Source organism: Mytilus edulis, chromosome 11 (genome assembly GCF_963676685.1).
Source record: "Mytilus edulis chromosome 11, xbMytEdul2.2, whole genome shotgun sequence".
In the NCBI taxonomy this organism is placed as follows: domain Eukaryota; kingdom Metazoa; phylum Mollusca; class Bivalvia; order Mytilida; family Mytilidae; genus Mytilus; species Mytilus edulis.
This window is the reverse complement of record NC_092354.1, coordinates 68,153,880-68,225,968: the sequence shown is the minus strand read 5'-3', so window position 1 is coordinate 68,225,968 and position 72,089 is coordinate 68,153,880. Positions and strand designations below refer to the sequence as shown.

The 72,089-nt window shown below is 31.5% G+C and overlaps 1 protein-coding gene across 1 annotated transcript; it reads right to left on the bottom strand.

Annotated features, from left to right (window-relative positions):
* Positions 1–51,886: 51,886 nt before the first annotated feature.
* LOC139494526 (uncharacterized) lies at positions 51,887–54,223 on the bottom strand. Its single transcript, XM_071282686.1, has one exon. The coding sequence runs from the start codon at positions 54,221–54,223 to the stop codon at positions 51,887–51,889; it is 2,337 nt and encodes a 778-aa protein (XP_071138787.1).
* Between the last annotated feature and the right edge of the window lie 17,866 nt (positions 54,224–72,089).

The window sequence follows — 72,089 nt, the reverse complement described above, 5'->3', positions numbered from 1 at the left end:
TAATTCCTCTTCAATAGATCTAGTTATTATGACAGATCTGTCATCATCAGGGGTCCAACTGTTAATTTTATGTTAAAGTCTTTAACTTTGATCTACTAAGCATTTCTCCAATACTTTTATGTTTGCTATACGCAACTATTGGTGCTGTATTGAATATTTGCACACAGTCTTCGTCGAACTGTAATAAATGCCAGATTTTCATTATGCGTTTCTTTTTTTATGTATATATGGATAATATTTAGGTAATAAAACTAACGGAATACTTTGCTTCTCTTAAGATTTGTTCTGTTGTAATAAATCTGTACGGTCTATTGATAAAGAATCAGTAATACTTTCATCTATTTCAACGTTATCATAACCCCTATTTAATAATTTCACTTTAAAATTAGTTAGATTGTTTATAAATTTGTTATGGTCACTTGCATTTCTAATTCTCCGTATTGCTTCACCTTTAATAAATCCTCTTCATACATGCTGTGAGTGACAGCTATTTCTTTGCAGAAACAGATAAGAATTTGTTTCTTTAAAATGTATTTCGAGGTCAAGAATGCCATATGTTGTAAATTTTGACCTTTAGTTAAATCAACATCCAAGAACGATATTTTATCGTTTTTGATTTAATGAAAAAAAAAATTGAACTCAACATCAACATATTCTAACATCCTTATTTACATCATGTCAAATTTTACTTAACCTGTCTAAGGAATAAAAATATTTCATTCCTGGTGATATTTTAATATACTGGGTACATTTATAGAATTGTTTGCATCAATCCTACACTAATATAGTGTTTCGGCGGCAGCTTTAAAGATTCTAAAATGGGTTTTAGATATATTTCTTGAGTTAATTTTTAATAAACATAAACACTGTTGACCTGCCAACACAAGGCCATGGCAAGCATCAGCCTGGCCAGTTTTGAATTTAGTTTTTTCCCTTCCTCTAGTGGAAATGTCATTATAAGAATTTACAATGTGCATGACAAATTGATAGCTGTCCTGCTTATAACTGTTTGTAATACAATACAGTTTATAATACTTACCAATTTCAGTTGTCGAAAGAGTGATTGGCACTGAAAAATTACAAAAAGAAATGTATCTTACATAACAAATAATTTGCATAATCTGCAAATATTTTACAAAATTTACTTAATTTTTAAAATATATGGTGACTTAGTTACTGATATCTTTACCAGTCCTTTCAAAAAATGAGTATGCATACTAAATCTAGTCAGTACAGTGTCTGAGTGGTGAACATGTATACAAAGTATCACGTTGATGACACTCTGATGGTCACATGTTAATGACATGATTCTTTGATGTGAACATTAGGTGGATAGTTGTATGTGTGACTTTAGCATTCATATATTGCATGCTGCATCTCCTTATTTTGAAATTAGTATTGTATTTGTTAGGAGATTTTAATATATCAATTTGACAATTCTTAAAAAGGTTTACACTTCAAAATGAGGTTGCTTTAATTTTGGTATTGCAGTTTTGTAGATTTGCACCATGTGCAGGTCTTTCTGTTCTTTTTTTTTGTCATTTTTATTGCCGTGTATAGTAAATCTACTCCATGTGTCATCTTCCAGATACATGTTCATATGCAGGATTCATTTTTTGATTATAAGCATAAGTTTCATAACATTTGTATGAGACATACTAAAATTAGAGAACAGAAACTACATATTCAGCCTTTTCTTTTAATAAAAGGGCCTTTCGTGTGAACCGTCAAAGTGATATCACCCAATTTCAATCTCAATCTGTGTTATGTGGTAAAAACATTGTGTACAAGTTTCATAATATTCAATTGAAACAAGCTTAAGTTAGATTACGAAAATGATATAACTCATGAACTGTAAAGATGAAGCCACCATATCTTGATCTTGATATGTGTTTTGTAGTAATAAGCATAGTGAATAAGTTTTATGACATTAGGTTGAGGCAAAAGTTGGGAAACGAAAACAAATTTTAGCAATGTACGGAAGGACAGTACAGACAAGGGAAACGCTTAATCAATAATGCTGCCTTTGCTACAGCGATGGTCATACAAACTGGTAGTTATTCCCTATATATAATTTACCAATTTCCCCCCTGGATCTGTCTATGCTCAATCTTGTATGCAATATCCATAGTCCAAGTAGTTACATACATTTAGAAAATAATAGGTGGTATGATTGCCAATAAGACTTTCAAAACTATCCACAAGTGACACAGAAATTAACAACTATATGTAACTGACTGTACAGCCTTCAAAAATAAATAAATGAATAAACTGCATAGTCAGCTATGAAAGGGTCTAAATGACAAGTGTACATGTAATATGATTTGTATAACAATTAAAGCCGGACAAATTCAGCTAGATTAATATGTACAAGTTAAGATAATGAACAACAAACAAGTGTGATATCATTAATACACATACAGCACGGGATTTCGTGTCCATGACCCCTTACCCTCCATATAACAAGCGCCTGACAGTCCTGATGACTGGTTTAAACTAGTTTGAAGGGCCATCCCTCCCTTACGCCACTGAAAATCAGTTTCAATAACTTTTGTGGGTCAGGGTCACAAGGTATTAGGCTACATATAAACTATGTCTAGACTCTAGTGCTACAACTGTTTCATTGTAACTTATTGTATTATGTCAAATTCATGCATTTTATCTTAGATAAAGCCAAAGCCAATTCCTCGTAGGGACGGGGAAGGCTAATTTAGTCTGGGAAGCTACTCACTAGGGTTCTGTTACCACACCTTTTTTCATATAATTTAGATTTTTAAAAATGTATACTTTTCAATATTGCCTTACATGCCTTATTATTTATTGGTTGGGGTTTTTGTTATCCAGAAAATATTACCTTTCAGTTTCACCTTTGCTAGTAGCACAGTGGCTTTATGTGTTGTTTAATAACCCCAAGTTACGACAATACTTTCGCCTGTGGGCTTTTCAAATAAGTAATTTTTGACTTTGACAAAAACAATTACTCTCCTTTGAAGTTAGGCAGCAACCATTTGATTTACGCAACTACTGGACATAATATCTGACCATTTCGACTCCATTAGTCCATCTTACTCAAAACAATGAAACCTCGGAACTGAGCGGTAAAACTTTTAACTGACCAAGCAGATTACTTGAAATCCAAGTACTCATGAATATTCAACAATAATTAAAGTTTATATAAAACAATATTATTTGAAGTTTTATTTAATATTAACACAATTATACATCTTTATTTTAAATTACAATTTTCACAGCTTTCTTAATATGTTAACTAAAGTTTAACTTCATATAAACCAGGTATATCCTGAATTGTACATGTATCAGTTTTCTATATGCCAATTTTCGACAGATGTTTAAAATCATATAAGAAAGAAGAGGTCTTCCGAATGGAGGTACCACTAAAATTAACCCCTAGTTTTCTGGAAATCTTAAATTAGTATACTAAGGAGTGCATTAATTCTCAATTTTGAATGCAAACTCGTAAACAAGTAAATTCTAGCTCAAAATGGTTTAAATATATTTTTCTTTCACCAACATTTTCTTTTACCAATTTGTTGGTTAGTTTAAGTAAACAATCACATAAATTTTTTTGTCCTAGTAGTCCTACTTTTCTAAATTGGAGGGAGTAATTGGTGGTGTGACACCTTACTATGATTCCCGGCTACAATTTCTGCTGAAGCATTTTCAACTTATTTCTATAAAATTGCACCTGTCTTGACGTTTTTTTCAACTTCGTTTATCTAGTAAACAAAAAACCGGAGGTCAACGGTCACTTAATATTATTGGGTAAACGGGGATGTGCAAAAAATCTGGTTCATATTTGTATTTATTTGTAAGTTAACCTTTCAGATCCTTTCAAATAAGATCCTAAAATAAACTCCAGAAATTTGAGGGTTGCTGCCTATTTATGAATTATGAGTGATGATACAGATTAAATGCAGTGATAAATACATATTAACATATTTTAAATCTATAATACTAAAATAACGAAATCAAATTTGTCAACCGTCATGGTGAAAAACGACAAATCAAAGAATTCAACTTTATATATAGCTTAAATAGGACAATGGTCTTGATTAAACGTTACACCACTCCAGATCTAGACCCTTTTGTTTTTACATAATTAAGATAGCATTCCACAGTTAGGTGTGTAGTTTCGCATTTTGGCCCCTGTGGATTTTTCAAATATGAGAGCTTGTGTGCAATAAAAATTCATTTTTGGATAGCTGAGTACAAAAATAGCCTTCGTATTCGGTTAATAATCAAGGTTATGTAATGTATGTAATATAGGCTGTTTTATGATTTTGCTATATACACGGGTCATAATCACAAGGTTGACACTACTAAATTTAATCATTGTCAAATTGTTCCCTATTGTAGTATTTTATTCAGCAAGACTTTCTCAGATGACCATACGAATACTAAAAAATCTGGACTTAAAATAAGGCGTATAGGTACAGTTTTCAATTTGTTATCGGGCATGACGAAAAATAATAATAACTAATATAGGACAACGCTGTTGATTAAGAATACTCTATTCCATGACCTATTGTTTTCCAAATAATTATTATTACCGATGATTGATAAGTTACAGGTCGACGGGTTCAAACAGAATGATTTTAAAAGCAGACAAAACTGTGCATCCTATAATCGGCATGACTTTATCAGATGACAATACCAATACTAAAATAACGCTTACGCATAGTTATATACTTTCATTCAGTCACGGACCCACGATATCACGTGTGTGTTCTAGTATTGTATATTTAGCATATAAGCAGAGACATATATACACTGGCACGTTACATTTGCGCGAACTTTACCTGTTCAAAAGACCCTACGGTTGTGCAGATACATTAAAAATATTAATATCTCTGGTCAGGAACATTTATATATGACGCTAGATACACTGTTCCCAGCTCTGGTATACAAGTCATTCTTTTTTTTTTAAATATTTAAATAGCTTTAGGTACTAAAAGTCAGTGAATGTTATATTAATATTGGTACATTTTTGAACTTTTTTAGGCAAAAATGACACACCATTATCGTGTTTATTTTGCATTCTTATTGACTTTATATAAGTTTTGAATCCATACACACCAGGAGCGGATCCAGCCATTTTAAAAGGGGGGTCCCAACCCAGGACAAATAGGGGGGTTTCAACTATATGTCCCCATTCAAACGATTGATCGTCCAAAAAAAGGGGATCCTAGATTCTGAAATGAAGACCCGTGCTTAGCAAAACAGTATGATTGGCGTTCGTTATAGTTTTTTCCATCGTTATGATCTTTTTTTTTTTGGCAGCAAAACTTCAATATTGTCAAATTATAAAATCAAGAAGCATATATCTAGTATGCTCTCGAATGCCGCTCACCTTTTTGGGTACATGGGGTTCATAACATCGACCCCCTAATACCAAAAGATTATAAAGTTGAGATTTAGATTGATATTTGACTATCAAAGCCATTGCCTAATGTTAAGACCAAAAATATCACTTTTGGTGATTTCTTGCAACATTGACAGCTAAGTCTACAATCAACATTAACATGTGTATGAAAGGAACAGAAGCGTCCAAGTTTTTTGGAAGTGGCAACATTGTAGAAGACCATATTGTTGGCAGATTTTATGCTAAAAATGATTTTCATTTTTGGAACCCCCCTTTCTTTTACGATCAATGAATTTGAATGGGGACATATTGTTATAACCAATCCCCTTTTTTATCTATGACTGGGCCTGAAAACATGTCTGGATCCGCCCCTGCTTAATCATTCATAATTAAAATGGCTCGAGGTAACTTGAAACATAGTTTTGCCTTTAAGTCCAGTTCACTTTCATGACGATCCAGTAATTCATACCGATACAAATAGAAACACTAAACAGAAATTACTGCATATATTCTGGGACTATTTCACTTTAGTCCCACAGGAACATATATATATATACTGTTCCTAAAGTCTCAGAAATATAATTCAACGCATACAACGAATCATTCTCTCCAATTCCCCAAGAAATATATTTAGTATATACAAAGTTTAGCCCTGGTATCTATGATGAGTTATTTTACAACCACTGGGTCGATGCCACTGCTGGTGGAGATTTATTTCCCCGAGGGTATCACCAGCCCAGTAGTCAGCACTTTTTGTGCTGAGATAAATTATCATTGATATGTTGTTTTTTTTTATAAATTAACTGTTATCAAAATTTACAATTTTTGAAAAACTAAGGCTTTTCTACTTCAGGCATATATTACCTTAGCTGTATTTGGCTAAACTTTTAGGAATTTTGGTCCTTAATGATCAACAACTTCGTACTTTATTTGGTCTTTTCATTTTTTTTGGATTCGAGCGTCAATGATGAGTCTTTTGTAGACGAAACGCGCGTCTGGCGTATATACAAAATTTAGTCCTGGTATCTATGATGAGTTTATTTACTATCGTGATTATAAACAGAATAAATTAATATATGACCATGGAAATATCACATCCAAATGTCCTTCTGATCCCTTCTGGTAAAATTAGAATAGATTTGAAAAACCAAAGGCGGATTAATGATCATTAATGGGAGGTGCTTCCTGAACAACAAAAGATATATTCTCAAACGTATATTTTGGAATGAAACCTTTAGCGTAGATTTCAAAATTTCATAATTTCTTATAAATATCTGATGCATTTATGCACACAGTTAGAGGTTTTAATAGCATCTGTGATTAAACCGGCAAAATATCTGATGCATTTATGCACACAGTCAGAGGTTTTAATGGCATCTGTGATTAAACAAATGGACCACAGGCACCTGTTTATATCCAGGTTTAGACCAACTATCAACATGTATTTACAGATGAATATACGTTGATAGTGGGTCTTTCCGTGGATAGGAAATGGACATCTTTAAAATAGCTTCAATGATTATTTATTATCAAGTGTCTCTAACAATGGTAGTTAATTTGCTGATAATTTCTGCATGTCCTTTAATTTTTGGTAACTTGTTCCTTTTCAAATTTGTATTTACTGTCAATATATATATTAACTGTTCCCAGCTGTCAAAGAGAAAGGGGGTGTCAGGCAATATTGAATTTGTGTTCGTCTTTTACTTCTCTCTAGTAAAAACTTAAAGGTAGAGACTATGTTTCGCTCCCCTTTACCGATATATCCCTTTGAAAGAAAACAAGATACAAGTTCAACTTGAAGTTGGGATGATATCTATTATGCTACCTACATCAAACAGTGAAACTTCTTTTGTTCTGAGTGTATAAATGGCAGGTGGCAGTTAGGTCCGCTGCTGTATGCCCTGAGGTAATCGGTGCCCTGAGGTAATCGTGGTTATGCGTTATTGATTAAATACGCACGAAAATATAGTTCTTATGTAGATAGATCTTAATACCAAATTTTAATGTGACCAAATACCAAAGATGTCAACAAACTTCGCAAATGATTTTATTATAACCCCAGACATAATTACAAATATAACCCACATAACTGAGGTCACCTTTACATGTGCATCACATAAACAATACAACTTTCATGAAGTCCTACATTTAAAATAAAGAAGTTTGTTTATTACAATTAATGAAAACACTAGCAAAGTGTCTACGAAGGATTCATTCATTACAGGGTTACCTCAGGTAACCATAACAATAATAACAAAGATAACCCGTCTAACTCAAGTTAACTGAGGTCACCTTAATATATATACATCACATAAACAATAAAACTTTCATGAAGTCATACATTTGAAATAAAGAAGTTTGTTTATTACAATTAATGTAAACAATAGCAAATTATCTAAAAAGAATTCATTCGTTACAGGGTTACCTCAGGTAATCATAACAATAACAACAAATACAACCCATATAACTCAAGTTAACTCAGGTATCACCTTTAAATATATATGCATTACATTAACAATACAACTGTATGAAGTCCTACATTTTTAAATTAAGAAATTGTGTAATTAGAATATAAATGTATACACTTACAAAGTATATACTAAGAATTCTTTCATAGCAGGGTTACCTGAGGTAACCAATACAAAAACAACAAAAACAAACTATTTAACTCAAGTTAATTTAGATCACCTTTACATATACATCACATAAACAATATAACTTTAATGAATTCCTAAATTACAAATCCATTTCAAATTAAAAAATTGTGGAGTTACAATACAAAGGTATACACCAGCAAAGTATCTACTAAGAATTATTTCATAGCAGAGTTACCTGAGGTAACCAATACAATAACAACAATACAACCTATTTAACTCAAGTTAATTCAAATCACCTTTACATATACATCACATAAACAATATAACTTTAATGAATTCCTACATTTAAAAAGAAGAAGTTGGTTTATAACACCAAAAATAGATATACTAGCAAAGTATCTACTTAATATTCTGTCATCACAGGGTTACCGCAGGTAACCCATGAAATAGAAACAAGTATTATCCATTCACATCAAGTTAACTTAAGTCGCCTTTCAGAAATATCACATAAACAATACACATCTATGAAGTCCTACATTTAAAATAAAGAAATTGTCCGATTACAACATAAATGTTCACACTAGCAAACTATCTCAAAAGCATTCTTCATAACATGGGTACCTGAGGTAACCCTAGACATAATTACAAATATAACCCACTTAACTGAAGTTAACTGAGGTCACCTTTACATGTGCATCACATTAAAATACAAGTTTCATGAAGTCCTACATTTGAAATAAAGAAGTTTGTTTATTACAATTAATGTAAACAATAGCAAAGTATCTACAAAGAATTCATTCATTACAGGGTTACCTCAGGTAACCCAATAATAACAACAAATACAACCCATATAACTCAAGTTAACTCAGGTATCACCTTTAAATATATATGCATCACATAAACAATACAAATCTATGAAGTCCTACATTTTTAAATTAAGAAATTGTGTAATTAGAATATAAATGTATACACTTACAAAGTATATACTAAGAATTCTTTCTTAGCAGGGTTACCTGAGGTAACCAATACAAAAACAACAAACAAAACTTATTTTACTCAAGTTAATCATATCACCTTTACATATACATCACATAAACAATATAACTTAAATGAATTCCTAAATTAAAAATAAAGAAGATGATTTATTACACCATAAATGGATATACTAGCAAAGTATCTATTAAATATTCTGTCATGACAGGGTTACCTCAGGTAACCCATGAAATAGAAACAAGTATTATCCATTCACATCAAGTTAACTTAAGTCGCCTTTCAGAAATATCACATAAACAATACACATCTATGAAGTCCTACATTTAAAATAAAGAAATTGTCAGATTACAACATAAATGTTCACACTAGCAAACTATCTCAAAAGCATTCTTCATAACATGGGTACCTGAGGTAACCCCAGACATAATTACAAATATAACCCACTTAACTGAAGTTAACTGAGGTCACCTTTACATGTGCATCACATAAACAATACAACTTTCATGAAGTCCTAAATTTGAAATAAAGAAGTTTGTTTATTACAATTAATGTAAACAATAGCAAAGTATCTACGAAGAATTCATTCATTACAGGGTTACCATATGTAACCCAATAATAACAACAAATACAACCCATATAACTCAAGCTAACTCAGGTATCACCTCTAAATATATATGCATCACATAAACAATACAAATCTATGAAGTCCTACATTTTTAAATTAAGAAATTGTGTAATTAAAAAATAAATGTATACACTTACAATGTATTTACCAAGAATTATTTCATAGCAGGGTTACCTGAGGTAACCAATACAATAACAACAAATAAAACTTATATAACTCAAGTTAATCAGATCACCTTTACATATACATCACATAAACATTATAACTTCAATGATTTTCTACATTAAAAACGAAGAAGTTGGTTTATTACACCATAAATGCATAAACAAGCAAAGTATCTACTAAGTATTCTGTCATGACAGGGTTACCTCAGGTAACCCATAAAATAGCAACAAGTATTATTTGTTATTCATATCAAGTTAACTTAAGTCGCCTTTCCGGTATATCACATAAATAATACACATCTATGAAGTCCTACATTTAAAACAAAGAAATATAAATGTTTACAATAGCAAACTTTCTAAAAAGCATTCTTCATGTCATGGGTACCTGAGGTAACCCCAGACATAAGTACACATTTAAATTTAACCCACTTAACTGATGTTAACTGAGTTCACCTTTACATGTACATCACATAAGCAATACAACATTCATGAAGACCTACATTTGAAATAAAGAAGTTTGTTGATTACAATTAATGTAAACACTAGCAAAGTATCTACGAAGAATTCATTCATTACAGGGTTACCTGAGAGACAGGGTTACCTCAGATAACCTAATAATAACAACAAATACAACCCTTTTAACTCAAGTTTACTCAGGTAACATATATCTATACATCGCATAAACAATACAAATCTATGAAGTCCTACATTTTAAATTAAAAAATTGTGTAATTACAACATCAATGCATATACCATACGAAGTATTCTTTCATGACAGGGTTACCTCAGGTAATCCCAAAAATAACAGTAAATATAATCAATTCAAATAAAGTTAACTCAAGTTGCCTTTCCTAAATATCATATAAACAATACACATCTATAATGTTCAAATTTATAAAAAAGTAAATCGTTTATTACAACTTAAATGTATATTCTGGAAAACTATCTACAAAGTATTCTTACATGACAGGATAACCTCGGGTAACCATAACAATAACATCAAATAAAAAATACAAATCTATGAAGTCCTACATTTTTAAATTAAGAAATTGTGTGATTAAAATACAAATGTATACACTAGCATAGTATGTACTAATATTTTTTTCCTAACAGGGTTACCTGAGGTAACCCAAGCAATAACAGCAATTACAACCAATTATACTAAAGTTAATTCAGATCACCTTTACATTTACATCACATAAACAATATAACTTCAATGAATGCCTACATTGAAAATAAAGAAGTTGGTTTATTACACCATAAATACATATACTAACAAAGTATCTACTAAGAATTCTGTCATGACAGGGTTACCTCAGGTAACCCATAAAATAGCTACAAGTTTAAATCGAGTTAAGACAGATCGCATTTTTTAAATATCGCGTAAGAAAGGACAAGGTATGATAAGGGGCATTTTTGGCCCCCTCTTCAAATGACTTCATATTCAATTCATCACTAGTCTATGCATAGTGACTTAAAAAAAATTTGAACATTTTGTGTTTATGTGATTATTTGGTTGCCTAGCAACGGGTTTTATAAAACGAACTATAATATCAATCTTTATTGCAATTGCCAAAGGAAAAGACTTCTGAATCTATTAAAATGAATGGTGATGTGTTACCAAACACTTGAATATTTACTATTGTTGGGTCTATCATTTTAAAAAGTTCTTAATAGTAACCTAGCAACCACAATGTTGCCTAGTGACCACACAAAAGTACTTTTTTATCCAATGCTATCCATAAAAAAAATGAAAAATTCAAATGTTTTTATACAACTCATATTAAGTCGACTCCTATATTGATATATTTAGTAACAATGTTTGCATGAAAAAACAATTTGATTTTGTATCTGTATAATCCGTCAAATCAACCCGAGTTTTCCTTAGCAACGCATAGTTAGTTTTAAGTAAACAGTTGAAGAACATTAAAAAAGATGTTTAGTGTCACTGAGGGTAACTGTTAAGCTTGAAACGTAGAGCTAAAGGATATTTATGAGTACCTTTAGTGCAGATGTGCAATTCTAATATAATTCTTAATTCAGTGTTTCCATGGTTACACAGGAACGTATCCATGATATAATATCTTGCTTAGCAACCATCGCAAATCAGATAAAATAATTCTTATGCATATCTAAGTATGTACTTTCATATAAAAGAGAGACAGCAGATACAAATTTTTAGTTTTGCATACTGTATAATAATCTAGGATTCTTTGCTGCTATCAACAGCCTTATGACATGTACCCCCCCCCCCTCCCTCTATTGTGTTTTTTTTCAAAACAAAATCAATTGTGCATGATCTGATGAATAGACAATGTTATTTATGACTATATGGTTTCAATTAATTTCCGTATTTTTTTCTTCGCCCAAAGATTAAATAATTTAACTTAAATAAATGGAGAATGTGTCCATTGACATAGGGACTCAGTTGATTCCCCCGCTACATGTAACATATAAAGTTATACAGAGACATATCTCAAGAATTTTAAAAGTGATGCTACTAAAATTTGAACTTAAACTGAGTTTTGTGGCAATAATCATTATATATGCATTTCATAACATTGAATTGAGACAAACTCAAGAAAAAGATCGGAAGAAAAAAAATCAGCATTTTTTTTTCATTTGTAAAGGAGCATAACCCTAGAATAGGAAAAAGAAATCACAAAAATTCATACTGGGTCTGTGTTTTGTGGTAATAAGCATTGTTTATAAGTTTCATAACATTTGGTTGAAGCAAACTAAAGATAGAGAACGGAAACGAACAATTCAGCAAGTTTGCTTTTAGTACAGGGGCATAACTCTTGAACTGGAAAAGTGGCGCCATCAACATTCAAACTCTATCTGTGTTTTGTGGTAATGAACAGTGTGTATAAGTTTTATATCATTTGGTAGAGACAAACTAAAGTTGGAAAACGGAAACGAAAAATTCAGCATTTTTTCCTTTTGTTAAGGAGCATAACTCAGTAAACTCTAGTATCAAGTGACGCCAGGAAATTCGAACTTGACCTGTGTTTTGTGGTGATAAGCAGTGTGTATAAGTTTCTTAACATTTGGTTGAAGCAAACTAAAATTAGAGATCGGAAACCAATTTTGAAACGTACAGACGGACGGACCTATGTATGTATGTATGTATAGACGGGGAAGGGAACAACTTAATGCTCGCTCCGGTACAGAGAGGACGTATGCATGCTCTTAACTACATACGTGGAGCACAAAAAAATGGTTGAGAATTATAAGAGTAGGAATTATTGATGTGTAAACTTGGCTGCTGACTTTCAAAATTTACATAAACGTCCAATTTGTTCAACCTTTTAGTTGTAAAATAAATTTTATGCAGTAAAAAGTAGTATTATTATTTAGAACATTGAGTAAATTGGTGCATACTGTGTACTGTGATTGTTAAATTGATCTACATATTGATATTTTTCCACTGGGGCCAAGAGGATAGGGACGATGACTTTGGGTTCTTTTACAGTTTTATTTTCAATCTAAGACAAAAGATGAATATATATCATGAAAAAGTATAATAATAACATATATATTTTTGGGCAATCCGGAAAATGATAGGAGTCTAGTGGTTTTAGTCATTTTGTTTAATGCATTTATTATAATATATATACGAGAGTAGACGCATGGATTTTCGTTTTAAAAAATTAAGCATGCATCTGTAATGTATCTTCGGATTTTGAAAGTCGAATTTTGTTGAGATTATTATATAGTATCATATTTGACTTAGTATTTTTTCAAAGGTTTACAATATTTGCATACACTTAATTAAAGTTTCAAAATTATATCTAAACCTTGCAGTATTTCTTTTTAATACATGTTATATATTTAAAATATTTATGATAAATTTAATGAGTTTAGATTTTTGTTTCTTTAAAATTATTTTTAAACAAATAATTCAAATAATTTCCTGTATTATCCATTGACAGGGGAGGTAATCTTGGTTCTAATTTTGTTTCCAGGTGAAATCGATTTAAATTTCCAGTTGCCATTTACGTACTATGTACACGGATAAAAAGGGTTATAATTTGGTAGGGTCTTTATTTATTTAGTGTTGTTAAATGTACAGTTTGCTGGTTGTTCTTTGGTAACACTGCCACTGACATTTTTAAAAAATGATGCAAAATCACATGTTCCTTTTCTTTGCCCAACTTAAAAAAAAACCGTAAACATGATAAAGAACGAAAAAGCTTTGTTTTCCTTCCCGGCAGCGAAGTTTTGAAACTCAATCAAGATCACCTGAGTTAAAATAAGATACTCGAGCAGATTCGGAAATGCAAGTTCGTTCCGGTCCTTGGTTCACATATTATCGACGTTTCCGTAAAAACAAGGAATTTTCAGTGTAGAATTATTGAATTTTGAACATGAGCGGACGCGAGTACCACGAATATATTTAAAACAGTGAATTGTTTCCTTACAACAAACAACACATTGAAATATCTTCGTGGTACTCGCGTCCGCTCATAGTTTAAAATTGCTCAAACGGACGGAAAAACTTCGGATTTTCATAAAATTTACGTTTTTCATGAGAAAGAGAGAGGTATTTAATATTTTTTTCACTCGGAAAAAGAAAATTTATATTGATTTTTTGTTAGATGAGACATTATTCTCTTTAGAAATAACCATGTTTCTTGGATATTTTGCATTCTAATTTCAACGAAAATGGGGGGCCAGTTGTAAAAGCTTATCGTACCTTGTCCTTTACATCTGTGAAGTCCTACATGTAAAATAAAGAGATTGTTTGATTACAACATAAATGTTTACACTAGCAAACTATCTAATAAGCATTCTTTCATAACAGGGGTACCTGAGGTAACCCGAAATATAATTGCAAATATAACCTACTTAACTGAAGTTATTTGAGATCACCTTCACATATATATCCCATAAACAATATAACTTCAATGAAGTCTTACATTCAAAATGAATAAGTTGGTTTATAACAATTAATGTAAAGACTAGCAAAGTATCTACGAAGTATTCATTCATGACAGGGTTACCTCAGGTAACCCCAATTATAACACCAAATACAACCCATTTAACCCAAGTGAACTCGTGTAACATTTACATATAATCCCATAAACAATACAAATCTATGAAGTACTACATTTTAAATTAAGAAATTGTGTAATTACAGCATAAATGCATATACCAGCAAAGTATCTACGAAGTATTCTTTCATAACAGGATTACCTCAGGTAACCCCAAAAATAACAACAAATATAATCGATTCAAATCAAATTAACATAAGGTTGCAGTCTTGTTATTGACTGCTCCATAGGCTTACATGCAAAACAGCTGATCTGATCTCATGGATGTACCAAAGTGAAATTGTGATTTAATTGAAAAAAGGGGGTCTTGCCACGAAGAATAAAACGTTACGCAATCCTGAAGTCAACTCAATTTTTTTTCTACTTTCTGTTTGCTATTTGTACTAGACCTCACCACTTCAAGTAAACATGATATCCTTCCACTTTCCTGGAATTATATCCCCAGAAGATGCAAGATTTTTTTTAAAGTCTATATTTATGTTTCCATTCACCATAAACCTATAAACAAACAGAAAAAAATGAGTTCAGAAAAAAATTCAGTCTTCTAAATTATCTGTAAATCTCATTCTTGTCTATCTTTATGAATAACCTGACCATGCACAGTTGTACAGTGGTTCACTGAGGTAACTTAACCATGCACAAGAGTACAATGGTTCCCTGAGGTAACCTGACCATGCACAGTTGTACAGTGGTTCCCTGAGGTAACCTGACCATGCACATTAGTACAATGGTTCCATGAGGAAACCTACCATGCACAGTAGTACAATGGTTCCTGAAGTAATCTGACCAGGCACAGTAGTGCAATTGTTCCCTGAGGTAACCTGACCATGCACAGAAGTACAATGGTTCCCTGAGGAAACTTGACCATGCACAGAAGTAGAATGGTTCCCTGAAGTAATCTGACCATGTACAGTAGTACAGTGGTTCCCTGAGGTAACCTGACCATGCACAGTAGTACAATGGTTCCCTGAGATAAACTTACCATGCACAGTAGTGCAATGGTTCCCAGAGGTAACCTGGCAATGCACAGTATTAGAATGGTTCCCTGAAGTAACCTGACCATGTCAACAGTACAATGGTTCCCTGGGGAAACCTGACCATGCACAGTAGTACAAAGGTTCCCTGAGGTAACATGACAATGCACAGTAGTACAATGGTTCTCTGAGGTAACCTGACCATACACAGTAGTACAGTGGTTCCCTGAGGTAACCTGACCATGCACAGTAGTGCAATGGTTCCCTCGGTAACATGACCATGCACAGTAGTAAAATGGATCCCTGAGGTAACCAGACCATGCACAGTAGTACAATTGTTCCCTGCAGATTAGTATAATGGTTCCCTGAGTAACCTGACAATGCATAGTATTACAATGGTTTCCTGGGGTAACCTAACCATGCACAGTAGTACAATGGTTCCCTGAGGTTACATGACAATGCACAGTAGTACAATAGTTCCCTGAGGTTAAATAACCATGCACAGTTGAACAATGGTTTCCTGAGGAAACCTGACAATGCAGAGTAGTACAATGATTCCCTGAGGTACCTTACCATGTACAGTAGTAGAATGGTTCCCTGAGGTAACCTGACCATGCACAGTAGTAGAGTGGTTCCCTGAGGAGACATGACAATGAACAGAAGTACAATTGTTCCCTGAAGTAACCTGACCATGCAGAGTAGTACAATGATTCCCTGAGGTTACCTACCATGCACAGTAGTAGAATGGATCCCTGAAGAAACCTGACCATACACAATACAATTGTTCCCTGCAGATTAGTATAATGGTTCCCTGGGGTTACCTGACCATGCACAATAGTACAAAGGTTCCCTGCACAGTAGTACAATACTTTCCTGAGGTTATCTGACCATGCCCAGTGGTTCCCTGAGGTAACATGACCATGCACAGTAGTACATTGATTCCTTGTAGTAACATGACCATGCACAGTAGTACAATGATTTCCTAAGGTAACATGGCCATACACAGAAGTACAATGGTTCCCTGAGGTAACCTAACCATGCACAGTAGTACAATGGTTCCCTGAGGTTACATGACAATGCACAGTAGTACAATACTTCCCTGATGTTAAATAACCATGCACAGTTGAACAATGGTTTCCTGAGGAAACCTGACAATGCAGAGTAGTACAATGATTCCCTGAGGTACCTTACCATGTACAGTAGTAGAATGGTTCCCTGAGGTAACCTGACCATGCACAGTAGTAGAGTGGTTCCCTGAGGAGACATGACAATACACAGAAGTTCAATGGTTCCCTGAGGTAACCTGGCAATGCACAGTAGTACAATGGTTCCCTGAAGTAACCTGACCATGTCAACAGTACAATGGTTCCCTGGGGAAACCTGACCATGCACAGCAGTACAAAGGTTCCCTGAGGTAACATGACAATCCACAGTAGTACAATAGTTCCCTGAGGTTAAATAACCATGCACTGTTGAACAATGGTTTCCTGAGGAAACCTGACAATGCAGAGTAGTACAATGATTCCCTGAGGTACCTTACCATGTACAGTAGTAGAATGGTTCCCTGAGGTAACCTGACCATGCACAATAGTAGAGTGGTTCCCTGAGGAGACATGACAATGCACAGAAGTACAATGGTTCCCTGAGGTAACCTTACCATGCACAGTAGTACAGTCGTTCCCTGAGGTAACCTGGTCATGTATAGTAATTTACATATGACCTGAGGTAACCTTGTCATGCACAGTAATTTACAGATGACCTGAGGTAACCTGGTCATGTACAGTAATTTACAGATGACCTGAGGTAAACTGTACGTGAAAAAAAAGAACATAGATGTAATCTGGACTGACTAAGCTGACGAAGGGAGTTATGCACATTCAATTGTGGTAACCTGAGGTTTGTAGAAAATTAGCGTTTTGCAAAGTTTATCTGTGGTAACATGCAGCTGGTACAATGACCATGAAGTTGTGACCTCACCATATTCTACCATACAGAGGTATTCTGAGGTTACATATTTATATACAGTAGTTAAGAAATGACATTAGTTAACTTGTGCACTTGGCCATGTATAGAAATGCAGAAGTGCCCTGAGGAAAACTAAAAAAATAGTGTTTTGTAAAGTTTATACAAAGTGTGGTAATACGAGTATGTGCAGTAATACAGAGTAACCTCACCATGTACAGCAATACAGAGGTAATATTAGGTAACCTCACAATGTTCAATCATACAGAGGTGACCTGAGGTAACCTCACCATGTGAGCAATCACAGATATGATCTGAGATACAGGAAATACACAGTAATTTAGAGATGACCTAAGGTTATCTGACCATGTACAAAAGTCCACTGGAGATGTGAGGTTTTTCCTTGAAAATATCCAACATCTCTCAAATAAAATTGATTAAGACAATTAACATTTTTAAAAAAGCAGTTATATACTATATAACCTGTGCTTGTAACTACGCTACTTTCAAAGTAATGTCAAATGTAAAAAAAATAGATTACTGTTCGTACTGCAATGTTTCTCTTTTTTAATACTGGTGAATAAAATCCTTACAGTGTATACTGGCTGGTCATCATCGCGTATGATACGATTTTGATACTCATACACAGCTAATGAATATTATGCATGAATATAGATAAAATCAGCACGTGTAGCCATAGACTGAGAGTTGTAGATTTGTAGTGTAAATATATGGATGCCGTTTATAGAATACAAAATTAGATCAGAAACATAGTTATTAAAATTGAGAAAGGAAATGGTGAATATGTCAAAGCGACAACCATCCGACCATAGAGCAGACAACAGCCGAAGGCAACCAATGGGTCTCCAATGTAGCGAGAATTCCCGCAGCTGTAGGTGTCCTTCAGCTGGCCCCTAAAAATATGCATTATAGTTCAGTGATAATGGACGTCATACTAAACTCCGAATTATACACAAGAAACTAAAATTTAAAAGCATACAAGCCTATCATACTAAACTCCGAATTATACACAAGAAACTAACATTTAAAATCATACAAGCCTAACAAAGGCCAGAGGCTCCTGACTTGGGACATGCGCAAAATTGCGGCGGGGTTAAACATGTTTATGAGATCTCAACCCCCCCCCTATACATCTAGCCAGTGTAGAAAAGTAAAAGCATAACAATACGCACATTATAATTCAGTTCAAGAGAAGTCCGAGTCCGATGTCAAAAGATGTAACAAAAGAAAATAAATAAAATGACAATAGTACATAAATAACAACAGACTACTAGCAGTTAACTTACATGCCAGCCCCAGACCTCAATTAAACTGATTGAAAAATTATGTGTTCATCATATGAATATCAGGCATAATCCCTCCCGTTAGGGGTTTAGTATCATACTATCATTAAATATATGAGAAGAAGATAACCAGTGTCATGCCAACAACTGTTTTTTTAGAAATAGATGTGTTTAGTTCCGATTCAAATACTCTATCAGTGAATCAATATTAAAGCCAAAATATGCAATCTTTAATGACCTGACAACAGTATCGTAACTATATCCCTTTTTAATAAGTCTATTTAAAGGTTTTGTTAGTTTCTGAGGAGAATACTGACATTTTTGTTCTTTATATAGAATACTTACATAAAAAAAAATGGATGTGAAATACCTGAACATATAAGATGTCTGCATGTTGAGTTATATTTACGAATTATTTCCTTATACCGATGATAAAATTTAGTAAATGTTTTGACCAGTTTGTGATATCGAAAACCCTGGTGTAATAATTTTTAGTAATACATAAATTTCTCTCGCTAAAATCTAATACGTTGTTACATACACGAGAGATTCGTACAAGTTGAGATATATAAACACCATAAGATGATGACAATGAAACGTCACCATCTACAAATGGATAATTAACAATAGGAAATGAAAAAACATCTCTCTTATCAACAATTTTTTTATTAATCTTTCCGTTTCTGATATAGATATCAAGATCGAGGAAAGGGCAGTGGTCATTGTTATCATTAGCTTTAATTAAAGTAAGTTCTACAGGATAAATTTCTTTAGTATACATACGGAAGTCGTTATTATTGAGAGCCAATATATCATCCAAATATCTAAAAGTATTGTTAAATTTTTGTATCAAATATTGTTTTGATGGGTCTTTTCTAATTTAAGTCATAAATTGTAACTTATAACAATACAAAAACAGGTCCGCAATAATTGGTTCACAGTTAGTCCCCATTGAAATTCCAATAACTTGACGATATACGGAATCTCTAAAGCGAACAAAAATGTTATCAAATAAAAATTCAAGCGCATAAATAGTATCAAAGCATGTCCATCAATATCTAAGCTGCTATATTTAACTGTATTATGTATTTTATTTTGTATGTATTTTTGTCCGTTTTCTATTTGTAATAATAGTTTTTGAAGGCCTCATGGAAGATTAACATGTAATTGTTAAATAAATGTGTTACCTTCGTTAAATACAGAATTTTATTATTATTATTATTATAGTTCTTTTATTTATTGCTACTAAAAATGATCGCAAAGAGTTTGAACATAGGTACTCGCATTCCGACTTTTTAAATGCCCAGTTAATTAGGAATGTGCATTTTTTCTTAATAAGAATATGAGGCAAAGTGGTATATAGGGTAGAAAAATCAAAACTTTGAACAGATTTAAAATCACCAATATATGAATGCAATTTATCAAGTACTTCCAACGAGTTTTTGACACTCCAAAAGTAATTAATTCCAATATTTTCAAAGGCCTTATTTGAACAATTTATTACCAAGTGTACTTGTAAGTAAAACAGACAATTTAGTAGTAGAACAATGGACAGTAGCGGGTCCAGGGGTGTTCTGGGTATAGGAACCCTTTTTTTTGGAGATCAATGCATTTGAATGGAAACATATAGTTGGAACCCCCTCCTTGTGTCCTGGATTGGGAGCCCCCCTTTTTTAAATGGATGGATCCGCCACTGCCCCTCATGCAGTCGAACAAGATGGACTGATTTTCAATAACCTATCTATTAAATGTTATCATTTTCTACTTATGTTACTTTAAAAGAAGTAACCAAAATCAATATATGCGTAATCTGTCCATATGTTAGTGTCATCTATTATTAACTATTTTAAAGCCAATCGAGTAAAATACGGATCTATAAATGTATGCTTTGCTTAAATGATAAAGATTTATGATTATTTATACTTTGATATAATTGATGGAATACTTTTCACATATCGATTGTTTGTACAACTTTTATGAGAAAAAAAACCCGTATGTGCCTGCCCAAAGTCAGGAGCCTGTAATTCAGTGGTTGTCGTTTGTTTACTAGTATGTGCTACATATTTGTTTTTGTTCATTTGTTTTATATAATTAAGGCCGTTAGTTTTCTCGTTTGAATTGGATTTCATTGTTATTTCTGAACCTTTTATAGATGACAATGCGATATGGACTTTGCTCATTGTTGAAGGCCGTACGGTGACCTACAGTTGTTAATTTCTGTGTCCTTTTGTGGACAGTTGTCTCATTGGCATTAATACCACAGTTTTTTTTTTTATATGTATCATTATTGAACGCATACATATCGTTATCTAGGTTCTTCTATTTTAATTGTATATATATATCTACTACCCCTTTCGAATAAACAAAGAATGGTACATAAAGAAGCTTTAAATAAAATACATTTCAAACAAAGATAAGAAAAAACCAACGAAAGAAGTGATTATTTAACAATTTTGCATTAGTGTTAATGCTCATCTTACAGTGCAAGATGCATGCAGTACACTTAAATTCAAATAATGCCGTGACAGTTTATAGCGATATTTTTTGTAACAGCTCAGTGGCGGGTCCAGGGGTGTTCTGGGGATAGGAACCCTTTTTTTGAAGATCAATGCATTTGAATGGGAACATATAGTTGGAACCCCCTCCTTTTGTCCTGGATTGGGGACTCCCCCCTTTTTTTAAATGAATGGACCCGCCACTGCCCCTCATGCAGTCGAACAAGATGGACTGATTTTAATAACCTATCTATTAAATGTTATCATTTTCTACTTATGTTACTTTAAAAGAAGTAACCAAAATCAATATATGCGTAATCTGTCCATATGTAAGTGTCATATATTACCAAACACAATGTTAGTCAAAGTTTCAAGAGGAAATTCACGAAACTTAGGCAGCAATCATTTCATTTTCAGGGGAGGGGGGGCTATGTTTTTTTTTTTAAGTTTGTTTCTTATTGTTCTGCCACTATATGTAATGCTAAAATTAAAATGAAAGAAAAAATGTTTTCGACCTGTCTCAAAAAAAATATTGTCTTTCGCCGAAGGAAAAAAATCCATAGCCCCCCCCCCCCCCCACGAGAATCAAATGTTTGCTGCCTAAGGCATGTGTGGAAATTCTTTAATAGTTAGTTTAAATAATTGTATATACATTTATTTACATAAATCTCTATGAAACCAGTTTTTGACAATTATTATTATAAAAGTTTAAATCGCCATTCAAAAAGTGTTTTCTTTTTAATTATTTTAAGTCATTTACGTTTCACTAAATAAATATCTGTTCACGTTGCAATGATCACAAATAAACCAAATATTTGAATTTTTTTCGTGAATTATTTGTCGTAACTTATTGTAAAAAATTGTATGTGTTCCTGTTTTCTTTTATTTTTCGCACATATATACTGTTCAGTCGAAATAGAAAGTACAATGATGTATTTTTAGAGTATTCTATTTTTAGATCATGTTATTACTACGCATATGGGCACTATTGCCACGATTACCTGAGGGCACCGATTACCTCAGGGCATACAGCAGCGGACCTAACTGCCATCTGCGTATAAATGTATGTATTAAAATGGTAATTAAGCCAGTTGCTTAACATAAGGTCGGGATTGACTAATTATAAAGGGGTGTGTAGTACCTGACTTATCAGAGAAATATATGCAAGATACATATATTGTATTATACATGTTATATGTGACAGTCTGTTAAAGTCATGGTAGTACATATATTTTGATCTGGCCGTTCTTTCTCCGTTGCCATCTTGTAATAACTCAATAATTTAAAAGGGGGGCAATAAGAAATAAAAAAAAATATCTAAATATGAGTATGATTTGTAATCAGTTATAGAAAATATTATTTAAAATTAACTCCAATCAACTCAGCAGTTTCATCTAACCTTATGTGGAAATGATTCATACTAAGAGAAAAAGATCTAATAAGAATATTTTCTCATGTAAAAAGAATGTTTTACCTTTTCACATTGATTTCTTTGATTCATTGAAAATAAGGAGATGTGGTATGATTGTTAGTAACATGAGTAAGATTACTTCATCTGAAAATTTCCACATGCATTTATAAAATTGTAGATTCAAATGAATGTACATTTATTAAATGTGTAAATTTTAAGTTTAATAATACTTTAATACAATACCTTAGTAATTGTTTTTAATGACTAATGTCTATGTATTTGCACGCACAGTTCACATCACTTTGTACACTTATGTAATTATTCTTGAGAAGGAACACATGAGTATAATAGGTTGAGATGTTGATAACATTTCTTTTCGAATGTATTTAAAATTAAGATTAAGTAGTCACATTAGAATAAATATTCATTTAATGTTTAAACCTACATTTCTTTTATATAACATTTTAACGCACACTTAATTCAAATCATTAGTATTTGCAAATCAGCAAATAAACTCGGGAAAATATTATACATTTAAAATATTAGGTTCTTCACCTATTTCTCTTTTCTGCATCTTCATCTGCTAATATATGTGTAATCAAGAAAAACAAAAACAAACTCAAGACAAATAAAAAAAACATGTTATCGACAAGATTATCTGTCGATATCTCTTTTTCAATGATTAATTCCTAAAATTATATATGATACGTTTTGGACAAAGATCGATTACCATTAAATAAGAGTTTACACGATTCAGGGTTTTGTATTGTGTACTAGATTTAGGCCTATCGTATGCACTATTCTTAACACCTGCGCTCTGACGAAACATCTATTAGAAAATTGGATAACATTTAAGACCAAATACAAAAAATTCAAAATGATTTGCGATATCTGCTTAAAGACATTTATAGTTTTTTGCAGTATTGTTAGTGTTTCATTCGTTCTGATAATCCTGTCTCTGTATATTGTTCCATAAACAACAAAGCAACATTGAATATTTTGTAAAAAAAAGGTCGGTTATTGAATATTTTTCAGCTTGTAAAGCTGACTATAGAGTTAATGTGTAACATTGGTTAGGGCACTGCGTGTCTTTAATTGCTTATAGCTACGTCCTCATTTGAACTGTAAATAGTATTATTAAAAAAAGAAAAACGAACAAACATCAGTACACAAAACACATCATAGCATACTAAAGACTGAAAACTATTTGTTATTAAAATTTGCTGTTACCATGGTTACCAAATTGAGGGAATTATTACAAATTATTGAAAATATCGTTCAAATGAATTATTTTTTTTGGTTCATCAGCCCTTCATTCCTGTCTCGGTCATCACTGTGGAAACATATGCTGTCTATACGCACATCAGATGCAGGCTTTCATAGTAATACAAAAATAATTTTCTTTTCAATAAATTAGGAAAATTGTATTGTCAGCAATATACATGATCTAGTTGCTACCTGAAATCAGCCATCAATTAATGCAGACAGAAAACAAAGTATGATTTACTCATTAATACCTCTAGCCATACAATTAACCGTTTTATATTTCCGTACGTTGTAACCTCCAAATCAATTAATTTGTTCCGAAACGAAAAAAAATACTATTGCATAATAACAATGCATCTTCCTGAGAATTTGGTGTCCAAACCGACAATTAAGGCATTACAAATTTATTTTGTAGACACGCGTAGTCGTTTGTTTTAATAGAACAAGAGTATTCTAAGGTGAATGTGTTAGACTTAATATATTATGTCACTGCTAGTTAAAATAAATTAACATTGTAAATCTATGGAAATCATTAATGAGATCAAAGTACATTTTGCATTATTCATTTCTGTTTTCGTTATGATTTATCCTAGACTATAACAAAGAAGATGTGGTATGATTGCCAATGAGATAACTGTCCACAAGAGACCAAAATGACACAGAAATTAACAACTATAGGTCGCCGTACGGTCTTCAAATTCTTTGAAACCGATATTATCAAGATGCTTGATTTCTTGATTGACAACATGTTTGTAACGTTCGGAGGACTTGTTTTTCAACAGACTGTCGGCATCCCAATGAGAACAAACTGTGCCCCTCTACTTGCCGACTTGTTTCTTTATTATTATGAGGCTGACTTCATGCAGGAACTTCTTAGGAAGAAAGATAAGAAGTTAGCAATATCCTTTAACTCTACATTCCGCTATATAGATGACGTTCATTCACTAAACAATTCAAAATTTGGTGACTATGTGGAACGCATCTATCCTATCGAATTGGAGATAAAGGATACTACAGATACAGTTAAGTCGGCTTCATATCTTGACTTACATCTAGAAATTGACAATGAGGGTCGGTTGAAAACAAAACTTTACGACAAAAGAGATGATTTCAGCTTTCCAATTGTGAACTTTCCATTTCTAAGTAGCAACATTCCAGCAGCACCTGCATACGGGGTATATATCTCCCAATTGATACGATATTCCCGTGCTTGCATTTCCTATCATGATTTTCTTGATAGAGGGTTACTGCTCACAAGGAAGCTATTAAACCAAGAGTTCCAAATGGTGAAGTTGAAATCATCCCTTCGTAAATTTTACGGACGCCATCACGAGTTGGTTGACCGTTATGGAATAACCGTTTCACAAATAATATCGGATATGTTCCTTACGTCGTAACTACAATCTCCTTCCCTTTCATGAATGTGACCTACCGAATTAGACTTTTTACCGGATTTGTAATCACATAAGCAACACGACGGGTGCCACATGTGGAGCACCTGAGATCACCCCTAGTTTGTGGTGGGTTTCGTGTTGTTTATTCTTTAGTTTTCTATGTTGTGTCATGTGTACTATTGTTTTTCTGTTTGTCTTTTTCATTTTTAGCCATGGCGTTGTCAGTTTGTTTTAGATTTATGAGTTTGACTGTCCCTTTGGTATCTTTCGTCCCTCTTTTAGCAAAGCCTATACCGCATAGTCAGCTATAAAAGGCCCCGAAATAACAATGTAAAACAATTCAAACGAGAAATCTAACGGCATTATTTATATAAAAAAAATTAATAAAAAACAAATAAGTAACACTTAAACAAACGAAAACCACTGAATAACAGGCTCCTGGCTCTTCTTTTTTTTAATCTTTTATCAAATTAAAATCAGAAGAATATTTTGCATTAGATTATATAAAAGAGGCAAAAGATACCAACAAGACTTCAACGACATGGCTCAGAAGAAAGAGACCAACAGACAAATAATGGTACATAGCATAGAAACATAAAGACTGAAAAACACGAACAGCACAACGAACTGTATGAGATGTGAAGCATACGAAGTAGGAAACGATAAATACCTAGATTTATGATGCACATGTTTTCTTATACGCGAGATAACATTGTCAAAATAAATAATACAATTAAATTTTCATTGTTTTACTAGCTAGAACACTATATTTTAACATGAGGGAGAAGAACAATGAATTACAACATAATTTTAAATTTTAAACATTTATTTTTAGTTTTTTCCTTTTTTTTTAAATACAGGTCGACCAAGATCCCCACTAACACAAATATTAATTTCAACAATGTTTACGTACATTATAGGATACAATCCACAAATGTATATACAATAACCTCAAACACATCAATCAAATTGAAAACAACCGTGATATTCCTGACTTGGCATTTCCTAATGTGGATGGAATCTTGTTGATTAAACCTGTTTTAATAGCTACAGGAGCCATTCGTACAAACGGTAAGTACAGACTCCGGACATTGGACAAGCACATACTGGCTGCATTTAGGTTTAATTATGACTTCTTTTGTCTCACTTTTGCGTTGAAGCTGACATTCTTCACATACAAACTTTTTTTCAATTTCATAGTGTTAAGAGACACTTTTGATATTTCTCTTTTTTAATCATTTTTTCAGGACTTCAATATTTAACTTATATATCTGCAACAAAACTGTGTTATACTGGTCATATAGCAGTTCCCCCACCTTTTCTACAGCAAATATGAATACCCATTCAGCATTAAAATGCATGTATATGATTGTTAGATGTTTATTGGCTTTTGACATACTGATAGTGTCGCGAACACTTATCCTGACGAAGCACCTAGTCCTGAATTGCAAAGAAGAAGATTCAACTGGAAATTATTATTTCTGAGTAGGTTTGATATTTTCTGTGTTGATTTTTATAATGTGTTTATACTGTATTTATTTACATCAGTATTCACAAAGAAACATAGGGGAGAGTTTTTTTTATCAACGAATGTTTTCAAAACATATGGTGCATACAGTTTAAAGGGGGATTAAATGTTTCAATTCATGTTCACACATGTGACTCAAAATTCCCATATTTGATAAATAATATACTAAACTGTATATCCAAAGTACAAATAGTCTTAAAAACAATTGACGCTCATACCACATTTTCTTATATTTATAAATTTAAACATAAAGCGCCCGCATGTAATTAGATTTTCTATGTCTGTTAGATTTCAATTTGTAGGTTAAAAAGTATGTTTATCGTCGTTTTTATCTGTACAAAATGATATGATTGTTCTTTGTGGATTATATAAGTTGACAAATGATCCATCCCTTTTGTTTTACTTTCAGTGTTTCCTTTTTGTCTAGCCTACGACTTTTATCATTAATGATATTGAGATAAGAAGATTTTATTTAATAAATTGAAGATAATACCCCAACCTTTAAACAAACTATCGGAGGACAAATCATACAACATTAAGACTAAACAACACACGACGAACTTACAAAAAGAAAAACGCTTATCGTACAGACGATCAGCAGTAGTGACATTTCAATTAATTAATTGAGGTTTTGTAGAAAATTGATAAAACAAAAAGCAATGAAATAATTCCATTAGTAATAATAAACAAATCGTCAATTAACAATGTTATTTTAATGACGAGAACAACAGTATGGATCTGATAATTTTCTGAATACTTAACCTTCGTTACTAAATGTGATAAGATGGCTTAGAAAAACTGAAAGGACAATAATATTTGGAATTGTGGATTTAGAGCGAACAGTTATTGTTACTTCTGATTAGCAGATTTCCAATGTGTGTTTTAGTACTGTTGCTAATGAATCCCTAGAACATATGTTGATACAGAAATGATACTCTATCTAGGTTCAGCAATGTAACAGCTCATATTATCTATACTACAGATGCCTATAAAGAAAACAACACAAACGCAAATATCATTTTGCCGACAGCACGCCGTATTTGATAGACGCCGGATGTAATTTTATAATAACAAAATTAATACAATATTATTTCTAACAACAAATAAAAACATGTTGTATTTCAATGCTTCTATACATTATAAATGAACCACCTCCCTTCAATCTTTTCCAAATACTTCCTTCATGGATAGTCGAGGCCGTCCAGAAAAAAAAACGTATTTTGTTTAGTGGAAACCTGTATCCGACGACAATCCAAAATATAAAAAAGAAGATGTGGTATGATTGCCAATGAGACAATTATCTACAAAAGACCAAAATTACACAGACATTAGCAACTATAGATCACCTTACGGCCTTCAACAATGAGCAAAGCCCATACCGCATAGTCAGCTATAATAGGCCCCGATAAGACAATGTAAACGAATTCAAACGAGAAAAACTAACGGCCTTATTTATGTTAAAGCTCGCAGAAAAAAAGGTAGTCGTACCTCGCCTCCTATAAATATAGAGATGGCAAAAAACTAAATTATTGAAATGATTACTTCAATAGTATAGTTTAAGCCCAGCACGTACGAACGGCGGCTAGAAAGTGACAAACAAATCAAACATACCTGTCTACCAGGATCTAAATCAACCCCTCTGATAGGACCATTCGTATATAGCCCATAACGTCAATACAATATGTTTCCGCTTTATTTCGAGCCCCGAGAAAATATTAATATTTTTATGTTCTTTAACTTGACAAAACCCCTCGTAGGTGTACGATCTTTCTAGTGATAGAGATAACCACCTTCTCATCTTATCTGTAGATAGATATTTACATATAATTAAATGTCGACAGTTATTGTTTCTGTGTAATCAAACGAATCTCTGTTGATCAAGAAAAAAACATAATATATTTTTTTGTTTCTCGTCAAATATATTGAAATCTAAATAGGACACCATAAAAATTTCAAACCTTATTTGTAACATCCCAAATGGTTTGTTACAGTTATCATTAGAAATTTGCTACAACAAACTTAACATATTGGAAACCATGAGGTCAATAAAATATATTACCCCAAAAAATAAATAGGTGTGTAAATTGCTACAAAACACTCAAACTAAAACTTGTTAATTGAACGCTTATTATTATTATCAAATGTGTCATTGTATAACGGATGAAAATAGTCCAATGGTAAATCAAGAACATTGTATGAAGGATACAACCTTTTGATCATCAAGACAAGAAAACAAAATGACAAAAAAATAATTAATAGTCTATAAGAACCAAGCAAAAACAGCGATAGTTTCATCTCATAAATAATGTTGGTTGTCTGGCATTATCCGTATTGGTAAAAACTAGAAACTCTTCAAGTATTTATTTAGTATTTATATAAGACAAAACAGCTAACAACCCCAAAGAAATGAACAGAAAAAAAAATATAATCTGAAAAATGTTAAGAGCATTAAATTAGAATATTAGATAAATCAAGATAATATGGGGACGAAGTCCCCAATTACGGTAGAAAAATCAATAAAAAAAAAAAAAAAAAAAAAAAAAAAATGGGAAAATTTCCCGAATTTTTCATTGTACTAATGAACTCAAAATCGTTAACTTTTTTTTCAGATCTAGTTCCTGTTCCGGTTTTCCTGCATTTGCGCAGAAATCTGTCTTGTTTGTATGAGACTGAAAAAAAATATATTGATCAGTCTAGTAAAATATAAGATTGGAACTCAATAAAATTTTAATATGATAATTGTTTGATTTGAAAAAAAACCGTTACCTGTTGGAAGGGTTTCTTTTGTTTACATTGAATATGACGTCATAACTTAAAGAACGTCACAGCTAAATCCCTAACAACAGAACCAAAATCGGGAACGTTACGGTATTTCCGTATCCTTTATTAACATGTTTGAAGTAAAAAAAAATATACATACAGACTTCGTCCCCATTCACAGGTTATGCCTGCCTCATTTTATTACTAGACGTTGTTTTTGTTGAAGTTTATTCACAATAAGCTTGTACAAAGACAAACATAATATCATTGACGAAAAATGATTATGGTTTATGTACAGGTAAGCTTGTAATTACTTCCAGCTGTGTTTAAGGAGGTAGACATAGGTTAAGGGAAATAAATCTTAAAATCATCAGTACGTTTGTGTCAACCATTTTCATAAATATATTCTAAGCTTCTAGGTTACATAGATTATTTCCAATCTGTTTCAGGTAAATGCTTAAAAAACATTGATGAAACTTGACTTTAACAAACACATAACTGATTTAAAGAGTTGTCTCCCTGAACAAAGGTCTACTACATTAAGCAATTATTTAGACGATGTTTTAGAAATTAGAATCACTATTTAAATGCAGATGTTCAAATCTCCTTAATTCGTTAAGAAATAAGAAAAATGTAACAAAGAATAGCGAAGTAATTATCATCAGCTCAAACCAGAGACAGAATGATCAAGCATCAATAAAATATATAATAACTTAGTGTTTTTTTTTATTTTTATTTCAATTCATGATTTGTAACATACGGCAGACCTCGGCAGACCTAAATCTTACGAATCGCTTAATATGGGGGTTTGGTTATACTGAGTTAAACCGTGATTATTGCATATGTGTTTATACATTTGTGAACACGTAACAATAGAGACAGTTTTTTGTGTATTTCACTTAAATCTAACCACATACTATTTCACCCTTTTATACATGATTGACTAATTTCGATGTTAACAAAGTGATTTCAAGGTAACTTATCTGCGTAAAGAGATATTTAGATAATGAAAGACAATATACAATGAAGTACTATATATAGTATATAATCAAATGTCGACCGAAATTCTTGAATATATTCCAAGTATTCTCAGTAGGTAAATGTAAATGATAATATCTCTGATACGTTAGCATTAATAGAGATTAATACAAAATCAAGGCATTAAAATCTAGATAATAGGACAACACAATCGTGTCAAAATACATTTGTAATATCCCAAGAGGTTTAGTAACAAAAACCAAAACAAATTTACAACATCAGAACTTTATATGACAATCCATTAGATTATAAAAAGATATTCAGAAAAAAACCAACGGGGAAATATAAAATTTCGACAAAGCCCGCTTACAATTAAAAACAAATTAATTACAGGCTAATACATATTAAAAATTTGTTTTCAAAGTTGTAAATAATATATTACAACAGAAACTAAAAACAATGCATCGAAAGTATAGTATAAAGCAAATAAAACACAAAACTAAAATGTCTTTCAGATCCAGATAGAAACGCAGCAATATTGTTTTGCCCATTATGAAGTAGGTTTTTCTTCAATCAATTTTAATAGGAAAAACACTAAACTGTTCAGTCAACTCCCAAATCAAAGAAGTAGCATCGAGTAATTACGTAACCCTTCATGCACTTTCAGTTTAGAAAAAAATATATAGAGATCAAGTAAATCAAAGAAACGCATAAGCCGACAACAAACCACCAACTTCATTGCAATAAAAAAAAACGACCAAATGTCAAACGCGTGTGTATAAAACATAACATCAAAGCTCTGCAAAAAGTGAAATTTAAAAAAGAAAACTATTTTTAAAACGTGAACATCCGTATTCATCATTCAAAACATAGTGGCGGTAGAACACAATAATTGGAAAAACCAGCTTTCTTTATAGTTACGTGAATTCCTCATCTATTTAATGATGACACATCTTTTAAAATACCTATTACAATACAAACATTCATTACAAATTTCTTATTAGTTTGCTAGTTTTCAATTCAATTCTTTATCACTTTGAGCAAATGACGCTCATCAGCACAAATATAATATATATGCAAATACAATATATCATAAATAAATACATAAAACATACATAACTGATAAATGAATACTGCTGACAAACATTTGATACATACTACAATTATCCATAATACAATATCTCAGCCATTTCATTGCACTGTCTTTCTTGTGTGTATTTCAATCACATGCTCCTTCACCTTTGGTATATTTTTTCTCCTTTTTATATTGATATTCAAAAATATGATGTTGTGTTACTCAAATTTGCTGTTACAATATTGTGGAAAATATCTTCCTTATATAATTGTTATATTCTGTCAAGCTTTGGTTTTAATTTTTTTAAAGGCCTTCATTTTATAAAACATTTTACAATTTTAAATATATTTGCTTCCATCATCACTGTAGAGGCATTTGCTTTCAAAGCGTGTATTTGATGCCGAAAAAATGGTATGGTTTATTTAGTTCAAAGGTCGTGTCTGTTTGATGAACTTGGAAATTGTACTGTCAGCAAATACAGTTTCTACCTGGTATAAAAATCCATACAAACGTCGATTACAAGCAGACCGTAAACAAAGCAAGGTTAAGAATTGATACATTCCTACATATAATTAACTCATTAACTTGACATATCTTCGTACGTTTTAACCTTAAAATCAATTATGTTGTTAAAAAATGAACAACAATAGTGTTGTATAGTAACGAATCATCATTCTGAGCGTTTAATTTTCAATCCATCAATTAAGGTTTTACAGATTTGTTTTGTACATACACATATATCTGCCTAGAAGTCACTTAAATAGAACGTGGGTATTATATTTAAGTAGAATATGTTAACCTTTTTTTTTACTATTATAACTTTTGAACAAAAAAATAGAGTTGTAAATTTATTGAACCATATTTTCGACCAAAGTAGTATTTTCATTATTCATTTCTTCTTAATTAAGAACTAAAAGGTCTTCTGTTTTTTTCTGTGATGCAAGTTACAGACCTTGTTTCGATTAGGTACTTTGCAAAAGAAGATTTCACACAGAAGATCATATATCATTAGTTCTGACTTTACAAATGACTTATAAAATGTGATATGCAATAGTTAAGAATGTCTGATTAAAGTGCAAATTAATATAAGACTATTTTTGATGCGCCTTTCCTTAGTCAGTGATCTTTCACCTTTGGTAGTCTTCTTTATATAAGTTCCTTCATATGTTATGGAGTTAGGTGTGATCTCCATTTCCACTGGACAAAATGTAGTACACGCTTTTGTTAAAGCTCCAACTGATCCCACAACCGGGTTTGGTATTTCCCGCTGGCATATATCTGTTTTCTGCTTTGGTGGGGTTGCTGTATCATTGACACATTCCCTATTTTCTTTCTCAATGTTAGTATCTGGTTGTCTCATCTTTAATTATCAACGCCTTTTTTAATTTGATTATCTCAGTCCATATGTGTTATTTCATAGGAAAATAGAGTGGAAACATCCGTAATCCTTCTATAGATACCATGTTTAGGTTTTGTTTGTTTTCGTTTAATGAGTTTGATAGTTGTTTGGTATAATTCTAATCTTTCGGAGCTGCTTTTTATTTCCTACGTCCAAGCTTTGAAGGTTGCAAAAAGATGTCACACATAAATGCTGATATAAATACTTAAATCTAAGTCTACTTGACTTTGACGCTTGTGACATTTTTAATGAATGTGGTTTCGTATTAGAGACCTCTGGCATTTTCTAGTCTTCTTTATACTAGTTCCTTAAAATATTACGGAGTTAAGCGTGATGTTCATTTCTACTGAACAACATATAGTACATACTTTTGTTAAGGTTCCAACTGAGCCCACAACCAGGTTTCGTATTTCCTGCTGGTTTGAAGACCCGTTGATGGCATATAGCTGTTTTCCTTTTTGATCGGGATGTTGTTTCATTGTTCGATACATCATCAGAAACTTTTGGCTAATTTAGATTGAAGCAATTCGATAAAACTGTAAAGGAGTTATCTACCCTTAACAATACATTTTTCATTATTTTTTTTCAATTTATAAACCGTTAACCGTATAACTCTGAAATTGAGGTCCCTAGATCCTAACTTATAAAATGAGGTCAAGGTCAAAGGTCAAGGTCAGTTTCTTAATTGTGACTTTTGCTTGTTTTTGCATTTTCTCGAACACTTTGAAAGATACATATAAAGGAACATATGCAAAATGTTTGCTTTTTTTGTTATTAGGATATGTTACATTCAGTCTGATAAAAATTTAATGACATCTTAAAGGAGTTAGTGACCTGACCTGTTTTTATATAAGGTTATTTGAAAATAACTTCAACTTATTTCATTATAATGCCATATGACCTTTTATAAAATGTAAGGTGACATATGACCTTGTGAAAACTGGAAATACCTTTTTTGCACTTTATTTATATAAATATACTCGGAATCCATATATTTTGTAATAAAGATACATAAACTTATCACTCAAGACTGGAAATGACTCGATAAACCAGAAGATGCCAGTTATTTCCCGTTCTACACACAAAGGTATATAGAAACTATATACTTTTTGGAATCAGTGTAAAAGACGCTATCATATTAGAGCGGAAGTGACATTTACTTCACCGGAAGTAGCACATTGTCTCCTCTATATCATTCAAAAATATATATAAACTATTTATCTATCCTATCAGTATAAGGAAACTTATGATTGGATGCCAATCTTAACATTGAGTAAATAGGAAGTAGATTCTTTTCAATAGCTTTGATATGGAAAGACCTTCAATTGTTCTCTGAATTATTGATTATGATAATGTATCATCTTCATTTATTAAAATAAAGGGAGGAGTACACCAAGAAGAAACAATCAGTCCTGCATTGTTTAATAGTAAACATAATAAGATAAACTGCATGTTATTTAAAAAAAAACGGCAAAAATTATTGACTATGTTAATAAATAAATAGCTTGTTGGAGAAACAGAGAAACACTTCATATTTTGTAATCACAGGTCAATCATTGAATATTGTTCGGGTCCAGAACTGTGAAGCTGACTTTTGTGTTTATGTGTTTCCTTGGTTAAGACCATCCGTGGCTATACTTGCTAATATGTACGTCCTCATTTGAACTGTATATAATATGATTATAAAGGAAAACGGAAAACGGACAAACAACAGTACACAAAACACATCATCGAATACTAAAGACTTAAAACTAAAAGTCATTATCTTTATAAGACTGTTTTTGTGTAGGTTTAAAAAAACCACGTGGTCATTTGCCATTGATTTCTATCTTTATGTCCTTTAACTACTGCTCATTTACTTATATATGAAAAAAATGAATATTATGTTATTAAAATTTGCTGTCACCATTATTACCAAGTTACTACAAAATTATTGAAAATGTTTTCCAAATCCAAATCTCTGATAAGTGTCCAGCCTTGTTTTTTGTTTGTTTGTTTTTTTGTTGTTTTTTTCATCAGCCCTTTATTGATGTCTCGCTTATAACTGTGGAAACATATGCTGTCGATATGCACATTTGATGCAGATATTCATTAAAATGCAAAAGTAATTATCATTTAAATGAATTAGGAAAATTGTATTGTCAGCAATCTAGTTTCTTCCTGAAATACAAAAAAAAAACCTCAATTACTAGCAGACTGAAAACAAACATATAATTTAAACATTGATACCTCTAGGCATTAAATTAACCGTTTTATATTTCCGTACGTTGTAACCTCCAAATCAATTGTTTTGTTCTGGAAGGAAAAAGATAGTATTGCATAATAACAATGCATCTTCCTGAATAATTAGTTTCCAAACCGACAAGAAAGGCATTACAGATTTATTGTGTAGACACGCGTAGTCGTTTATCTTAATAGAACAAGGATATTCTAAGGTGAATGTGTTAGCCTTAATATATCCTGTCATTGCTACTGAAAATAAATTAACATAGTAAATCTATGGAAATCATTAATGAGATCAACGTTTATTTGCATTATTCAGTTCTTTTTTATAAAGCTCTGAACAGTCTTTGGATTTGTATGTCATTCTCTGAAGTTGGGATGAGACTTATTTTCTGTTAGGTTCTTTGCAAATGTAGACATTGAATATTTATAATCTATTATTCAGCAGGGATTATGACCTAATGTATATGGTTATATGTCTTATGAAAGAAAATATAAAATGGTTGATTGATATGAAGGTATTATTTTATCCTAGACTTCTCTTCTTTTATTCTTCTTTATAAGCATTAAAACAGAATATTTTGCATCAGATTATATAAAATAGGTAAAAGGAGACATTCAACAACAACATGGCTAAAAGAAAAGAGACCAACAAAGTACACAGACCATAGCCTGAACAAAACACGTACAGCACAAAGAACTGGTGTAATCTTAGTTGAACCCGAAAATGTAAGCAAGTCCTACCTCATATTTGACATAGTCTACCAGTTCATTTTTTCATTTCGTGGGTAAATTAAAGGAGTAGGGACATTAAGGCCTGGTTTTGGCCCAAGAAAATAAAATGTTTGATAACTTTTTCAAATTGGCACATAATCTTTAGAATTGCATAGGGTCAAGAAATATAAATAAAAAACATTAAGATTCTTATGTGATGACGTCACAATTACGTCATAATATGTACTGTTTTCACAAAAACGATGAAAATTCAGTATTTATGCAGTTTTCCATCTTTATTTCTGTTGTGGAAACATCGTGCACAGCCAAGAAACAACAAAATTATTTGACTGAAGCTTTATTATTACTATTGACAAAATCTCACCAAATATAAAGTTGTTTCTTGGGTGCGCACATACTTTTCCAATCGAAAATATGCTTAAAAATTTGATGAAAAACAAGGAAAATCACAAAATTTTACAAAATATGCAGATTAAGGCATGATTTGTTGCCATGATAACTTGTTCAATGTCCAAAACTATTTTGTTTTTCTGAATTCCTTCTACCTGAGATACTTTTCAGTAATTTGAAAATATGTATGATAACTTTTAAATTTGCAGTAAATTTTGGGCCAAATAAGGGCCTTATTACCACTACTCCTTTAAACAACCGTACTCCTAATATAACATTATAATGGTGTGTATTTGTTTAAACAGTTTGAGCTACTTTGTAACTGATTCTTATTTTTTTTTAAATTTTGGGGTTTTTTGTTCGTTCAAGACTTCCGGGTAGCAAAAATTCATTAAACATCCATGGCTTGTCAATCCATGATTCCACGTAATTATTTTTCAATGTTATGTAATTTTAAGTTTCTATTTAAACCTTTATTGTAGATACGCTCTTACTTTAAAAATTCATTAACATTTACAAAAATATATTTCCAAATTCGACACGTAAATGATTATTTATGTTTGTATGAGAGGTAAAGCATACGAAGAAAGAGACGATTAAGACCTAGATGTATGATGCACACGTTATCTCGTCTCTAGTAGTTTATGGTATTCCCTTGTTAATTATTTTTTTAATTTCCATGTAGATCTACTGGTTTAAACATTTTTTGATATCTGTTGTCGCTTATTATTTTACAAAACTGATATTGTTTTTGTAAAACGTAGCACAACTCATTATCATTTATTAATGCATATGCTAGAGAAATAACTTATACGCGATGATTTCACAATGTGAGATAATCTTGTGAAAATACATCTCAGTAAAATAAATTTAAATTGTTTTACTAGCTAGAACACTATCTATTAACATTAAACATTAAGGAGAACAACAATGAGTAACAACATTATTTTGTTTTACTTTAAACATTTACTTTTAGTTATTTTGTTTCAAAAACTGATTCCCACCAACATAAATATTAATTTCAATAATGTTTACGTACATTATAGGACACAATCCATATATATATATATATAATACCTCAAAAACATCAAACGAATTGAAAACAACTGTCATGTTCCTGACTTAGTACAGACATTTCCTAACGTGGAATATGGTGGATCAGACCTGTTTTTATTGCTAACTAAACATTTCGTACAAATGGTAAGTACAGAGTCAGGAAACGGGACAGACAGATACTGGCTGGATTTAACGTTTGTTGGTGCAAAGCACTCCCCTATAATCATTCAATAGTGGTCTTACAGTACAACATAACAACAAACTACATGACACAAAATCATATTAAAAGGTTTGTTATTAACATTAATTTTCAATTTTAAACATTTGTTTTTTTTTAAATAATGGTCGATCAAGACAATTAACTTTTAGAATGTTAAACAAGCTAGAACACTATCTATTAATATCAGCATGATTAGGGAGAACAACAATTAGAATCAACATTAATTTCTAATTTTAAACTTTTATTTTTATTTTTAATTAATTTTTTACTGGTGGACATTCCTACAAACACAAATATTCACGTCAACATTGTTTACGTACATTATAGGACACACTCCCCAAATGTATATACAACCTCAAACACATTAAACGAGTTGAAAACAACCTTAGGACAGACATTTCCTGACGTGGAATATATGGTGGATTAAACCTGTTTTAATAGCTAACTAAACATTTCGTACAAACGGTAAATACAGTCTCAGGACATGGGACATGTACATACTGGCTGGATTTAACTTAATTTACGTCTCCCTAAACATTGCACAGTGGTATTACAGTACAACATATCAACAAACTACATGAAACAAAATCATATTAAAATGTCTTAATTAGTCCGATCGACAATAAACAGAAAAACACAGACCTGTTTATATTGATTGATTTCCTCTGTGTAATTGAATTTCTTTCGCATTCTTATTCGCAGAATATGTAAATTGATATATGGTTTTAGTTACAATGCATGTCATGATCGAAGCTAATTCTAACATAGATACGCATAATATATGCCAATATTGGAACAAAAAGCATTGAGAAGAATAGAATGGTAACAAAGTGAATAACATAGAACATAGTATGAAAGAATTGTTTACATTTCGAATGGGCTCTATACACTATTGAGAAGGTAGTTATATTCCTATTTTACAAACCCAAAAACCGACCATTTTCTTATTTAAAATATTAAATAGATGTTTACGCCTTGAACATATCTTTTTAGTCACATGAGTCGTTACAAAATTTGAATGAATACTTCAGTACATACATGATTCCTACAAACAAATCGGTTTTATTTCTGTCTGGATTGTGTATTTTAGAAATCATTAAGAAACTGAGATTTCAACTTCCTCAGGCAATGTTGACTTGATGGATTTGGTTTTTGTGTGGGGACATTTCTGGTCATCAACCTCTTTTGTTAGTTCTCATACACCTTTGTCCTTCAATTATATGCCAAGGTCGTTTTAAAACATCTATTGAACAAATAACATTATTATGGTTTATTTATCTATTTTTCTAACTACGTCTATAACTTCAATTATTAGTTGGTTTTATGATATTTTTGTTGTATTATGTATTTTTGCATTATTCAAGATAATCATGATGATACAGGGTTTGTTAACTGTTTAATTCTTCTAAGGTTGATTGAAAAACAAATGTTCTTTTTAATATAGAAAATATAAAAAAAAAAAAAAGATGTGCTACATGATTGCCAATGCGACAACTCTCCACAAGAACCCAAAATGACACAGATGTGAACAACTAAAGGTCACTGTTCAGTTTTCAACATTTAGCAAAGCCCACACCGTATAGTTAGCTATTAAAGACCCCGAAAAAGACAATGTAAAAATTCAAACGAGAAATATCATTGCCTAATTTATGTACAAAACATGCACGAAAAACAAATATGTAACACATAAACAAACGACAACCACTGAATTACAGGCTCCTGCCTCTGGACAGACATACATACAGAATGTGGCGGAGTTAAACTTTCTCATTGTATATTTTTAGTAAAACAAATATTTAAGCTGTCAGTACAATTAAACAGCTTTATAAATACAAGTCTACATTAAAAACGTGACAAAGAATATGCACACTTGCTTTTTTCATTTATCACTCTGTGCACCCACGGTAAACGATATATATATATCAATAAACCCGATGACATAAGTTTTGAGACATAATGGTGTCAACAATAAGCTATACAGACATATGTCGGATACGTTGTTAACGATATACCTAATCATTTCGCCATATTAGTTTAAGAGTTACTTTCTGAAACGTAAATAAATCTACTTAAACTCGAATAATGCTTGGACTGAGTGGCTAGCTTTAACAGATTGAACTCAGATTGTCTGTCTAATGAAACGAATATAATTATTAGTACATACCAGCACATCAAAATAGATGAATGATATCAATAAAATACATGTAATATTATTACATCTGCCTAAACATTTTGAGATAATATAGAAAAAGTTTTTAAAAAGCATGACCTTTGACATTCATAAATAGCTAACTATTGTTATTGGAGAGAAAGAGTTACAAGCTAAGCTATAAATATACATTTAAGAACCCTATCTTCTTTAATATGAACTTTAGCAAATCAATATTGAAAAATATCTCATTTACGAAATTCTCTGTAAAGATTATAACTTAAGTAATTCAAGTTCTTATTTTAAAACTGTTGTAATTGAGCTCAATGTTTAATCGTCAAATGAGATTTCATGTTTTAGTTAATTTTATAGAATTACGATATTGTATATCAGCAAACTATAATATAGTATTGTAAATTATAACAAAAGGGTTAAAAACTAATGAAAAAATAAATTATATTCCAATATCCAAGGACATCGTCGATTAACCTTCATATAATAGTGGCAGTATATAATTTATTGGTAACATAATTTGTGTTGAAGGAAACAATGACACCTACCTAAATTAGTACTTAACTTAAAACTCGCACTGTAAAATCATTAATTGTAAAATATTATTAATGTTAAACAAAAACACCATTGGTATAATTATTACTTTTATTACTATCCGTGAGAAGGAACAAATAAAAGTGACAGGTTTAGACGTTCAAAAATGTAACTTCTAATCTGACACTTATTCTATTTAATATTAATATATTTTAACTCTATATAATTCGTTAATGTGCACTACATTTAAATCTTCACTCCAAGAAATCCTCAAATACACTCGAGACAATAGTTTACATTAAATCGATTAGGTTCTTCATCGATCCATTTCGTTGATGTCTTCATTACTTAATAAGTAGCAACAAGTAAAACCAGAAAGTTAATTGGTGCACGCACCACAATTATTTTTTTTTTTTTTGGGGGGGGGGGGGATATGGAGGTTGTTTGTGTAAAAAAAGTGCAAAATATTATATAAAAAATCTGTATGTTGATTTGACATTAATCCTCAATTACCAGAACTGGTCCACTTGAATTAGTTACGATAATGTTATAAAATATAACTTCATAACTGTCCAATATTTATGGAATATCATCTAATTTATTGTCAAGACTTCATTTCGAAACTCTTGACTATATCAAATCAGAGTTGCATCTACTAACAAAATATTTGTATTCTTCATCTCAGATATGGTCTAACTTACCCATCAATGAATTTTATGTCAAGATGACATTTTTTAGGACATTCGCTTCTGACTATTACAGACACATCTACTGACATATCCTTGACAAAATATTTTTATTTCAATCCGTTTGGTTGCAGTAAAATTGCAAAGTATTAACAAACATCGAGTTGATATTTGAGAGGTTTGAAAATCACTTTCAGTTACTGAAACATTGTACCTATAAAAACTCCCGAGATTGTTTACGCTGAAAGTAAAGATATCTTCATGATCCTTATTTTTCTAAATGATGAAAACTGTATATATGTTACAGTAAATAGGTGAAATTAGGAATTACATGTAATTACTAAAATTTAGGAATTACATGTAATTCCCGATGCACTTAGTAAATACAAATAATTCCTAAAACTGCCCAGTAATTACCAGTAATTATTTTAAAATGAATTCTTACACCCATTTTTTGACTGTTAAAACAATGTTGTAATATGGTCAACTGATCAAAAGTTATGGTAATACAAATTATAAAATCAGTGAGTATTCAGCTATCAAAATTTTAAGGGTTCTGCAGAACCCAGTGTCTCGCCTACTTTTGTCGTGAGTTGCAGGCCCAACAAAAATAGGGGGAAAACAATTGATAATTTTCCTCTAGATACTATCTTTTGACTAGTTCTGTAAGAATCTTCTATTAAAATTTGTTAAAAATTCAGAATGGTTTATGAAATCTAAACTTTAACTGCAGAGTGTATGTTATGTTAACTGAAAACAAATAGTCCGTTTAAATTAGTAATATACGAAAAAGTTTTTTTTACAAACTTTATTTCTAGATATTATCTTATGATCATAAACAAGCTTCTGTCCAATTTTGGTAGCAATCCAGGATATTTTGAGAAAGTTATTAAAAAAAAATTAAAAATTAACCACAGTGTGCATGTTATGTTAACTGGCATAAAAACTAAGTCCCTTTATAAGTAAAATAGGGAAAAACTTGATTTTATTTTCACAAAATTTACTTCTTGAAATTTATCTTTTGATCATAAAGAACTGAAGCTTCTGTTCAAGTTTGATAGAAATCCAGGATTATTTGAGAAACTTATCAAAATTTAACAAATATAACCACAGAGCAAATATTTTTGGACGCCGCTGGCGACGGAATTTTTAGGTTGGTTCGCTATGTCTCGCTTTTGCGACAAAAACGGAGGCTCGACGAAAAGGAAAAGAATTTCAACATTGAAAGTAAAACAAAAGAGATAAACCATTTAGTTGACTTTTTCAATCCACAAAAAGGTCATTCTTATACAGGAAGAAACGATAATAAAATATTGTTGGAGGTATAAAAGCTTAAGTTTAGAGGTCTTGAATAACTCATAAAAACACGATAATATGACAATGTGACTCTTAACGCCATCAATTTGTATAAATTTGTTTGTGAAGAATGTCAGCTTCATCGCAAATGTCTGACAGAAGAAGTTGTAGTTAAACCTATTTTGTAAAAGGAATTTAACTCATGTTATTGACCGAGTTGATATGCAGAGTATGCCTGATGGAGATTTTTATATAACAAACTTATGAGATTTTAAGAATTATCAAGATCATTTAACCAAGTTTGCCATTATCTAATGTCTATCATAAAAAATAACTGGCTAAGTTGCCTATAAATTTCTCAAAAAATGTGTTTCTCAATTTTGGATTGATATCATTGTCTTGCATGCTCAAAATGATTTTTAGGGAGTTTCAAAACCTATAAAACAACCATTTTCCAGTTTCAATTCACCAACACTGAAGAGTATGCACTTTTGATGTGCCTTATACTCCTTGATCCTTAAGTAAGCCCTAAAAATCCTTACCCCTTACTTTCTTATTTGAATTACGTCTTTAATTTTTAACAAAAATATCAAGTTAGTAAACTGCTGTAAAAATGACCAAAAAAATCAGTAAATACCTGTAATCACTGAAACAACTAGTAAATGCATGTAATTACTAAATTGACTAGTGATTACAGGTATTTACTGAAATGTTTAGTAATTACGTGTAATTCCTAATTTCACCTATTCACTGTAACATATACAATAATCAAAATAGAATACACAATAATCAAAATAGAATACAAAATAATCAAAATAGAATACAAAATAATCAAATTAGAATACACAATAATCAAAATAGAATACACAATAATCAAAATAGAATACAAAATAATCAAAATAGAATACACAATAATCAAAATAGAATACACAATAATCAAAATAGAATACAAAATAATCAAATTAGAATACACAATAATCAAAATAGAATACACAATAATCAAAATAGAATACAAAATAATCAAATTAGAATACACAATAATCAAAATAGAATACACAATAATCAAAATAGAATACAAAATAATCAAAATAGAATACACAATAATCAAAATAGAATACAAAATAATCAAAATAGAATAGAAAATAACGCAAACTATAAATCATTTTCCGTGTTATGACGACGAGTGGTACCTTGTTTACATTTCTAAAAAATAATATAACCTGATTTGAGAAATCCCCAAATACAGGTCACGCATTCTGTGCATAATAAAACAATCAACATTCATTATCATTATAATATTATTTGGCATCTACTTCTTATATGAAAATTGATCAAACAAAATGTATTCATTTCAATTACCAAAATCTTTAATCTTCATATTCTGCAGCAAATAGTAATGTAGATCCGCAGAATCTCATGTAACAATCTCAAACCCATATCATTTAATGGACCGGCTTAGTGCCGGCCCACAATAACAAATTAAACAAACTCCGAGGACAATTCAAACCGGATAGTCCCTTATCAATGCAAAATCTTAGCTTAAACACATTCAACGAATGGATAACAATTGTCGTATTCCTGACTTTGTACATGTACAGGAACATGCATTATTGTTTTTCCGTAAACGAACCCCTTTTACATTTTTTTATGATCAGTGGTTGACTACTGTACATTTGACCAGCATTCCTTTTTATGAAGTAGCCGATGGTGTTTTCCCTCGTTTCATCTCGTTGCCATCATAAACAACACTTTGCCGAACCTTTTTAAATGAAAACACACAAAACATAGTTTATTTATCAATGTTCCAAAACAACTCTTTGTACTTTTTATTTATGCAGCATTGGTTATTTTCATAGCACAAATTTTTAACGCTGAAACTGTTATTTATCCCCCCTGAATATTAGGAGGGATAAATAACAGTTGTTTTTGTCGTGCAAAATGAAACTGCTCTTTTCGAATTTCATTGGCATTTTCCCACATTCGCTGTTCTTAGTTTTATGTGCATATGATTTTAACCTGCTGACATAACATGCAACATTGCATAACATTTTATTTCGTAATATCTCGTAGCCTTTTCATGGATTAGTTTTTCAGACAATAAGCCTGATTTTAATGTACATATAGTTTGGTTTTAACTCTTTGTTGATGGCTGAGGCGCCACCTTCAGTTTTTAATTAATATTTTAGTCCACTGTCATTAACCATTCAGCTATGAATTATTTAACAAAATGATTATTATCTAAATGCGGTTCATGGATTATCTTCAATAAATCTGATAGATAGATAAAAGATAGCTAAAGTGATAAATTCAGCCTGACATATTTAGAACCCAAAGATGACAAGTGTAAATGTGATACTCTGAAAACATAATTCAATGTTTAATGCTTACGTATTTTGGTATTGAGTATAATAATTGCTGTTTGCGTCACTTATGAAATATTTTTTGGAATAATAATTCGTTGTTAAAATTAACGTAAATAAATTAAACTGCAAAATTATATTGTTATGGCGTCAAGCAATTGATAAGAGAAATATAGATACACGTTGTTTTTAGTTTATGTTTTGGGATTGTTTTTTTGGTTGTTTTTTGTTTTGTTTTTTATTTTACATCCATTTTCCAATTCAAACCTTTGATCTTTTGTTTTTTGTTTTAATCTAAAATAACCACACAACTAGCTATCAATCTTTACACATTCTACCTTATATTACAATTTGCACAGTAAAATTAGAAATGAGAGGAACACTATTTCAATATATTTGAGGTTAGCAAAAATATTGGTGATGAAATAAATCGTCATAATTGTATCAGAATAATATGTTCAGAGAAAGTCGTCGCCATATAGCCTTGCTATGCTGATGCGGCAAAAAGTTATCACCAATAAATAATCAATGGCAAAAAATACAAATATGTATCTCCTTTGGTTTTTTTTATAGGTTTCTTAGTTTTGTGTAGATTAATAAACAATGATAAACCCTTATCATCTATAGTATATGGAATGTCATAGATGTGATTCTAATTGAATTCAGCAGGTTCAAAGCAATTTAGAACCTCATTGAGAGAAATACAACACAGATAGAATCCTAACAAGTAGTCATTTTAGTAAGCTCTTGGTGTATCAAATTAAGGAAGAAATGTTCTAAGGTTTCGTGATAATCTGATTGTATAAGTATTATATCTACAGGCACTATAACGAAATATTATCACTTATTGAAGACCTACACGATCATGCTGAACGTTTGTAAGTATGTGAATGTGTCATTCAGTCGTATGAAATAGACCTTTTTAAAGATCTTTTCCAATCTAATTGTGATTTATCATAGATCATATAGATACCATGGCGTGGATTGAAATTTTGTATTAACACCAGACGCGCGTTTAGTCTACAAAAGACTCATCTATTGAAGACAAAGCACGAGGAAGAGTGAATAATTAGGTTTTCTTAAAAGCAAAATCACATCATTTAAAAAAACCATTTGTTTAAAAACAATTGATTTTCAGTAGTTCATCAATTGTCAATATACAGGAAATTAAACATGTGACGCTATTGATTATAAAATAAAGTCCTAAGAAAAACAAGTGTGAGTAATTTGACAATTTGTCAATTTAAATGTCAATTGCATGGGAATTCAATTAATCGCCGGCACTAAAAGTGAATTTACGAACTTGTTTTAAAATTAGTCTGTGGAGTGATTACCATGATGTTAAAGTTTTTGTTTTATCTTAATTTCACGAAAGTAACGACATTAACGCACTAACAAACATTCAAACGAAAAATAACAATACGTCATTTAAAAATAAAACGTTTTAACAAAAATAACTAAGAATTGTAATGATCTATAGAAGTGTCCAGATTTCTTACTGTACGCACGCACTCAAGGTATAAATAATTCACTCAGAATCATATTAATCTGTCAATCTCAGTAAACTTATACAATATGGCATATCAATACAGATATGTGATTGCGGTTGCGAATGAGATCACTATCCGCAAACAAACCTATGTTGTGAATATTAAGAACAGTTTTTTCGATGTTTACTTCCCATAAACTAAATTATAAGACAACTCAGATTGAAACTGAGACAACAATGTAATATTCAAATGTACGGTAAACGTTTTATATGAACGCTTAATGTGTATATATTAAATATTTTAGCTTTTTTTAATTTAAAGAATATCTGCGGAAGAAGATTTACCATCTTCACCACCGACCCAATCAAAAAACAATTGACCAAGTTGCAGAAACAGTTTAAAATCCGAATAAAGTCTATCATTACTATGCACTTTTAATATAATAGTTAAGCCGCAAACCTAGAATAGAAAATCCACATATGTATCACGTACATCAGTTCCGATAAAACACGTTATTCCCATATCGGTTTTTTTTTCACAATTCGTTGTCAATATAAACATGATAAAGGAATTTCATGCGACTGTGATACAAGTGAGAGCTTATTAGACCAGGTTCAATCCACGACCTACTACATAATAAAATGCCTGCACAAAGTCAGGATTATGACAGTTGTTATCCGTTCGTTTCATGTATTTGAGTTTCTGTTTTGCCATTTGCTTAGGAACTTTCCGTAAAGAATCTTTCTCCGAGTTCGTTTTTTTTTCTTTTTCACACAGGTTTTTTTTCAAATCGTTATAAAAATCGTGAGCACACAATCCTAATCAGATTTCAATCATTTGAATTTCTTAGTCTGTTTTTGGCTTTTTTGTAAGACTTTCTTGTCTTGTTTTGTTCTGTTTCTCCTTTTACATCTGATTTTTATAGTTTGTTCATCTTTTGTTCTGTAACACAGCTGTTCCAAGTGAAGGGGAGGGTTGATGCCTTCCACAATACTTAACTCCACACCGTTTTATATTTGCCTGTAATAAGAGAAGAGCAAGTAGTTCAGTGATTGTTGTTTTTTTATGCATGTCATATTCATATCTCGTAAATTGTTTTTAACAAATTAATGAGTTTAAGCCCTTTTCTGTATTGAATTTATATTTTTTTCATATATGACACTGTTATGGCCGTCTTTTTGGTATTGTTTTGAGGAAGGACGTCCAGTTACCTATAATTGCTTACAAACCTTAACTCTTAGCGTGGTATATACATATCCCCATTTGCAATCATACGACAAAATATACCACTTGGTCACCACTTTTAAGACGGTGCATTTCTTTTGTTTTAAAATCTTTTACAACCTTTACTGTATCTCATATTTCAATGGACACAACCGTTACAAACTTGTGATTTGATCCAATATGTCGTAACAAATAAATGTAAGACAAGGTATAGTTTCTTAATTGTGCAGTATATCTATTTGTTATCTTAACTAAAAAGCAGCAAGAATACGGTGACTTTGGCATTTTGTCATTTGTTAACTTAAAAATAAGTTTGGATGGTTTATTAAAGTAAAATCACAAAAATACTGAACTCCAAGGAAAATTCAAAAAGGAAAGTCCCCAATCAAATGGCAAAATCAAAAGTTCAAACACATCAAACGAATGGATAACAAATGTCGTTTTCCTGACTTGGTACAGGCATTTTCTTATGTAGAAAATGGTAGATTAAACCTGGTTTTAAAGCTAGTTAAACCTCTCACTTGTAAAGGATACATGTATGTATGTGGTACTTCCCATGTTATCAGCCTATAGTAAACTGTACGTCAAGAAAGATAACTCATGGCAGTTTTGAGTGGCAGATGACATTTCTATTGTCGAAGATCAAGCAAATGATCATATTTTCATTTTTGACAATGAATTTATGGTTTTTGTAGTACAATTAATTGATAGACAAATTGTTCAAGAATCACATTCCTGTTATCACTATTCACTCAATAAAAACTGATGTAAGCCAAATCAAGTGTAAAAATTTTAATTTTGATTTAAAAGTATATTCCAACAAAAAGAAACATTTAGAACAAACAAAATGCCTGGCAGTAAATATGTCACGCTTGTAAAGAACGTTAATCAATTTACAGAAAAAAATGAAAAGTATGTTCTTTGAGGTATAAATTTAAATAATCATAAAAAAGTTTTCGAAATACTGTTTTTTCTAATGAGATGGCTTCGGTTTCTATGTCTAAAATCCGACAGCATGTGACTGCATGTTTCAAATAAAAAAGACAATTACAACTTGTGGGGTAATGTCATGTGGGAGTGAGGGCATCGTTCATCACTTATAAACCAATATTTCTAATTTTGGTATCCTTGTTTGAATGAAAGGCTTTTGTCTAATTCAAGTGTCAATTTGAACAAAACAATATGTTGTAGCTACATCAGTGAACGTAATACGATGGAGGTAGTGGGTAGCTCTTCGGATTAGCAATCTACGACTTAATTGCTTGCCTGTCGACACAAAGGTTTCCATATTGAAGCCCAAAAGTGGCAAGTGCATTGATTTCCAATCTAAATTAAATAGGAATGTCACTTGTACCGAACGTTCGGGGTTCTCTGTGGGCATTCGGGGCACTTCGACTTCCTTCACAAAATAAACTGGTACAATATAAGCAATAGTTCTGGAAATAGCCTTGTTGTTTTCATGGTCATCTCTTTTTGATTATTCAACACTTACATCAGTATAGCAATCAATCAATCAAGGATATACGTATTTAAGGTGGGAAATAATTTCAAATTAATATCAAATCACATAATTCTGTTGGTCCTTTTCAGTTTGAATAAGAATATAAATGTTTCTGTATACTTATCAATTAAGTCAGTTATCTATTTGCTTTTTAAAGATGCAATTTTATATAAATTAGTGAAATTGAACCTTCAATGTTTTGATAAGTCTCATTTTAAGAATTGTTTAAATGTTCGTTGTAAATCAGTGACTTATATTCTTACTTTTCATGATAATCATGTTGAATTCTTGTAACTATATTTTACTAAAACTATGTATAATATAACATTTTGTAACAGAAATATAAACCGTCTTTGGATTACACTTTTTTTTTCTCTGAAGTAACGATCTGACTAATTTTCTATTAGGTTTGGGGCAAAGGTAGACATAAAACAATTCATCTTGGAATTCAAAATCAAAGATGAATGACTTTATAACTATATCACTACAACAATTATCAAAAATCTTTTAGAATTAAAATACAAGATTGATTAAACTGTAGAATTATATGCTATTCTTATCGTTTTATTTTTTCTTTTATACATTTTTTCAGAATATTTCCATTCAAATTATGTTAATCGTCGACTTTCTGTTCAAACACTGGTGACATCCTATCAAATCTGAGTAGAAACTAAAAAATCTTAGATACCAAATAAGTTGGACAAACGTTTCGTTTGTCAAGAAGTTTGGTACTGAGATGGTCGCCGAGTGCAAATACGAAGTATAAGTAAACATATAAAGCAGACATAATTCGAAGGCTACACTGTGTCACTTTCAATTAAAGAGACGGGGTGTGATCACGATCAAATAATTGAAACTCGCTAATTTACCTTTCAAAGGTCAATTAATACAATGCATTTGTGTATACATAGTAAACATAATATCAAGGGGATATACAACAAACATCTGGTGATTCATCTTTAGGCATGTCAAGAAACGAAAGAAATTCTTAAAACGCCATTATAAAAAATCAGAGTTGACCAAAACAAACCTAAATGAAATTGCAATATTTGTTCCAAAATAAAGGTGAACGCTGTAAGGAATATTAATACGACGTAAGAGTTGTATGAAATGTTAATTTAGAACGCAATGTTCTGTGGCCGTTAGTAAAGATTTTTTGAAATATTTCTATATCTTCCTCAATAATGCTGCATTTTTTTTATTTTTTTTTTGTGTCTCCCTCAAATGGGAGTTGATGTTCTGGTCCGTAAGAAATATGTCAGACTGGTATAGCACACCAAGTAACATGAGAGCATCAGATATCATACTAATAAAAAGAAATGTATTACTGTGTATGGTGATGACAACGAAAGAAGTTTAAATATCCTTTTTTAAATTAAAGTACTCTTAATTTATCTGTTTGGCGCCATAAGGTATTTGGATTAAATATGCCATGCAGGAAATCTTACAATTAATATATGGTTTCTATGTGGCAAGTTAGAAAACAATCTCAATATCAGTCTATCAGTTGAAATTTGATTTCTTTAACAACCTGTCGATATGTAAGTTTGACGTATTGATGTACTTGAGTTCATTGAGTCAATACATTTCTGTTTAAATTGCGAGAAGGAAAACCGTTTCCTTAAGTATAAGCTTTGACCTCAATAATTTTCTGAAGTTAATTCGATCAGGATAGTTCAATGAACTTTTTCATGTGATGATAATTTCAAACATAAGCAGATGACAATAGCGTTGATATTTCTAATGGCGTTTAATAAACGTATGAAATATTTTCATGATTAACATACAAAGTCGAGCCTTCCACAAACATTTTTATGTTTGCACGCTTCTTCCTAAAAGTGTAAAGTTTACAATGTTTTTAACAAAAAGAAAACAACACAATCAATGGTATTTAAGTTGAGGCAAATTATACCAATGGGTCTTCAAAACTAAGATTGGAAGAAAAAACGGAAAACATCATGACAAAACACAAGACAAACTTCAGGACAAATCCATAAATAACCAGTGATTGACTCATTTGTTCTAGAATGATACACAGCTCATGATACATTCATTTTGGTGGTGTCATGATATCAGAAATGTTGACAGAATTGTTGTAACGATAATTGACACACATTTGTTTTTATTTACGATATATATATTACATAATGATCATCGAAAGTCGATGGCGCCCGTTAAACAGTCGAAGTGATAAAATAGACAAAACGAGGGACCACAACTCTAGTATGTTTATCTTTGATTTATTAGATGCAAACACAATGAAAACATCACGTTATACATGGTATGCGTCTGAATCGCTTTTCTGAATTCAACTTAATCAGAAAAGCGAATAAGAATGTATTTGAAAGCAACGGATGCTGTTGTGTAAAGTAGATAAAATGCGTTGTGTATAGATCGTGTTTATTCTAACGTCTAGCCATTGCTATATAAGTAACGTCATAATTACATAAGTCAAGTAGCAACGTTAACATGTATATATTCGCGCTAAATTCCCGACATTCTCGGGGCCGGCAAAAGTTAAAATATGAAATTATCAATTACGTATAATGTCAATCGAATAGATATTACTGAAAATCAAATAATTAATTGTCTTTCTAAAACAAATTCAAATAATTCACTTTTAACGTCTATCACTTTTGGGTAGTCTATTTCTTGATGTTCTCTCGAGCTCGAACAGATGTCTCTCGTTTTGGTAGAACTCGTGTCAATCTCTCTTTTGAAGTATCATCATTTTTGTCATCTAAATTGTTAATGTTTGTTCGGATTTCGAGCGGGTATAGTATAGGTCGATCCGGAAGTTCCAGTTTCCATGGCAACTTGGCAGAATAACGTTCGTTTTCAAATTTGATACAGTCTTGTTGATAAATCTTTACAAAACTCTCCTCATCGTTCTGTTGTGGTAAACGTATTCCTAACGATTCTAGATTCCAGAATTTCTCGATATCGCTTTCCTCTGCATGGTGTGAAGTAACATTCAAAAGAACTGATGAAGTTAAGGATTTCTCTCCGTTTCTTATTACCGGTCCAGATAACAAGTAACCAATTTTTGATGCTACGGCTGTAGGTCCATCCCCTCTAATCACGTGATCTTGAACTATGTCCCAATAATAATCGGCTCCTATCAAGAGTGAAATTTCAAAGCTATCAGCGTTATTTGCCGGATGTGCGAGCTTTAAATCTTTCAAGTATGGCAAATTGCGTGTAAAGTATTTCGTCTGGTTTTGAAGTGGGACTCCAATATCTGGAACAATCAATGCATTGATGTTTACAATCTCACCTTTGTCAGTTTGTAGTTGAACGGTTGCTGTATCCAAATGGCGTATATTCTTTTCCTTGTCTCCAAAAGCTGACAGTTCAATTGTGTCCCTTCCGCTTGGTCTTATCTGTAATTTGTCTGCTATGCTCTGAGTGATGAATGAACGTTGGGCACCTTCGTCAAATAAAATACTAGCTTCTGTGATCTGTTTCCCGTATGATATTGGTGCGATAGCGGTTTTCAATAAAACGCTTGTGTGTTGTGAGGTATACATTACTGCAGTTTCTGGTTCTTCTGTTTTTACCAAGCTTACAACGGTTGATTTTTCCTTGCTGTCCTGTCCTTTTCCATCTGTAGCTTGTTCCCCGCAAATACTGGTGTGATGTTTCTTGTTACATTTTTTACATCGGTTACGTGATTTACACTCGGAAACACCGTGGTTTCCTAGACAGTTGAAACATTTTTTCTTTTGCTTTACGATGTTCAGTCTTTCATTCACGTCAGAAATTATCTTGCAATCTCCCGGAAAATGTATACCAGTGCAGTAGATGCAAGGACGTTTTTTGTCATTGAAACGTGGGTTGTTTGTATTGAAATTTGGCTGAGTTTTATTACGAGCTTCGGTCAGAAATGTTGCGGTAGTATGTAAACCTTCGCGGTCGGTAAATTGTCCCGCTTCAAGAATTCTCGCTTCTTTTGTGATGGCTTTTCTGAGGTTGTTTAGAGTTATATGATCGCTATCATATTCACGGGCAATACTTTTTCTCGTTTCTACTGGTAGTTTACTAATAATTATAGGTACTAATAGCGCGCCATACATTTCTTGTGTTTGACCCAAACATTCAAGACCTCTTACGTACGTTTCTAGGTGGTCTCCGTACCTTCTTAGGCTGTTTAAACCATTTGACGGTGAAGGAAGATCCATTAAAGCTTTCATGTAGGCATGAATAATCTTGTGAGGCGATCCAAAACGATCTTTGAGCAAATTAACGGCAGTGGTGTAATTGGCATTTGTCAGTGCGAAACCTTCAATAGTTTGGGCGGCATGGCCATGGAGTTGGGCCTTCAAGTAACTAAATTTCTGTATCTCAGTCAAAGTACTGTTGAAATGAATAGTTGATTCATAGGAATCCCAAAAGGTTTGCCATTGTAAAATTTCCCCATCAAAGTGCGGTAAATCAAGTTTAGGTAATCTGTGGTTTTGACTGCTATTTGATACCGAAGAAAAGCCTTGGTTGTACAAGTTATTTGTAGACTGCAAGTCACGATGGGTATTTTGCATGGAGCGGAAGTTATCAAAATTGGTTGGCTGTACATTAATTTCAGTTTCATTGCTGCGTATAACATTGGCATTGGTAAGCGATGAATTTGTGGGGTAAGATGGTAGAAAACTATTTGCATTTGGATCTAGAGACGTTGATGCGACATTTTGAGAAATTGAATTAGAATTTGACATTTTTCTAATTTTCCGAAGTTTGGACTCTAAATTAAACATATACTCATCAGATTCTTGAATTTCCTCTTCTACATCCTCCTCCGACGTTAAATCCAGTATCTTTTCATTCAAATCCACGATAGTCCTCTGTTTCTGTTCAACTGCATCTGAAATTAGTTTCACATCGTCTTTGTCTAAGTCCGAATTCTTTTCAATCTCATCGAATTTCTTGAATAACTTTGTAACTTGCCCTCTGTGTCCTCTACGTACTGCTTTTAACTTCGATTCCATTATTTCCGACAGTCACGGCACCATAAATGTTGTGTAAAGTAGATAAAATGCGTTGTGTATAGATCGTGTTTATTCTAACGTCTAGCCATTGCTATATAAGTAACGTCATAATTACATAAGTCAAGTAGCAACGTTAACATGTATATATTCGCCTAAATTCCCGACAGATGCATAAGCACCTAACAGTAAAAAGATAATGAAATATTTAAGGACATCTAAGAATTAAAAATTTAATAAACCATCATCTTTACCTCAGGGAGTTGAAACGTTAGTTTCTTTACAATTTCGAAATCTTTTATTTAACAATTTTAAAAGGGTTTGTTTAAAAATCATGATTTGACTGAAAACTACATTTCGTAATTTCAATACCAATTATGTATCAGTTTAAATATATACAATGACAGAAGACATGATAGCTGCATGTCGCACTGTATCTAGAACGATAGCCCGTATATTTCCCTATGGTCATGTCATTCTGAATGTTATGAGCTCTGCTACATCTCAAAATAGGATTTCAAAGACAATTTACAAAATGTCACAACAATATGTATTATTTAACATGTTTAATAGGATATCAACATGTAAGCTCAATCTGCCTGCAGTGGATCATATATTATTATACTTTTTTAATTTTTGTGTCGTCTTAAAAAGGTTCATTTCGTCTAACGAAGTATATTTTGCAAACACTATTTTGTGAAAAAGTTTTTATTTTCATTCGTAAAGTCAATTGACAATACAATGTCATAATAATCACTCATCTTCAATTTTCTTCGTTACCTTATAGGTGTTTGTTTGTGCAGCTGTTTTATAAGAATGTGTTGCTGTTTAGCTTCTATATACAGAGATGATTCCTTTGCAGAAGATAGACCATGCACAAATGCTTTAAATTGATCAATAGTTACACGATTTGTAAAAAAAAACGTATAATAACCGTGTTTTATTTTTCTTTTAGTCTGTAGGAGAAAAAAGTATTAGAATTATAGGGAATCTTATGAAAAGTGTAACAACACAGTTTGGGTTTATACATGATTTTGGTCCATAAGAGGTTAACAACATCACTATATTCCAAGACCAGGTAGATCCGTGATCCGGCCAGCTGTGTGTTATTGTAGTATCGGTATTTGTATATCACATTTCATAACAGTTAGGAGTAGCCAATACACTGATGTGTATATTTTGTAGTTGTTGTACTTGATTGCATGTTTTGATACCTGTTCTTCTTTCTCGTGCAATATTAAAAGGATATACATTTAGTCATGTCGGGAATTAAGTACGAGTTTTGCCATCTGCTGTATGTCATAGGGTAATGTACATAATCAATATATTAACGGCATGTGGTCACTGGCGAATTTTCGTCTCATTTGGAACATACCATACAATCTATAACGATACGGATTATAAGTGCCGATGCACTTGTTAATCCCTTTTCCACAGCATATATCGTTCCAATAAACTGTTAGAAACTTAGTAACTATTGTGTCCACTAAATTATTTAATGTATAGATGATAAATACCATCATTTTAGGTAAAGTTTTTTATGAATACAATGTAATCTCTTGAAATTGGTTCCAACATTTACATCGGATTTCTTCATGTAATATGACAAATGTATCAGATAATTTAACTTAATCGGAAATACTTAAAGGGGCACTAGCTACGAGATATATGAAAAACATAATATATTATTTGTTTGACTGAATCAGTAATGAAATACAAAAAGTGAAATAATAATTCCTTTTCAGTAGCCAATAAGACTCAATTTTGTCAAAATAAGCAAAAAATATTGATTATGATTTATTTACTTGCAAGTGAATAATTTCACCTCATTGAATCCGTATTCATGTGAACTTTGATTTAACCCCTTAGCTTTAGATGGAAAACACATGAAAGTTATTTAAAGAAGGAGAATGTCAACATTGAAAATGAAACAAAGGTAACTCTTTTGATTGACTGATTCGATTCACAAATATTTCATTTTTTTACATAAATAAGGCTGTTAGTTTTCTAGTTTGAATTGTTTTGCATTATCTTATTGGGGCCTTTTATAGCTTACTATGCGGTATGGCTTTGCTCATTGTTGAAGGCTGTACCGTGACCTATAGTTGTTAATGTCTGTGTCATTTTGGTAAATTGTGGATAGTTGTCTCATTGGCAATCATACCACATCTTCCTTATTATAATACAGGTAAAAACGATGATAAACATTTATTTTGTATCTGTAATATGAAATTAAATAGACCTAGAATAAGTCTACAGCATGTGTTTTCTTAATCTTTTTATATCTATATTTACATCGCTTATATGTACATCTGATGACTATAGAGGTCAACTCGATAAATAATTAGACTCAAATACACACGAAACGAAGCTTAAAATCATAAATTGAATAATAACTACCTTCCAATATTTCAATACCAATGACAAGTCAGTGTTAGTTTGAACATCTTTAAATAGGATTTCAACGAAAAAGTCAATTTGCAAGATGACAAGGCAATATGTTTTATTTATTGGGATGTCAACACGTAAGCTTAATTTTGTTTAAAATGACATTACAATCTGCCTGAAGGGGATAAAATAGTGTACAAATAATTAAACTTCTCATTTCTTTGTTGTCATCATAAAAAAAGTTCATTTCGTCTAACAAAGCATATTGTTTTGTTAAAATTTATCCTTGTCATCCGTTTAAAAAAAGTGCAGACATAAAAAAAAATAGTACAATAATTGCTAACTCTTAAAGTTCTGATATTCGCTATCTGTGTAAATACATCTGTTATAAATAGAAAGTTTTCAAAGATACCAGGCTATAATTTAATACGCCAGACGCGCGTTTCGTCCATATTAGACTCACCAGTGACAATCAAAATGATTTGAAATCAGAAGAAGTATACAGTTGAAGAGCATTGATGCAGAAGTTGGACCAGGAATTGAGCTTCAATTTCTTCATTAGTTAAGGCGTTTTATGCATAACGTATACAAAATAGTGTTTATGTTTTTCTGTACAAAACAAAGGGAATAGATTGAAAGGTAAGACAGCACACATCAAACGTTCATATTGTTGTAAAGCCAAACAAGTACTCAGATGAAGAGCTTTGATGACCCAAAATTCCAAAACGTTGTGCCAAATACGGCTAAGGTAATTTATTCCCTGGGATAACTGAAATGCTGACTACTGGGCTATTGATAACCTCTGGAACGAACATCCGCAAGCAGTGGCATCGACCCAGATGTGTAAATAGTTATCAAAGGTACCAGGATTTTAATTTAATACGTCAGACGCGGATTCCCTCTACATAGGCCTCATCGTTGACGCTCAGATCAAAATAGGTATAAAGCCAAACAAGTACAACGTAAAATAGCATGAAGCAAAACTCCAAAAGGTTGTGCCAAATACGGCGAAGGTAATCTATTCCTGGGTTAAGAAAATCTTTACCACATCAACAAACGATAACTACCGAACATCAGATTCCTGACTAAGTACAGGTGCAGCGGGTTCAAACGTTTTCATGGTACCACGCCTTCACCCTATCAAAATTTTACGTCAAAACATACAAATACACACTATCAAATATAAATTGAAATGGCTTTATTCAATTAAAAGACATATTAACACATCTGAATATACACTGAACGAAGAAATACAGTAACTATATATAATACAATGTAAATATAAAATTAATAACATAACACAAGGAATGTCTTTCGATACATCCGATTGCTTCTGTGAGAGTTCATGTGATGCCTCCTGTATTATAATTTCAGTTTTAAGTGTATCTGGTTTTACATGTATGTGTGTATTATGAGATGTGAACATCGATAACCAATTAAGACAACACTAATATTACTTTTCTTAAATTAACAGCCTCAATCAATTTATATTCAGAGAGACGTGGTGTAGTGGTTAGTGCATCGGATTACTTACACAACACCAAGGTTCTTGGTTCGATTCCCGTTCAGGATGAAAATTTCAGGAACTCAATTTTCGGCTCTCCCTTGACACCATTTGCGAGTATTGTCTTAATGAAACGATGATAGTCCGTCGGAAGGGGACGATAAATGGCTGACCCATATTAAGAGAGAGCCATATCTCTTACACGTTAAAGACACCCTTGTAGATTTTGAAAAAGAGTAGGCCAAGGCCGCTACAAGGTAGCACTCGCATCCGCAAAGTGGAAAGAATTTATATAAGTTGTAAAACTTGTTTCCCAATCCACTATAAATAAATATGTTTAAACTACATTTATATTCAAAATTGATAATTATGAAATATATTTGCACACACAGTTTACAACACTTTGAGCACTCAAGTAGTTTTTTTTGAGAAGGAAGACATACATTTAATAGGTTGAGACATTATTAACATTTTTCTTATAGTCTGACAATTATTGTATTCAAAATTAAGATAAAGTAGTCACATTAAAATTAACATTCAGTGAAACCCGCATTAGTTTTACATTTAAAACTCTAAAGTACACTAGATTTGATTTAAAGCTTTAATCAAAGCAAATCCTCAAATAAACTCGAGAAAATAGTATGCGTTGAGTCAATTATGTTCTTCATCTGTATCTTCATCTGCTTAAACATGTAAAATCAAAAAGATTGAAAATAAACTGTCGACAAAAACAAAACATGTTATCGACAAGATTATCCGTCTTTTGTGTTTTCATTGATGAATTCTTTAAATTATATTTTTACGTTTTGGACAAATATCGGTTTATCTTAAACAAGAATTAACAAAGTTCAAGGTTTTGTACTGTGTTCATGAGTCGGCGTTTGTTCTACACAAGACCTAACACCTGCGCTTTGACATAAAATCGATAAGAAAATTGGGTGACATTTTAAATCAAATACTGAAATTGAAAATGTTTTGCCATATCTGCTTAAAGCTATATACAGTTTTTAGCAGTATTTTTAGTGTTTCATCCGTTCTGATAATCCTGTCCTTGTATATTGTTCTATGTAGATACAAAGAAATAATCATTAATCAAATTGTTTTATACAAATATGTTTGTATAAAATGATAGCGTAATTTACAATTTTATTGATCCAGAATTACTTTTCGGAAGCATGAAATTCATTTGTTGTTTTCTTTTTTTACAGGTCTTGTTCGAATCCTCTGCTGGTGGATTATAAATTTTCCAACATAATTATCAGTTTAGAAGTCAAAAGTTCATGACTTTCATGATATTTAACAAGGCTTTCAAATTGTCCGTTTATAAATTAATAAATTATAAACAAACAGAGGTTTCAAGTACATCAGGCTAAAGTTGGCTATTACTGTTCGGTGTTTTTCCGGTCTTAGTGTTTTTAACTGTCTGGGTTCTTTTTTTAATACTTAGTTTTGAGCGCGATCCTGGTTGAGGTTTATCAGGAAAAGTGTTCAAACGAAAGACATACAAAAAGTGTTGTTTTCAAATATTGAAACATTTTTTAACGTATTTAGAATTGAAAAAATATGTCTAAACTCCTTCATCATGTAAATCTATAAAGATGAGTAGTATTGAAAATCTTTCTTAAACTAACAGGATACCATGATCCATTTTAGACACAGGGCATGTGTATTGACGACGATATTATCTTTACGATTGAAAATCAGGAAGACTCAATAATTATAGAGAAAGACATCTCCATATTTTTAGAAACTCATACACCTATACCATGCTCTGAAATTAAAGAAGTATTATCACAACTAAAGAAAGATAATTTCAGTCGTTTTTGAGAGACGGTCTTCTTTTTAAATGGCCTAAATTAGGAGATGGCAAAATACAAACCAAGAACATCAACAAACTAGATACGAATTTTCAGGCACAAAGTATTCACTTTATTTTGACAATTACGATTATCATAATATATCTCATCGTCGTTCATTAGAATAAATAGAAGAGTAAGTAAAATCGAAATAATCAGTCCTGCACTGTTTAATGTCTTAATTAATTATATAAATGATATATTTAAAGGTGAACACTTAAACTAGTTGATTCAGATGTAAATATTCTTCGCTTTGCAGATGACATATTTTTTCTTTCAGAAACTAAAGATGGACTTCAAAATGGTATGAATAAATTATCCCAATTTTGTGATAAATGGCACTGAACAGTAAACAAAATAAGATTAACTGCATGTTATTTTAGAAAAACGGCTAAATTAAAACATTATTTATTAAATATAAAACTCAAATGATTGACAATGTGAATAGATATACAACGCTTGGGTCTTTTCTTAATAGAAATGGTAATATTTACTGTAACATTAGAAAAACAAAGCAACATAGATTATTTGTAAACACCGGGTTGATTATTGAATATATTTCAGGTCCAGACCTTCTGACGCTGACTTTCAGTTTAAGTGTTTTATTGGTTAAGGCCATGCGTGTCTATAATTGCTTATATCTACGTCATCATTTGAACTGTAAATAACATAATAATAACAAAAATAAAACGGACAAACAAGAGTACACAAAACACATCATAGAATACTAAAGACTGAAAACTAAAAGCCACTACTTTTATAAAACTGTCTTTTTGTGTAGGGTTTAAAAGCCACGTGCCTCTTTTCCTTGATTTATATTTTTTTGTTCTTTAATTACTGATTATTTACCCAAATATCGCAAAAATAAATAGTATGTTATTAAAGTTTGCTTTTACCAAATTGAGGAAGTTATAAATTATTGAAAATATCTTCGAAATGCAAATCTCTTATTTTCTTTTTTTTGTTTTTGTTTTTTTTTTTTGTTCATCAGACCTTCATTCATGTCTCGGTCATTACTGGACAAGTATGCTGTCGATGCGCACATATGATGCAGACGTTTATACAATAGTCATCTCTATTTTATTGTCAGCAAATCTAGTTTGTACCTGAAATGAAAACCATTACAATCATCAATTACAAGTAGACAGAAAACAAAGTAGTTTCAGTTTGTTGCCCCGATTTTGTTCTTTGTCCATGTATTTAAGAGTTTTGAACAGCGGTATACTACTGTTGCCTTTATTAATCATTGATACCTCCAGACATACCATTCACCGTTTTATATTTCCGTACGTTGTTACCTCAAAATCAATAATTTTGTTCCGGAAGGAAAAAAGATAATATTGCATAATAAGAATCATCCTGAATGAATAGTTTCCAAACCGACAACAAAGTCATTACAGATTTATTTTGTAGACATGCGTAGTCGTTTATTTTAATAGAACAAGGATGTTCTAAGGTGAATGTGCTAGCCTTATTATATTCTGTCATTGCTAGTGAAAATAAATTAACATTGTAAATCTATGGAAATCATTAATGTGACCAAAGTACATTTGCATTATTCATTTCTTTTTTTAGGATCTGAACAGTCTTTGGGTTTGCAAGTCGTTCCCTGAAGTTACGTTGAGACTTATTTCTGTATTTTAAGTGAATTATTCATCAAAGATTATGACTTTATGAATATAGTTTCATGATTTACAAAGGTTGATGGAGGTATAATTTCATTCTATACTACACTTCTTTTTACATTTTTTATTCACATAACAATCAGAATATTTTGTATCAGATTATATAAAATAGGGAAAAGAGGACATTTAACAACATGACTAAAAGGATAGAGACTAACAGACAAAGAATTGTACACACGAACACCACAAAGAACTGGGGTGATCTTAGGTGCTCCGGAAATGTAAGCTAGGCCTGCCTCACAGTTGACATATTCTACCTGCTCAGTGTTTCATTCCATGGGTAAATAAATTTGAAACAACCATATTCGTAATATAACATTATATTTGTGTGTTTTTGTATATTCAGTTTGAGATACTTTTTAACGGTGATTCTTATATCTTTTTTCATTCGTTCAAGACTTCCGGGTAGCAGAAATTCATTAAATATCCATGATTCTGTGTTAATGCTTTTCAATGTTATGTAACTTTCAGTTTCTATTTAAACCCTTATTGTTGATACGCTATTTCTATACCAGTTCATTAACATTTACAAAAATATATTTCCAATTTGGACATATAAATAAAGGCAACAGTAGTATTCCGCTGTTCAGACTGTGTATATTTTTTTTGTATGAGGGATGAAGCATACGAAGCAGGAGACGCTTAATACCTAGACATTGTTCTACCAGCTACAATTTAACTCCATTTAACTTAATCAAAAATGCTCAAATGCGAATATAAATGCATTCACAACTGTCTCTTTTCTTTCCTTGTTTTTTTTTAATTTTACATTGATATACAGTTTGTCATGTCGGGGACTAGTATGAGTTGGTCACTAATGTAGGTCGGATGTGATATTCACATCCATATATCAGATGATGTGTTATGATCCAATAATACAAAAGACGGACGAAAGATACCAGATGGACAGTCAGAATAAAGAAAAACAAACAGACAAAAAATATTACAGAAGACACAACATAGGAAACTAAATACTACGCAACATGAACCCACCAAAACCTGAGGTTAAGCAGACGGTTAAGAAGATCATGCACCACATGTGTCACCCTTCTTGTAGCTTATGTTATTACAAATCCGTGAAATAGTCTCATTTGGTAGGTTACATTCGTGAAAAGGGAAGAGTATTGTAGTTACTACATAAGGAACATATCCGATACCATTTGTTAAAAGATTATAACTCATCTTCCAAGTCACAATTTGTATAAGTAAAACATTACAGGTCAAAATAAGGTCTTCAGCACGAAGCCTTGGACCACACCGAAAAAACAGCTATCCAGGGCCCTAAAATAACTGGTTTTAACCCGCTCAAACAGGGAAATGTACGGTCGAATTTATATTCTGATGTAAATATGTCTACGTATATACTGGAGGATGATTGCCTCAATTAAAATCATACCATAGATTCTTAGATCAATATACGATACAGATTATCAATGTAAATGCACTTGTTCGTCCTTTTACCGCAGCAAGTATCTTTTCAATAATTTGTATACTAACTTATTAACTAAAATGTGCCCTACATTATTGTATGTATAAATGATTAAAATCCATTTGTTTTGTGAAAGAATAACTTAATGCAATGTAATCTTTCAAAACCAGTTCCAACATATATATCGGACTTCGACATAAAATACAAGAAAACTATCAGATGTTTCTATCCCTCCGTACTTAAATTACTGTTATTTAGCTCTGATGGAAAATCGTTCATCCCTTCAGACAATATAAAAATGTTTTCCTTTTACCGGATACGACATTTAGAAAAAAACGAAGCATAATTGGAATGAAACACAACAAGATAATCTGGGTAAAACGTTATTATTTGGAAAACAGCCAACTTCCGCCCCCTACTATCCGAATTAAAGCAAATATATTGATAAGCAGAACGGAAAATGTTTAAGGACATTAACTGGCATTGCTAGGTAAAGTAAGATGAGATAACTGGACGTTGGGTTTGTACAAGTTTATTTACAAATAAGTTTGAATGAAGAAAAACATAATATTTGTTTTTGGGTATCCATAATCATTGACGAAAAATAATTAAGATTAATGTACATGTTTGCTTGTATTTACTTCATGCTGTGTTGAAGCAATTATTTAATCGATGTTGTACATACAGAGACACTATCTATAGGCAGATGTTTTGAATCTCATATATTCATTTACAAATTAGAAAAATGTAGAAAGAAAATAGCAAGTAATTCTCATACACTCAAAAAAGAAACAGAACGTGACTACGTATATCCATTTAATGATTACATATATATTGCAAGGTAGTCAATGATCTTTAAAAGATATAAGTTTGCTAGTTGTGCTGACCTAATCATTTAACAGTTCCTACAATTATCCTTAAAGAAAATATCTAAAATAACTTATGTTATGATCTTTCTTGTGGGCTTTATTTTTCTCTGTCACTTTTTGATCTAGCTCTTCTTTCTTAATTACGGATAATTCACAAAATAGTGTGAGTAAAAACTTATATTGTGTGATTGAAACATGCTGGTACCACAATTGCTGAAGTTATCAACAATCATGACAAATATCTCCCTTAGTCGTGTGATATGTTAAGTCGATCATCACTTGAGAGACTTTTGTATTTTATTACAATACAAACGTCATTTCTATGGAAAGCATTCGAAAATTGAACTGTCAGCAAATTAAGTTTCCACCTGAAATAAAAATATATACAAACATCTAGCAGACAATAAACAAAGCATGCTTTAAGCATTAAAATATCCTTGCATAACATAAACCGGCAAAATTGAAACACTATTTGTTAAATATAAAACTCAAATAATTCACAATATTAATAAATATAAAAAGCTTGGGTCTTTTATTTATAGCAATTGTAATATGTACTCTAACATTAAAACAACAAAGCATATTGAACATTTTGTAAACACAGGATCGAATATTGAATCTTGTTCAGCAGACTGAAAACAAAAATATAATTTAAACATTGATACCTCAAGGCATCCAATTAACCGTTTTATATTTCCGTACGTTGTAACCTCCAAATCAATTGTTTTGTTCTGGAAGGAAAAAGATAGTGTTGCATAATAATAATACATCATCCTGAATAATTAATTTCCAAACCGACAAGAAAGGCATTACAGATTTATTTTGTAGACACGCGTAGTAGTTTATTTTAATAGAACAAGGATATTCTAAGGTGAATGTGTTAGCCTTAATATATTCTGTCATTGCTAGTGAAAATAAATTAACATAGTAAATCTATGGAAATCATTAATGAGACAAACGTTTATTTGCATTATTCAGTTCTTTTTTTATAAAGCTCTGAACAGTCTTTGGATTTGTAAATAATTCTCTGAAGTTAGGTTGAGACTTATTTTCTGTTAGGTTCTTTGCAAACTTAGACGATGACTATTTATAGTGAATTATTCATCACAGATTATGACTACATGATTATGGATACAAGTCTTATGAAAGAGAATATAAAATGGTTAATTTATATGAAGGTATAATGTTATCCTAGACTACTCTTCCTTTGTTATTCTTTATCAACATTAAAATCGGAATATTTTGCATCAGATTACATTCCGTAAACATTGCACAGTGGTATAGCAGTAACACATAACAACACACTATATGAAATAAAATCATATTAAAAGGGCTTAACTAGTACGGTCGACAAAAAACAGAAAACCACGACCTGTTTATATTGAGTGATGTCCTCGACGTAATTGCATTCCTTTGGTATTATTTTTCGCAAAATGTGTAACTTGATATATGGTTTACGATTTATGTCATGATCTAAGCTAATTCTAATATAGATACGCATAACATATGTCAATATTTGAAAAAAAAGCAATGAAAAGAATAGAATGGTGACATAGTGAATGACATAGAACATAGTATGAAATAATTGTCTCGATTCTTAAATGAGGTGATAAATCTTTACATTTCGAAGGGAATCTATACACTATGGAGAAAAATCCAAACCGACAGTTTCATATTCAAATTCAAATATATAACATCCAGCTGATTACCTTACGGATGTACTTATGTGATCCTAGGTAAAATATAACAAATCAAGAGTTAGAAATTGATACTACAATCGGGAAGAGAATTATTTTAGGAAAAAAATAACTTAAAAAATATTGATACGTCAGGAAGCTCCTTTTCGAGATATTTGTTTTATAAAATATGTTGGGAAATGGCTAACTCAGACTTTAACCTTATATTTGCATTGGTATTATTTTGGTCTCAAATCAAAAGAAAGAAAATCAAGTATGTGCGAAAATTTTAGTCAAATGACCTTTCATGAACTATTAAGTCGTATATTAAAAGATAAATAGGTGTTATGGGGCCATATATTTTATCTTGTATCATATAGAAAAACACCAAGGAGTCCGAACATCTAACACAAATTCCTAAACCTCACCAAAGTACATCCTTAAAACATATCTCTGTTGTGGATAGTTATCTCATTGGCAATCATACCACATCTTCTTTTTTATATACTCTGTAGTCACTTAAGTTGTTATAAGTTTCTGAGTGTATACTTCAGTACATACATGATTCCTACTAACTCGGTTTTTTTTCTGTCTAAATAGTGTGTTTTAGAAATCATTAAGATACTTAGATGTCAACTTCCTCATGCGAAGTTGACTTGATGGATTAGGTTATTGTTTGAGATTATTCCTTTAGGTCAACCGCTTCACCTGTCTTAGTTCTTGTACACCCTTGTCTTTCAATTTTATTCCTTTAAGCGTTCATATGCAATGTCATTTTAAGATAATTTATTAACATTATTAACATTTATTTTATCTTTCTAGTACACCCTATACTTTTAATTATTTGTTTGTTTTATGACGGTTTAATTTTTGTATGTTTAATTTTTTTATTTTCCAAGATAATCATGATGATACGGTGCGTGCTTACAGTTTAATTCTACTAATGTTTAATTGAACAAAAATGTAATTGTGAGGTAAACGAGTTAGCCTTTCATACATCAAAGCTGATTCATTGCATCTCCTTTGAAAACAAAATATGTTCGCCTTCAGTACAATTTAACTACTCTAATAGTATAAGTCTAAATTAAAAACAGAGCAAAGTTGTTATCAAAGTTAACTGGCTTTTAATTTGATACGCGCTTTTCTTCTACATAAGTCTCATCAATGATGCTCAGATCAAAATATTTAAAACGCTAAACAAAAGTTTGATAGCATTAATGACTCAAAAGAACATGCACACCGGCTTTCATCATTTATCACTCTATGCACCCACGGTAAAAGAAATACATATTAATAAAACCAGATGACAGAATTATGAGACATAGTGGTGTAAACAATAACATATGCAGACATATGTCGGAGATGTTGCTAACGATATATCTAATCATTTCGCTATATTAGTTTAAAACTTGGTTAATGGATGAAATAATACTTTCTAAAACGTAAATAAATCTACTTAAGCTATAATAATAGGACTGAATGGCTAGCTTTAAAATATTGAACGCAGATGTCTTACGACGAGAAAACATTTCGTAGTACATACCAGTACATTCAGATTAGACGTATCAACTACCTTAAATACATGTAATATTATTACTTTTGCCTAAATTAAATAAAACCCAAGTTAGCACTTAAATTAAAGCTACCACAGTAAAAACATTAATTGTTAAAAATCCGTTATTATTAAAAAAGAAAAAGAAAACCTTATACGATTATTTCTTTGATTACTGCTAGTATCCTTGAGAAGGATAAACTATTGTATCATATTAAGATTTCAAAAATGTAGCTTCTTATCTGACAATTATCTAATTTAGTATTAATATATGCATGATATGTTTACTCTATATACTTCGTTAATGTACACTAGATTCAAATCGTAATTCCAATAAACCCTCAAATAAACTCTAGACAATAGTTTACATTTAGTCGATAGGGTTATTTATCGATCAATTTGTTGACGTCGTCATTACTTAGTAGCAAAAAGTAAAATAACAAAAATACCGAACTCCGAGGAAAATTCAAAACGAATAGTCCCTTATCAAATGCAAAATGTAAGCTCAAACATATTTATAGAATGAATAACAACTATCGTATTTCTGACTTGGTATATTTACAGGTATATATATCACTTGCATTACGTGAACGAACCAGTTTTACATTGTTTTAGATTCAGTGGTTGACTACTATAAATTTGTCCATCATTCCTTTTTTCTGAAGTAGCCGTTGATGTTTTCCCTCATTTCGTCTTGTTGAAATCATCAACCACATTTTACGGAACCTATTGTTACTAAAACAAATCACAAAAAAACATAATTTATTTAACAATGTTCCAAAACAACTCTGTATACTTTTTTCATTTATGCAGCATTGATTATTTCCAAAGCACAACTATTTAACGTTGGAACTGCTATTTATCCCTCCTGAAGGTCAGGCTGGTTTGTGTCATGCATAGTGAAACTGCTCTTTTAGGCATTTTCGGTCCTCAATGCTCTTCAACTTCATACTTTGTTTGGAATTTTCAACATTTTTTTATTCGAGCGTCACTGATGAGTCTTTTGTAGACGAAACGCGCGTCTGGTGTGTATAAAAATTTTATCCTGGTATATATGATGAGTTCATTCGAAATCTATTGGTATTTGTCCACATTCGCAATATCTAGTGTTATGTTCATATGAATTTTACTTGATGACATAACATGCAACATTACATAACATTTTATTACTTAATATCTAGTAGCCTTTTAATGGATTAGTTTTTCAGACAATAAGCCTGTTTTTGTGTATGTATACTTTGGGTGAAACTCTTTATTAATGGCTGAGGCGCCACTTTTAGTTTGTAATACATCTTTTAGTCCACTGTCATTAGCTATTTAGCAACGCATTATTTTATAAACTGCTTATTATCTAAATACGGTCTTCGGATGATCAATTTTTTTCTGTCGATTAATAACACGAAATAAAAGTATTTTATCTTAGTTAGTATGATAGGTTTCCTAGATTTGTGTAGGTTATTAATCAACGATAAACCCTTATCCTCTAAATTTTATGGAATGTCATAGGTGTGATTCTGATTGAATTCAGCTGTTTCTAAGCATTAAAGAACCTCATTGAGACCAATTCAACACAGAAGGAATCCTAAAAAAGTAGTCAGTTTAGGAAGGAATATTACCACTTTAAGGTTTCGTGATAATCTGATTGTATAGTATCATTTTTACAGACACTTTAACAAATCACTTATTGAAAACCTACAAGCTCATGATGAACGGCTGTTAGAATGTTAATGTGTCGTCAATGTATGATGTTAACCTTTTAAAGACTTCCCTGAACTCATTGAGATTAATCATCAGCAACTATAGATTGTACTTCCTTAATTAAATCGACCACTAACACAGCAATTATATCCAAAACTAAATTGGAAAATGGTGGAATAATGCAATATGCATGCAAGCAGATTTCTCCTTGGCTCTAAGCAATTGTAAAACTTACAATGTACCATAAAACGCGCATCTGGCGCTAATACAAAGTTCAATTTTGGTATACATGATAAGTTTATTTACAACCACTGGTGCGATGCCACTGCTGGTGGAGTTTAAATTCCCTGAGGTTCATAATTATATATAATACTGTATATACAACTTTGAAATTTTGAAAAACTAAGGCTTGTTTACCTCAGGAAAAGATGTATTTTGCCAAACTTTTGGGAAATTTTGGTCCTCAATGCTCTTCATCTTCGTACTTTGTTTAGCTTTTAAACATTTTTTTATTCGACTGTCACTAGCTGGTGAGTCTTTTGTAGACGAAACGCGCGCCAAGCGCACATATAAAAGTTCAATCCTAGTATATATGATGAGTTTCCCCTCGCATATGAGTTAATGACAAAAATATATTACATGACAATAAGCTAAAAAGAAAATAAAAGGGAAGATTCTGATGCTGATCAACAGACAACGGCAATGCGATTCGCAGGAGGCAACGCCAACATAACTGCGATGGAGATTGGTGTTTTAAATGATACCTCAACTGATGGAATAGTTTGTAGGTTTCAAATTTACAATTCCACAATACATCCCAACTGCACAAGTCTTTCTCTGTTGTGCATATCACATTCATTTTAACAACAATCAACATTTAACTCGTTTTCAAAAGAAGTTGACAGCATTAAGCAAACATAATCATAACTGCCCTTTATTATGGAAATTTATATGGCTGCATTATAAAAGATGTTTTGGTACAAATAATATTAATATTGAAACAGGATGACTACAACACTGTGAGCACATCAGTTTTAAGTACCAGCATGTCCTCTTTTTATACAACATGTTAAGAAACAATACATTAGAAAAGAGATAGGAGGAGCTTGGACTCTTGAAGGATATTGTAACAAGCCAATATTTGAAATAAATATTAAATTATGTTGTCAAAAAAAAAAAAAAAAAGAGATAGGTGCATTATATTTGAAATTTTTTGGACGTCCATCGGTAGTGTAGTTTCGCAAATTGAGTTAACCTGGTAACACGTAATCTATAAAGTAGGCTCACAATACATGCATTATAGATAAAGAATATCTTACAAGTTCAAAGAAGTGCATCAGTCAAGAAATGCTTTCATTTTTATTTGTACCAACAATCTAAGTTTTTTTTATGCTTGCCTTTTTAAACTTCTGAAAAAATCTAACATGACGAGTAATAAAAAAAACTCATCCTAGATACCAGGATTAAAATTTGTATTTTATCTAGACGCGCGTCTACAAAGGACTCATCAGTGACGCTCGAATCAAAAAAAGAAAAAAAGGCCAAATAATGTATGAAGTTAAAGAGCATTGAGGACTAAAATTCCTAAAAGATTTGCCAAATATTGCTAAGATAATCTATTCTGAGGTAAAAAAAAAAAAAAAAGCCTTAGTATTTCAAAAAAGTTTTGTAAACAGGAAAAAAAGTATGACCATTACAATGATAATTCGTGTCTGCACAGAAGTGCTGACTACTGGGCTGGTGATAACCTCGGGGAAATAAATCTCCAGCAGCAGTGGCATCGACCCAGTGGTTGTAAATAAACTCATCATAGTTACAAGAGTTAATTTTGTATTTATGCCAGACGAGCAATTCTTCCCCAATAGACTCATCAGTGAATCGCGCGAATCCAAAAAAGGTTAAAAGGCTAAATAATGACGAATTTGAAGATCATTGAGGACCAAAATAAACAAAAAGCACAAATGATTTATTACTGCCACCATTTATAATTGGATGTATTACCTTTCAAGAATAATGTATCCCAATCTATGTACTGTGTCTATTATCTCGACCTTTATACTAATTCATAAACAGTATAATAAATGTATTACCAAAATACTGAAATCTACTGTAAATTTAAAAGACGGAAGCAAAAATATTCAAACTCGTCATAGATACCAGGCCTTGAAGGCATAAAACTTTGCTCAGTGCTCGGAGCACAAAAATCATGCTCGAAACATGAAATCCAGCAATTTGATTGGTTGATTTTCTAGTCTGAGTACAAAAATCATGCTCGAAAGTTTAATGACCGTTAGGCCAGGATTGAAATTCATAATTGCGCCAAAATTGCGTGATTACTACATCTATCAACCAACGGACGTAACATGATTCGTCCGTACCGTGAGAAAACTGACACGTCATTGTTATTGTTATTGATCATTAAAGTTCTTAGTTATTTTTACTAAAAGGTTTTCGAAGTGACTATTTCCCGTTTGAGAGTTAAAAGGTTTGTTAGTACGTAAATGTCGTCACGTTCGTGAAGTGTTATATAAATCTGAAACTTAAACATCATGCCAATCACTTTATAGACTAATATTAAAACAAGTTCGTAAATTCACTGTAACTGCCAGTGATTCATTCAAATTTTCATGAGAGTGACATTTAATTTGACAAATTGTCCATTTACTCACACATGTTTTTCGTGAGACTTTATTTCATAATCAATAGCGTAACATTTTTAATTTCCTTTATATTGACATTTGACGAAAGACTGAAAATTCAACATTTGATTTCATTTCTATTTTAAATGACATGATTTTGCTTTCAAGAAAACCTAATTAATTCCTTCTCCCTCCTGGTTAGTTTTCTAATGTATATTCCACTTTAAAACACGACAAAAAAATAGAAAACTGATGCACCGTTATATATATTTTGACTATATAATTAATTCAATTAAATAAAAAAAACAAAATGTTTAGAACTACATTGTTATTTTAACAACTTAAATAACTTAAGAGGTTATCCACAGTCGTGTATGTCCTACCAGAAAGATATGACAACTTCGTTGAGAATGTGCAAAAGCAAACATTCATATTATGGTGTTGAGATGATTAAATATTTTTTATTGGAACCCAAATTGGATAACATCATCGACATTTTTCTATTCAGTGATAATAAAAAAAAAAACATTTTTGGTTGCTTTTCGTCAGGTATTTCATAAAAGCGAACCTTGT

What these genes read in the sequence shown, in the direction of transcription:
- LOC139494526 (XM_071282686.1), bottom strand. Translation starts at nt 54,223, where the DNA reads ATGGAATCGAAGTTAAAAGCAGTACGTAGAGGACACAGAGGGCAAGTT.